The 50,959-nt window shown below is 35.3% G+C and overlaps 3 protein-coding genes, 1 long non-coding RNA gene, 1 other non-coding gene and 1 pseudogene across 8 annotated transcripts; 2 read left to right on the plus strand and 4 right to left on the minus strand.

The window, feature by feature from the left end:
• Positions 1–886: 886 nt before the first annotated feature.
• On the minus strand, positions 887–3,474 carry LOC117906237. Of its 2 annotated transcripts, none has more exons than XM_034819214.1 (5): positions 3,407–3,474; positions 2,415–2,519; positions 1,891–2,319; positions 1,739–1,800; positions 887–1,645 (listed from the first exon to the last, which is right to left on the minus strand). In XM_034819214.1, exons 2-5 carry the CDS (start codon positions 2,470–2,472, stop codon positions 1,418–1,420), a joined length of 777 nt encoding a protein of 258 aa, XP_034675105.1. In that variant the 5' UTR covers positions 2,473–2,519; positions 3,407–3,474; the 3' UTR covers positions 887–1,417. The 2 variants fall into 2 exon arrangements, with proteins under 2 accessions (XP_034675105.1, XP_034675104.1); XM_034819213.1 differs by having other exon boundaries at positions 887–1,651.
• A 1,948-nt stretch (positions 3,475–5,422) lies between these two features.
• On the plus strand, positions 5,423–10,415 carry LOC117906253. Its single transcript, XR_004649786.1, has 5 exons — positions 5,423–5,642; positions 8,592–8,688; positions 8,784–9,279; positions 9,370–9,428; positions 9,520–10,415. It is a non-coding gene; the product is annotated as an uncharacterized LOC117906253 (long non-coding RNA).
• Positions 10,416–14,107: 3,692 nt separating this feature from the next.
• TRNAN-GUU lies at positions 14,108–14,181 on the plus strand. The gene has a single exon. It is a non-coding gene; the product is annotated as a tRNA-Asn (tRNA).
• A 59-nt stretch (positions 14,182–14,240) lies between these two features.
• LOC117906207 (5-formyltetrahydrofolate cyclo-ligase-like protein COG0212) lies at positions 14,241–18,582 on the minus strand. The gene is made up of 6 exons (XM_034819185.1): positions 18,025–18,582; positions 17,678–17,768; positions 16,381–16,607; positions 15,647–15,722; positions 14,864–14,989; positions 14,241–14,652 (listed from the first exon to the last, which is right to left on the minus strand). The coding sequence occupies exons 1-6, from the start codon at positions 18,418–18,420 to the stop codon at positions 14,504–14,506; spliced, it is 1,065 nt and encodes a 354-aa protein (XP_034675076.1). The 5' UTR covers positions 18,421–18,582; the 3' UTR covers positions 14,241–14,503.
• Positions 18,583–18,921: 339 nt separating this feature from the next.
• On the minus strand, positions 18,922–28,478 carry LOC117906206 (polypyrimidine tract-binding protein homolog 3). Of its 3 annotated transcripts, none has more exons than XM_034819182.1 (15): positions 28,380–28,478; positions 27,695–27,781; positions 25,677–25,748; positions 25,499–25,575; positions 25,243–25,324; positions 22,496–22,619; positions 22,132–22,196; positions 21,969–22,018; positions 21,731–21,772; positions 21,560–21,611; positions 21,397–21,451; positions 21,278–21,291; positions 20,604–20,711; positions 20,322–20,465; positions 18,922–19,748 (listed from the first exon to the last, which is right to left on the minus strand). In XM_034819182.1, the coding sequence occupies exons 1-15, from the start codon at positions 28,467–28,469 to the stop codon at positions 19,359–19,361; spliced, it is 1,452 nt and encodes a 483-aa protein (XP_034675073.1). In that variant the 5' UTR covers positions 28,470–28,478; the 3' UTR covers positions 18,922–19,358. The 3 variants fall into 3 exon arrangements, with proteins under 3 accessions (XP_034675073.1, XP_034675074.1, XP_034675075.1); XM_034819183.1 differs by having other exon boundaries at positions 27,695–27,778; positions 28,380–28,463; XM_034819184.1 differs by lacking the exon at positions 28,380–28,478 and adding an exon at positions 28,047–28,367.
• Positions 28,479–48,761: 20,283 nt separating this feature from the next.
• LOC117905569 lies at positions 48,762–49,514 on the minus strand (annotated as a pseudogene).
• Between the last annotated feature and the right edge of the window lie 1,445 nt (positions 49,515–50,959).

The raw sequence follows: 50,959 nt of genomic DNA on the forward strand, positions 1-50,959 counted from the left end.
AACTTCTTTCATCTACATAATTTGAGACAATTTGTGAGAGCAGAAATCTATTGGTATGAGTTCTGATATGTATTTTGTGCATGAACAAATCTATTGGTAGTTTAGTGTCCCTTTTCTTGTGCCTTTTGTCCTTGAGAATCAGAGCTATCAAAAAAATAATCTACCTGATTGATAGCATAAACAGCAGGAGCAAATAATCTACCCTGATTGATGACACCAATAATCAAAACTAGATGATTTCCTTTAGCTACCTTCATTTGCTTTAGCAGATTCATTGTCTAGAATAATAAAGAAAGAAAACCAATGAGATGAATTTGAATTATACACAGTGAAGAAATCATATATGTTTAATCCTAAATTATACCACATAATGCACACTCTCTACTTCAACAATAGAACATTGCTTTTTCTCATAATAAAATGGATAATTGAATGCACAACTAATTTCAGAGTATTCAAAGTTAAGAAAGTGAATAATAAAGCATGTTCTCTCTCTCCTTACCAATGGGGGTTATGACAGCACTTGCAAGAAGTAAGAAACATGAATATAGATTAATAGCATTATATATGTTGCCATCATAACATATTGGATGGACAAGACAATTGAATCTGCAGAGCCGTGGACAGCTTCCCTTGCATTCTGTAAAGAGATATGCCCAACAACTTTAGAGGGCAAGACCTAGATTTACTAATATATTGAGGTTCAGCATAAATGTGTAAGTATATAATAGGTATGCACATGATACCACTCGTTAGTTACCACTGTTGAATCTTAGCACATGATCATATGTAAGTTTACAACATGAATCTTTGTCAACCATGACATAAACAATTAAACACCCCAAATCACCAAGTAAAAACAAATCTTGGGAGGCAAAACTTCAAATTAGACAAAAGATACTATGCCGGCACTTAAATATTGAAATCTGGAGTACATCTGGTGTCTCTCAATGTTACCATATGCCGGCACATCAGGTAAAGTTAACACATGATAAGAATACAATTTTTTCAAAACAAAACTCAATTCGAGCATGAAGGCTAAAAACTCCAAACAATCGAGCAAATTTGAGAAAACGGTTCCGGAAAACGCACTAGGAAGGTTGCCAATGTCCTGAAAACCACATTTGCAATAGCCTGAACCACCTTATCATAAAAATAAAAAAGGAACACCAAGATAGATGTATTTCACACACAACTGTTCTAGAAGAAAGAACCCAAGAAGTTCTGTTAACACTGAAAAGTTTGACTACATTGAAATGAATTAATAATGTTTGATTATAGAACTTCTTATGACTCAGTACTCTGTCTTTCTAATGTTGAACAAATGGCTTGGTCGATTCTAGCATAGTCCCACTTTTAAAGACCTATTTTTTCTAACAGTCATCACATCATGATGAAAGAGGCAACTGTAAACTAATCAATGTTTTGGCAAAACTGGTGTCTCAATCATTGTAAAATTGGGATCCATCTGCAACAAACCAAGAAAGTAGTCGGGAGCCACATTCAGATTTGGTGACTTGGGAGTCTTGGGAGGGGAAGAAGATGATTGATATTCACTGGGAACCCTTTTCAAACATAGAGGAGACTTATCTTCAATTATCAGCTCAGCTATTTCTTCCAATTCAAGCTTTCTTGGACTTCCGGGCTGAACCTACAAACAACATGAAGAGCAAGTCATACACACATAGTGAATATCAATGGTGGGTGCAGAATCAAAAACAACAAAATGATAACCCACCTTTGGCTTTCTTGATGATGATGCTGGAGGCACATGACAAGATGTTAATTGCATGGCAAAATCTGGAAAAGAAGAACAACAATGAACGGATTAAAATGGAACGTGAAGATGAAATAATTGGATACAGTTTGACCAAAGCCAACTTTAATCACCATTGTGTAGTCCAATAGTCTCGAGAAAATAATCCTTGCTCATCATGTTCATATTCTGTGCTTTGATGCACTCCTCATGATTGTGCAGAAACTGTTCCTCAGCAATGGAATTGGGAAGAAAATATCCCTTCATTACAGAAGTCAGCTTTACATTTTTCTGATTCTTTGTGTTTGAAACATCGGAAAGGGGTTTCCTCCTTCCACTAGTCTGCACTTTCTCCTGAGCCTTGGAGATACTTTTCTTGCCACGAATGGAGTCTTTGGGCCTAAAAGCATCAATCTCTTCCCCAACAGAAGTGAAAATCTTTGAGTCATGCCTCTTTGATGCCTTAATCGGAGAAGGCTTCCCTGAGTTTGTCAAATCACCAAGTGCTTTTCTTCCACCAATGCCTTGTTTCTTCTGCACCTTGTAGACATTGGCTTCTTTCCCTGCATACGCCCCCACTATAAAATGTCATATTACAATTCAAAGTAAGCCCATGTGGTTTATGGAGAAAACTCAAGATTCAGAAAAGAGGGCTAACCATCAAAGTGAAACTTCAAATTCTGATCTCGATTCAAGACACCAGTCTGAGTTGCCATTGATGCTTTTTCTGTGCAAATACTCCGAGTTCAATCTAGTGTAAAATCTGTGACCCAACAAATTCATGCAGTTATACATTGTGAACAACCAAAAGTTTTCACAAAATTCATAGCATTTGCATAGGTTAGAATCTGAGGAATGTTAACAATTAAACATTGTAAAATAATAGTCTGTAACCTGGTTAAAAAATAAAATCAATAAAAAAAAATTAAAAATAAGGAAGAAGGAAAATAAATCCAAGCCAGAATCTGATTTTTTTTTTTTTTTTTTTTTTTTTTTTTTTTTTTTTTTTTTTTAACTTCAAAAATTTCTGAAGGTTCCATTTGTACAAATGGAAAAGCATTATCTAAACCCAATTTTAATTTCTCTTTACAGAGTTCCTAGAAACATTTTTAATTTTCTTTTCTTTTCCTGCACTTCCTCAAAAACCAAACAGACTTTCTCTTTCTTTGTATTACATATTTCCCCAGAAATCGTCAACAATGTAACTCCTCTCCAATCTTCAAAATATCCAATATCCTCTGAAAGTCTCAAAACCCTTCTCACATTTTTTTTTGGGTCCATTTCCTCTTAAACCATAAACGATCTTTGGTCTTCATTTTATTCAAATCAATTAAGAGAGAAATTCAGATATTCAGAGATCGAACTTTTTCCTGTTTTCAAGAATTTATGTAACCATATAAAACAAACAGAAACACTTCTTCTTGATAATTTTCTTACTCTTTCCTTTCAATCCCCGCAAAAAAAAAAAAAAAAAAAAAAAAAAAAGAAAAAGAAAAAAAGAATGAGTGATGCTTTATTTTACAGAAGCTTCTTGATAATTTTCTTTCCCCTCTCTTTCAATCGATCCAAAGAAACCCCGCAGATACAGAATCAATCCCAAAAAAACCCACATAACAAATCTCAAACAGTAGATTAAAAGAGAAAACTTACAGATCGTAGGACCTGATCAATCTTTCCAAAATTTTCTGTCTGTTCTCCAAAAAAAAACCCAGCAATTTTCTAGAATTAGAACCCTATCAAAGCCATTTTCGGTATTATATAGAGGCATGGGACTCCAACGGTAACTTTTTTTCTTTTAAAACAAATGGCCATTTCTTGGCACTTAATTACTATAATGCCATAAACACAGTAAATCAATTTCCTCTCATTTATTAGAATATCCATTTTTATAAAATATAAAAGTAGTTTATTTTATTTGAGTAAATTATATTGTACTTTATTTTTAATCCTATACTGCATATCAAGTAATGATAAATTAAGGTGGGGAATTTTTTTTCACTTAATAAATGGCATATATTTTAAAGAATTAATTTCATTTATGCTATCTTTGGTACCTGGAAAATTTGAGGAAAAATATGAGAGAAAGAAAATAGAAAGGAAAAATGAAAAGAAAAAAAAACGGAGGAAAGTAAAAAATAAATCCAAAGTCAATAAATTATTTTTAAATATTTTTTAAAATTTATTTCACTTAATTTCCTCTAATATATAAGGATTGAATAATTTTAAAATGTATAAATTTTTAACTAATTTTAATTATATTTAATTTTTTTTCATAGTAAAACCAAACGAAAATCATTTTCTTAGTATTTTTTATTTTTATTTTTTTACTATTTTTGGGGAATCAAACATAGCCTTAATATTCTAACCTTATAAATGTAGTTTTTTTTTTTTAATCATTTGATATATTTCTTTTAATCATTTAATATATCCAATCCAATGTTAGAAATAATTATGTGAGTGATTAGGATTTCTTATTGGGAAAAATAAAAATAGGTTTTGATTCACTAATTTAAAAAAAAATATAGAAAAAAAAACCAGAACTTTTATAAATCAATTTTATTTTCACCCATTTAAAAATATTTTAAAATAAATGCACTTTTTCATAACTCAATTAATTGTTTCCTAAAATGCCCCTTTCACATGTTAATAATAAGAAATTTTAAAAATTAAAAAATAATTAAAACTAAGAAAAAACTTTAAAGATAAAAATATTAACTTTTTCTTAATTAAGACAGGTTGAAAATATAATCAAAGTAAATATTTTATTTTTTAATTTTTAATTTTTTTTTTGTTTTTAATTGTATTTAATTTTTATACATTTACTTTTTAATTTTTAAAATTTCTTATTTTATTATTGATTTCAATTAACAAAATTTTTATTCAATTTTATTAAATAAAATGAGAAAATGAGGGGATTCACATAATACACTATATAAAATCATTATTAACCAAGGGATTAGAAAATTTTATTTATCAATTCTGAAGAATTTTTCTATAATAATTTGTATGTCATATTAAATAATAAAAAAAATTATAATATATTTATTTTTAAAACAATTTTATCAAATTAAAATGATAAATTAATTTTTATAATTTTATTTAATATTATCATGTAAAAGGGTATTTTAATAAATAATTATTTCAGTTATGAAAAAGTGCATATATTTTAAAATATTTTTAAATGGATAAATATAAAACTGATATATAAAAGTTGAAGTTCTTTTTTCTATATATTTTTTAAATTTAACAAATCAAAACCCACTTTTTCTCTTACTTATTTTGTATAGACTTGCTTATATAAGATAATATAATGGGTTATTTGATTAAAAAGGTAAGGAAAAACCCAATTTTTTAAATTTAAAATTTTATTTTATTTTGATAAAAATATCCTTATTATTTTTTTATAAAAATAATATTATTGAAAACCTACGAAAATGAGAAATGGCATTTATTTCAATAATGAATTACTTTTCAAGGACAAAATATAAAGGGGTTAGATTCATAATTTGCCATTATTTGATCTGTTTTAACGAAATATTTATAATATAAAATATTCTAAATGTTACCGTTGAATTTCATTCATCAAACCCGGATTGCTTTAACCAAGTATTAATATTCTAAATGTTACCGTTGGATTTCATTTATCAAACCCGATTGCCTATCTTCTCTGTCTTTCTTTGGAGCTCAGTGTCAGCCCCTCAAACACGAGTTGGGGAGAGCCCCGTAATTCTGAGTACCTTGTGGCCTGGAGGAAGGCTGGCCTAGAACGTGTCTAGGGCGCGCGGCACAGGCAAAAACTTAGGCCCAGATTTTGCGTGTGTGACACTCAGCTACTGCATCTCAACAGTTTCTCTGGCTGGGACCGGATCCTCACGACCATCCATCAGTAAGATCACCCTTCCAATTTCTGAATTTTCTTTTCAATTCAACGTTCTTGATTATGACTTAGGTTTGTATGGATCCTTTGTGATTTGTGATTTTGATTTTAATTTTGCCAGAAAGTTCAGGGTTCTTGTTTTCTTCAATTGTTTGTCTGTGCTTAAATTTTTACTTTGGAATGCGATTGCTTTTCTTTGAGAACGCGCAGTCCACCCCCTAGTTTTCGAGGATATTCTTCTTGCCCAGCTGCCCGATACGGTCTCCTTATGTTAAATTCTCCAAGAAACCTCATACAACCTCCAGAAATTTTCAGTTTTCTATTCGGTTGAAATCTTCGTCTTGTGCTCTCAATGCTATTGAGTCAAACCCAACAGGCCATTGGGCTTTCGGCGATGCCCAGAACTTGCCGGTTCGGCTTCAGGATGGGTTCCAGAAAACACCCAGTAAACTATCGAGTCCCAACAGACCTAATTCTATGCCGGGGAATAGTTGGATAAACCCGGATTCCCATGTGTGGAATTCGTTGGCTAATGTTTATATAAAATGTTGGAGCTCTAAGTATGCATGTAAGGTGTTAGGGGAAATACCTGAACGAGATGTTGTGTCCTGTTGCGGGGAAGCCTAGCCTATAATACATAATATATGTATATAAGCAACACAAGAAAAAGAGGGTATGTGATCTTAAAAGAAGGTTTGTTTGTTTTTTTTTTTTTCCTGTCCCCATTGGGACTTGAACCTGAAACCTCCCATAAACCCACCCCAACCCTTTACCACTTGAGCCAGGCCTCAAGAGCTATGTCGAAGAATTATTTGGCAAGGAAGGTGCAAGAATAAAAAGTGGGGAAAGACCACTATTCCATCAAATGTCGAAGAATTATTTGGCAAGGAATGTGGAAGAATGAAAAGCAGGGAATCTCCCTATTCCAACTATTATTTCTGCTGGTAGTGTAGATTTCTGGTCATCAATTGATGCCACCAACACTATAAATGGCTGAACAAAGAACTCAGAAATTAGATCAAGGCAAAAGCTCTAAGTTTATAACCAGTGGTCTAGTTTAGTTCTGTCCTAGCAGTTTGTATGTATGCAATGGCATCTCAAGGATTGGTTTCTGGTAGTTGCTGCTTCTATAGCTAATTTGGACTGTCGATAAAGCTCCTAGTGTTCAGATTGGATTGGATGAGAATTGCATTGTTAGGTCTAGATATCAATGCAAGAAAGCAAAAGAACCACATGAGTTGTTTTGGGGCATTCTTTAGTTTATATAAGAAGGCACCAAAACTTACAGGTGTTTATTTTTAAATGTGTGTGGCTAAATTTATAGTCATCTCCACATGATGTGCATTTGCATTCACAGCAGGAGAAATGGGAAAATAAATAAATAAATAAAATTGGGGCATTCTTTAGTTTATATAAGAAGGCACCAAAACTTACAGGTGTTTATTTTTAAATGTGTGTGGCTAAATTTATAGTCATCTCCACATGATGTGCATTTGCATTCACAGCAGGAGAAATGGGAAAATAAATAAATAAATAAAATTGGTTCAGAGAGCAAGAACATCAAGCTATGCTTGGTCCCTTCAGCAAAGGGGATAGGCGCATGTCTCAGGAGCTCTGGGACACAGACCTCTACTGTTCTGCCTATGCTTGCTAATCTCATCAGGCTATGCAAGGTGGTAAGCATCAGATTGGAACTCTGACGATCACAGTGACCAGGCCGAAATGCTATTTAATTGTTACTGTATGCATTAACAAAGAGGAAAATTGAGAACAGAGAAAAAAGAAATTTGCGGGAACAAATAAAATTCATGACTAGTTGCTGGGTTTTCCCTGTGGAGAGGTTGGACCCCTGTGAACTGAATCCAATTCTTCATACATTACACCAGGAAAAAACAAGTGATGACTAGAAATTTCCTAGTTTTCAGTTGATTTCAAAGCACCTTAACATTTTTTTATTAAAAGATAATGTTCTAGAACTCTAGTTTCTTCATTTTCATCATGGATGTATGTAGACTTTAAGATGAATTACATAAATTATTATATGTTCTGCGCCTTTTTGTTCTGTTTTCATCTTCTTATTTTCTTCTCTTTGTTATCGTTTTTTTTGGGTCATGATTTATCATAGTAAACTGCTATATTGATTTGTTATTTTCTTCTTGAAGTTATTATTCTTTGTCTTTGCTTTATCCCTTTCTCTTTTTTTTTTTTTTTACTTTGCTATATTGATGATGATGCTCCTACAGTTGCATTGCTGATGATTTCTGAGGAAATGAAATACAAAGAAAGAGACTTTCCGTTTGGTTTTTGAGGAAGTGCAAGAAAAGAAAAGAAAATTAAAATGTTTCTAGGAACTGTATAAAGAGAAATTAAAATTGGGTTTAGATAATGCTTTTCCATCTGTGCAAATGGAACCTTTAGAAATTTTGGAAGTTAAAAAAGAAAAAAAAATCAGTTTCTGGCTTGGATTTATTTTCTTTCTTCCTTCTTTTTTTTGTATTATTTTTTTAACCAGGTTACAGACTATTGGAATGGTTTATACTTTTTTTTTATTATTGGCTTGGCACTTTTTGATTTCTAAGAAAAAAGGAAAAGGAAAAATAAAAAATAAAAAATTAAGATCAAGACTGCAAGCTAGTTGGCTATTATAGGATTTTAAATTTTATTCTCTCTTTCCTGCAAATTCTTGCCAACCAAATAGAACCATATTCTTTTGTGGATTAGATTACGCTTGGTCTACCAAAAAAATTGCCACAAGCTTTTCACAACGTATACACAGTAGTCATAATTTCACAACTCATAATCCTTATGCATTGTCTGTTAGTTATGTCGAAATTTTCATTATTTTACAATGTTTAATTGTTCACATTCATCAGATTCTAACTTATGCAAATGCTATAAATTTTTTGAAAACGTTTGGTTGTTCACAATGTATAACTGCATGAATTCGTTGGGTCACAGATTTTGCAGTAGATTGAACACAGAGCATTTGCACAGAAAATGGCAACTCAGACTGGTGTCTTGATTCGAGATCAGAATTTGAAGTTTCACTTTGATGGTTAGCCCCTCTGTTCTGAATCTTGAGTTTTCTCCATAAAGCACATGGGCTACTTTGAATTGTAATCTAACATTTTACAGTGGGGGCTTATGCAGGGAAAGAAGCCAATGTCTACAAGGTGCAGAAGAAACAAGGCATTGGTGGAAGAGAAGCTCTTGGTGATTTGACAAACTCAAGGAAGCCTTCTCCAATTAAGGCATCAACGAGGCATTACTCAAAAGATTTTCACTTCTTTTGGGGAAGAGGTTGATGCTTTTAGGTCCAAATAGATTCGTGGCAGGAACAGTATCTCCAGCCTCTTTCAGGGCGTGATTTATGTTTAAAAATAAATAAAATTTCAGGGCGTTTTAGTTGACTGATTTGTCAGTTTGAATTAGGAGGAATCCTTAGGATCAAACCTTTGACCTGGGGTCATGGGTCAGATTCTGGGTAGCCCAGAATTTGGGTCGTGACAACTTCTATAATGGAGGAACATTTTCTTCCCAATTCCATTGCTGAGGAACAGTTTCTCCACAATCATGAGGAGCATCATAGCATGGAGTATGAACATGAGCAAGGATTATTTTCTCAAGACTATTGGACTACACAATGGTGATTAAAGTTGACATTGGTCAAACTGTATCCAATTATTTCATCTTCACATTCCAGTTTAATCTGTTCATTGTTGTTCTTCTATTCCAGATTTTCCCATGCCATTACCATCTTGTTATGTGCCTCCAGCATCATCAAGAAAGCCAAAGGTGGGTTAGCATTTTGGTTTTTTTGCTTCTGCACCCACCATTGATATTCATTATGCATTTGTATATGACTTGTTCTTCATATTGTTTGTAGGTTCAGCCCAGAAGTCCAAGAAAGCTTGAATTGGAAGAAATAGCTGAGCTGATGATTGAAGACCAATCTCCTCTATGTTTGAAAATAGAGGTGCCCAGTGAATATAAATCATCTTCTTGTTCTCCCAAGAGTCCTAAGTCATCAAATCCGAATGCGGGTCCCAACTACTTTGTTGGTTTGTTGCAGATCGAGCCCAATTTTACAATGATTGAGACACCGGTTTTGCCAAAACATTGATTAGTTTATCATGATGTGATAGACACTATTTCTACTCTTCTCCTGTATTGCCAAAACATTTTTGTTTTGGGGCAAAATAGCCCTATTATGGGGGGGAAAAAAGTTAATGTTAAGCCACTTTCTACTCTCTGTTTTCAGGTTTTTTCGCTGCCTTCTTTATCAATTCTCTAATTTCAATTTTCATTTTCGTTGATTTTTCTTGGTCCATTTGGTTGGCAAGAAAACGCTGCAAAAGTTGGAAACAGATTGGTTTTGAATTTGAAAAGGCTAGGGATTTTTTTTTATTGGTTGGTTTTATTTTCATCTGCTTCCTCGCCAACTGAGAGAGGATTAGGGTTTTGAGATTGAAATACCTCCTACGGGTTGAGCCTTCCCTGTTTCTTGTTTCTTTTTGGATTTGTCTGTTTGATCATACTGGATTTAGGGTTTTTTTTCTTCAGATGTGTATGGAGTATAGATAGAGTTAAGTGGTAAGAATGGTGTCTGAGGCATTTATAATTATAGAAAAGCCTTTTTTCTTTCTTTTATTTTTTGAAATACTAAATTTTAATTCCTTGTTGTGCTGTTTTCAGTCAAAGGCTTTGGTTTTTCAAACACTGTAAGGTGAAATGCTATGAACATGCGATCAGAATAACGTATGATTGGGTTTCTAATTTAAATTTGTTTGTGTTTTTCATTTTGCATCTTTTTCTCTCAATTATGAAAATAGAAGGATTATTCATTGTTGGAGTTGTTTAAAATAACGGAACCGTCCAAAGTCATTCATGTTCGCAATGTGGGGCATGAAATATCAGAGGTATGTGTTATTCTTTCAATTCAAATGATTTCTAAATTTATACATGCTTGGAATGATTTCCATATGTTGAACATTTCTCAGTAGCATACACACATATCTAGTGGTTTCTTCTTCTCGTTCTCTCTCTATTTTCATTTAGACTTATTTGTTTAAAGCCAGATAATCTCCAAATTCACCTATCCTTGATGTAGCGATGTTTTAATTGGTGCATCAATCACTATTACAAACAGTTTGGGACAAAATTATGGAGCCCTGGTAAAAAAGGAAAAAGCTCTGAAGGGGATGCCTCCAAAAAACATCATCCCTTCTATATTTTCCCATGCAGAACAGCTACACCAACTTCCTTTTTTAATTTTCCGCTAGGATATAAAATCGCAAGCTGAAGATGCGACTCTATTTAGGTAAAAAATATGGCTCTCAGTTGCTGCAAGATATATTTTTTGGGATCATTAGATTGAACATTTTGTAAAAAGGCTTGGATTGTGGGAGAGAGTATTTATTGAAGGGAACAAGAGTTACCTCCAAATTTAGTACACTTTCAAGCTTGGTTGTCTACTTATGTCCTCATTGGTGATTCTGGTTAGTTCATTCAATGTCAGAGAAGCTACAGAGAGAGAGTATTTATTGAAGGGAACAAGAGTTACCTCCAAATTTAGTACACTTTCAAGCTTGGTTGTCTACTTATGTCCTCATTGGTGATTCTGGTTAGTTCATTCAATGTCAGAGAAGCTACAGAGAGAAAGTATTTATTGAAGGGAACAAGAGTTACCTCCAAATTTAGTACCCTTTCAAGCTTGGTTGTCTACTTATGTCCTCATTGGTGATTCTGGTTAGTTCATTCAATGTCAGAGAAGCTACAGGGAGACTTTCTATGGGTTGGAGGGAAGGGTAGGTTAGGGAATCTCTCATATGATGAATTGTGTAACCTTTATTGTCCAGAAAGGTGGGATAGCTGGGAATTAGAAACTCGGTGACCCTTAATAAATCTTGTTGGGTAAGGAACTGGAAGTTTTTGGAAGAAAGCTTTGGTGGGAAAGTTCAGGAACTGGGGAGGGATGGTGTTACTGGGACAGTACAGTTTGTTTTGGGGAGAAGTCTCCTGAAATGAAACCAGGTCTTGACTTATCTATCAATGGGGAATGAGCATGGGATGAACTTCTGACTTGATCATTGGTGTTTGGAAGGTGGTCTTGGGAGGGTCGGAGTCTTTTCCAGGTTTTAAGTTGTCTACCCATGCAGCAAAGGACGACTTCTGACTAGATGTTTGGATCGTATTCTGACTTATTTTACTCTGGCTGATGATAAAGAAGCGTGGATGTTGATTATAGGTGTTTGGAAGGCGATTTAGGTACTGGATTAATAGTTAACTGCTGAAGCTTCTGCAATTGTGTGTTGGAGGGGATGGGAGTTTTATGGCCTAACATCTGGTAGCAAAATTGTCATAGTTGAGAGATGGTGTGTTGATTTATAAATCTTAAAGCAAGTTTTCTTGGTCAAATACTGATTTATGGTACTTCCTTTATGATCTAACTTTGCCTACTGGATCTCGGTTGCTTGGGTTTTTTCTTGTGTCATCCAAGATTAGCATTTTTCTTGTGTGGGAAGCTGCTTGGAAAAGGATTCTCATCGTAGCCCAGCCGGTGCAAAGGAGTCGTGTACCCTTGTGAACTAGTGTTATTTATGCAAATGGTATGTAGTGTTGGCGAAGCATATTCGTTATCATTGTGTCGTAATGCCAGACTTGTGGGCATTAGTGTACACTTTATTTGGTGTTGATTAGGCTTTGTGGCCTTCATCCAAAAGTACTCTTATTTTTCTTGGTATGATATGTATGTGATGAAAAGGAAAGTTCAAAGGCGTACATGGCTATATTCTTTTTGTTGCATCTGGAAGGGAAGATATTGAAGAATTGTTGAAGGTTTGGGAGCTGTCACTGGAGAAGCTTAAATAGTACTTCAAGTCTCAGTTTTCAAGCTTAAATAGTACTATAAGGCGAGATTACTAAGGCAGCTGGTGTTCTCCATTTTTGGTGTTCAATAGGTTATTTCTAAGACGAGGAAACCCTCCTAGGGTGGAATGAGACTTTTATAGGGAAAAAGCGCATTATTGCTTAACTGTTAGATTGATAGGTTGCTAAATATTAAATATAATGAGAGAAAACAATTTAACAAAATTGGGACTTAGAATGAGTTTAGATATAACCTAGGATGGTGTCCCAATGATAAAAAACCAAAGGAGCAAAGAATAAATTTAGATAGAACCTAAGATGGTATTTCAATTATTAGAGTCCAAAGGAACCAAAAATAAACTTAGAACCTAAGATGACATCTCAAATGATGAGTGATCATAAGACTAAAGAATAAACTTAGAACCTAAGATGACAACCCAATGATGAGAGGCCAATAGAACAAAGAATAAACATGCATGGATAAAACCTAAGATGATGTCTCAATAATGAGAAGCCAAAGGAACAAATAATAAACGTAGATGAAACCTAGGATGACGTCTCAATTTTAAGAAATTGAAGGTACAAAGAATAAACATGGATAGAAACCTAGGATGGTGTCCCAATGGTGAGAAACCAATGGGACAAAGAATAAACTTCGATAAACCTAAGATGACGTCCCAGTAATGAAAAACGAAAGGAACAAATAATAAACTTAGATAGAACTTAGAATAGCTTCCCAATAATGAAAAGCCAAAGGAACAAAGAATAAACTTAGATAAGAGCTACGATGACTTTCCAATTATAAGAACCCAAAGGAATAAAGAATAAACTTAAATAGAACCTATTAATCTTTATATAAAATTGATTCAGACTTCGCAATCCAACTCTATGTAAATAGATTTACAATCCTAACAAATTTCTAATCATATGATTTTTGTAAACATTAGTATAAATTAAGTTACCATACATTTCTTGTTCCAATCACATATAGAAATATAATTAAATTATTAGAGATATCTTATTTCATTATTGAAACTTTATTTGATTTAATTATGATTGAAATACAAAACTTTGAAAGTAGGAAAATTTGATTTGTTTCTTAACCTTCTTAATTTTTGTGACAGAATAATAATTGGTATCATTTAATAACATATTTATTGAAAATATAGGGAAAAAATGTTATTTGCATGAAATGATTTTTTAATAATTTTAATGAATTTTATAGTTATTATTTTTCAATGCAAAAAAAAAAAAAAAACAATGTTGTTTATTTGGTAAACAAGAATAGAATGTAACTATAATTTTTTATTTTAATTTGAAAAAAAATCAAGAAACATAAAAATATTTCATGTCTTCATTTTTTTTAATAGAATTAAAAATTTACATACCTTCATTTTAAATCATATTATAACGTTAATTAAAAAAAATTAAAAATAAAAATAAAAATAAAATAATTTTTATTTTCTTGAATGTGCCTGGGTTTAAGGGCTAGCAACATACTAGAACCATGAGTAAAAAATTGTAAAAGTGAGTTTCAGTAAATTGTCATCCATAGTTTTTTGTAGTTTACTTGATTAAATTTAACTGATTAGTAATCTTAACAAGCAGCTGGAGTAGCTCAGTTGGCTAGAGCGTGTGGCTGTTAACCACAAGGTCAGAGGTTCAAGCCCTCTCTCTAGCGAATGTTTTTCCATTTTCTGTTCATAACCAGAACTAAGACATACATTTTTCCTCTCATCATAGCCCAAACCAATACATGCATAACCATTTGGGAAGGGGACCACTAAGACATACATTTTTCCACTCATTATAGCCCAAACCAATACATACATAACCATTTGGGAAGGGGACTATTTCTTTGTTACACATATCATGGGTGTAATTTATATAAATGTTATTTGCTTCTGTCTTCATTCAAGTATAAAATAAACATAATAGAGATATGTTTGTTTTCTTCTTCAGTTCTTCTGTCTGTGTTCAATACAAAATAAACATAAGACAGATCAGCGCTTCCGCTTAGCTGTAGGTGGCAATTTCTCAGATGGACCACAGGGGAGCTTCTGTCCGGTTTCTCCTTCAATCCTACTCTTGAGTTCTCTGAGTATTCGAATTTGACCAAGCTTCTCAGGAGATAATTTGTCCCAGTAGATCCCTGCACTCACAATGAAGAAAGGTTCACTTGGTGTAACGTCATCTTCTAAACATAACAAAAGGTACACTATTTCAAACTCTCGACCAAAACAGTTTTGACTGCCTCGTTCACTTTGACAGTTTCAAGGTCACATGGGCATCAGGTTTGTCTGAACATCCTGCTCCTCAGAGTCATGATGCTGATAATGAAAAAGAAGAATTGCCTGACAAACCTTGAGGCTTTGGGATTGAGGTGTTGGTAAAAATAACTTGGGTTGGGGTGCATATAATATCAACTGGCACGTCATGGATTAACAGCTTCTCAACAGGAATGTCATCGACCAATTGCTCATCATGTACTGCAAAATCAGAGAATCAAAATAATGAAGTGATAATTAGAAAAAAAAAAGGGGGTGGGGGGAGGGGAAGATAACAAATCAGATGGCCACATATATGAGTTGGGACGAACTACTCAACTACCAGGTCTGATTTTTCTTATGTTATAAGGCACCTGTCTCACAATTGTTTTCAAAATACATAAAACACAGAGCCTCCCAGGTCGTAATCATCCAGTATGTTTTTATTCAAATATTGTTACACCATATAACTCATGAGAATGCACTAAATAAATAAGTGGGGATGACAACTCTATTTGCAGTCAGAATAGTTTTCCAGTTATACTGAGATTCAGAAATCTGAAATACACTTTTTGACAGGACATGGGATTACTTCAATAACACATGCATGATTTACAGTCATCCAAAATTCACATGTCAAGATACTTGTGAAAGAGTAACTCTGCAACTAAATAGCACGATGACTAGTTTCTTGGGATACTCAGGTTAACAACATTTTGAAATGAGAACTTCCATTTTTGAATTAAAAATATTGTCAATCAAATATAAGATAAGAACCCACTAGCGTTGAAGAAGTATTATACTGAGAATGAATGCCAAAGGGATCCCTCCAAACGAAACAGATAATCATAGCAACAACAGTTGTAGAAACCTACTTACCTGAGGTGACAATAGGAGTAGTGTCATCTATGGCTCCCATGTACCGCAACATCCCGTATTCAAGTTCTGCAAACCCCTGAAGCAGAGACATGACAAATTCCAGTAAATTCTTAAAAACAGGGTAAAGTGAAACCATTCTAAGAAGTAGTAACAACACAAGTAGATGTCAAGATAGTACAAGAGGAAATCTAGCTTTGATAGATTTGATTGTGCCCAGGTAAAAAATAAGTTCTGTGACAATCTACATTAAAAACAGATAGATCATAGGGGGGAACTAGAGCTGGATAATCATTTCTTGCAATGAAACATAATTAGTAGGTTCAATAAGGCAATTTTTGATATGCACAGGGAAAAAGATAATGTTAATACTAATAATAATAATAATAACAATAACTAAAACAAAATGTTATGCATACAAAATATCATAGGAGTAACCAAGTCATTCCTGAGAACATAATACTATTAAGAATAATAATAACAATAACTGAAACAAAATGTAATGCATACAAAATATCATAGGAGTAACCAAGTCATTCCTGAGAACATAATTTATAGATAAGCAACTCAATCTTAGGAAGAAGTACAAAGTGCTACTTCTCTCATAAAAAATGAGAACATATTCATATTCTAGGTTTCCAAATACTTCAAAACAACATTCACCAGCTATTTCCACCACTCTAGATTCTAGAGTCTTCAAAATACGGCAACAAGTATCATATGTTATTAGTAATTACCTCACCCTTGCCAAGTCGTGCACCAGTCTTTGGGTCAACGGCAACTGAGCCTATGACAATAAGGTCCACCTTGATCTGCTCATCTAATCCAATTGGCCGTCCATATTTGGCAACACCTACAGAGGTGCATGCCTCATTGATGGTGCTAGGGGTTAACATACTTGATTCCAGAACAGAGAAAAAGCCCGTCCTTAAACGAGGCTGAGGAGTTAATAGCTGTTTTCCACCTGCATACATACAAATCAATATTAAAACTAAAATCTAGTAGTTGTCAATGAATCTAAACATAACAGGCAAACAGCACCAATGCATGCATAAAAAACCAATTCAATTGAACCCAGATTAATACTGGTTCCAAATCTGTTAGAAAATATCCACTGTGCTTTATGTCAACTATTTGGAATTTGAATTCTGTTAACCATTAAAAATGATGTCCGTGTTCTTCCTAGCCAACAATCATTTTGAGGAAATAGCCTAATCCCATAGGAGCTTTAGTCTATAGCATGCATTGCTAACAAACTATAACTCAAAGTAGAATGGTGTAGAAAAAACAACTAGGTCTTTAACAACCAGAGCAATAATAATCTTTTATATAACAATTGAATTATGGGATAGAAGTTCATAATTCAGTTAGGTACAATAGGAAAAAATATCTAACATATAATGTTAATTTTAATAAAACAGTTCCTTTTTAGTACATGCAAAGGCCGTGTTTGGAGTGTAAAGTTCCCACATATATAGAGTGATTCCATCATAACTTAAATTACATCTGAAGGTCAAAATCCATCATCACAATTGAGATATTTGTAGGAAGTCCTTTAAGGCTTACGTCTCAAGTTCTGCTTAAGTTGATGTTCAAGGGAACTCCCAAGGCACTCACAACTTTACACATAATCAAGGTGGGAAGCTTGTTAACAAAATTCTGTGATATCATAGTAGAGAAAAACCACCAAATTGAATCCGTCAAGGCCTCTCTTTTAGGCCTTTTCTTGTTTGTTCCCTTTTGCATGCACTTGTATGCTTCAGATCACATGCATGTAGGTTGCACCTTCTTCCCACCATCCCTCTAATGCATTTTATGTTACCAAAGAAAACAACCAAAGCGTGAAAATTACAAAAAGGGCAGCACATAAGATTCTTAAATAATAACTCACTGCCTATGTGTTGTCATAAAGCTGGGTGCTATAAGAAAGAAATCTTTGATGCACATTGTACTTCTTGAATAAGATGAATTTCACAGTTGAAATCAGCCCTTAAAACATTAACATCATAAAAACTAATAAATACAGCAACTAACCAGAGAGTGTGAGGAACCTCACTTGCTTCTGTGGCGAATCTGGATTAACTTTCACACATTTGGCAACCCCAAATGCTTCCAACCCACCCAACTGTCAGAACCCATATGACATATAGCTCTAATTACATTTTCAATATTCCATCCATAAATAAAAGAAAACAAAACCATAGGAATCATTGAACACTACGGATATTATAAATTCATATGAATCTATTTAACAACGGTGCGCCATATTTGGACAAAGCGTAGAAATTTGATGCACTGGGTGACTGAATAGCATTTTCCATTTTAGACAAAAATAAATAAATTCTGGGCAACTAAACGCACCGGCAAAAGCAAAAACTCACTTTCTGAGCAGCAGCTGCAGCGCCAACAAAATTGGGGATACGGTGGTGAACGGGGCGAGGATTTTGGGCAATGTTGCGGGTCTCCATGAAATCCCAAACCCTCTTTCGGATAACCCATTTCCAAGCTTTGGGGTCCGTTTCGGTCTCCCTCTTGGAAGCCTCTGCCATGGATTCGCGAGCTCTGGCGTCGAGGGTGAGCCTCTCAGCCTCGAATGCCGCCTCGTCGAAAACGGCGTCGTTTCTGCTACTTTTGCTACTGCCCAGCTTTTGATGATTTCTTGAACCGCCGACGTTTTTGTTGAGAGAGAAGGGAACAGAAAAGGAAAAGGAGGTTGGAGAGTCGTGGGGTTTGTTGAAGATGGCGAATGGGGATGATATTCGAATCATTGCGTCCATTAACGAAACAACCAGAATGAAAGAAGTTATTTTTTCTGACGATATGCATCTGATAAGGTTTCAGGATTCACCCACCTTCATTTTGGTTAGACGTTGAAACATATATCTTCTGGGCGCATTAACCACTCCTTAGGCCAACCTTGGTTTCCTAAACAGGATGTGGATAACCAGTTGGGAGGATTATTTTTGAATCCAAAAATAAATTAAAAAATATATTGCATTTTAATATTGAACATTTATTTAAAATAAAAATTATATATATATAGACTGACTCAGAGGCGGAGGGGAGGAGGATACAACACTTCCACTTGATTCATAGCGACTCTGCAATAAATCTAATAGAAACTTAACTAAGAGAGTGATGAAAAATATCACAATTCTGCCTAAACAGTGATTCTGCAATAAATATTTCTGAAACTTCGTGGGTGGGAGGGAGGGAGAGAGAGGAGAAGACAGAAGAATCAAGGATATGAGAGAGGAAGAAAGAAGAGGAAAACGATGTAATAAGAACAAAGTAACCTTGGAACACTCATCAATCAGTCGGCCATAACCAATTTGGATACAATAAAAAATATAAGCCTCAATTGGGAAAAGTAAAAACTATACAGAAAAAGAAGGCGGAAAAGGAAGAGATCCCTCAGGCTCACGCGTAAGGGAATATTACACATATTTCCCTGGTACTTTTCAAAAGCCCAGCATATCTGCCTACAACAGAGATTGCTCCTAAGTCCTAGCATTGGAAAACCCTAGAGAAACTAGGGTGAGAGCAAATGTTATATTAATACAAAACCAACTGAGCATTCCACCACTACAAAAGCAATTAAATCACAAATACAAGAAAAAGAAAGAGAAAGTTATAGAAGATGTAATCCGCACATAAATATCCTTCACGTTTATTAGCCCTTAACCCCCACGACCCCTTTATGGTGAGGGCTTTCCTATATACCCTGCAACTGGGAAAAGGAAATGCGGATTGCTAATCCACCAAGGGGGGTGGCATGCTTGCACACAAGAGCTTCAGTTGCCTGCTCCTCATTTTCAAACATCACCAGAGCCTGCTTCTTCCCATTCATCTCAAAGAGCTTGGTGTTGACAATGGTGCCATGTTCCTCCAGGTGAGACACAATCTCCTCCTCCGTGATGTCCTGGTTAAGAGTGGACACATGGATCATCTTTGTAGGGGAACAGCAGTAGCGGTAATTCTTTGCAGCATTACGGTTGAAGCGGTTAAGACTTGAGTTCATATACTCGTGTGTATCAGCACCTGTAGTTATGTTTGAATACTTCGAGAAGTTCACCTCCAATCTCTTTCCAAATAGCATGGCTCCCTATCATCCCAATTTTGAAAGGATTTTAGTTCCCAGTAAAAAGAACTTCACCACAATACAAAGAGAAGTAACACAAATTATTGATCAATTGAGTGATGGCATACATAAAAGATTAGGTTCCAAAATTTAACAAATGGGAACAAATAGTTTGAAATTTGCAATCAGTTAATTCACATCCATGGCCTAACAAAATCAGGGCCAAATCTGCATCAATAAATGTTAAAGCAAACAAACACAACAAACATGAAATATTCAAAACACAAAACCAAAGAATAACCTCATCCTTTTGGAATCATCCACAAAGATCTAATGGGAAGTCAGAAGTGCTCAAGTTACAAGAGTTGTAGTTCAAGGTTTATTGGGAAAAATGATCCTATAGATTTCTGACAGATGATACAATCACCAAATCAACATAAAGAGACAGCCATGTCATTCAATTTTTTTAAAAACTAAGCCAAGAAATCCAACATTATCATCTGCTCTTTCAACAGACATATCATATCCACAAATCAAACATCTTAATCACAACTATAATCTCAGAAATGTATCTTGAAGGGGTGGTAAACTATCTACCTTCAGAAAATGTACTGCCAACTCAGCCTGGAAGCCATCACCCATTTGGACTAGTGCATGATCTGGCTTATTGCGGAGCAGCTTAATTCTGACAATGTTTCCATAGATGGAGAACAGGTTGAAAAGCTTATCTTCATCTATTCTCTGAAATGATGGAAAAAGTTCCCAAACATAAGTGGTAGAAGAGCCAACAGAAAATTTTAATACAAAAGATAAAATAGGAAAAATAAATAAAGAAGAAGAAGAAGAAGAAGAAGAAGAAGGGAGAGTAGAGAAGCATACATCAGGATTTAGATTAGAGACAAGGACAGTACACCTGTCATTTGTCCCACTAATTCCAGGGGGCAAACCTCCTCCAAAGGCAGCAGCAATGGCAGACGCATTGGGCATCTAGATTTTAAAAAGAAAAATATCCAAGTCATGCTTGGGACAGCAATACCACAGAAATCAAACAACTAAAATTAAATATATAATTTAATCCAGAAATTTCATATACAAGTAATTTCAAAGAAAAAGAATATAAAGCTAAAGAAACATCCTTCTCACGGCCACCCCTCCAAAAAGCCCCACCTAGAGCTATTTCCTAGCAATGTCTTATGTTCCAGGATGATGTTATATGTCAAATCAAAGACTTGAAACCCCACTCTAATGCCTTCCCTTCCATCCAAAAAACTAAACAAATAAAAATCTTCCAGGACCTCCACAAGTGCAATAGATTTGATGGGGAATGCCACATCAGGCCAGGACATCTACAAGGTGGGGCTTTGAGAAGCGTTGGTACAAAATTAGCAACCACAGCACATGTACATCACATTTAAACAATGAGTAGAGTAAGGAAGAGTCGTCAACCCATATGCATCCCGACTATTCCTGTTAAAACGTAAACAGAACAAAATTCCCCAGCTCAGAAAGAAATATCCAGAGATGATCTGTAACATCACATGAGCGACACCCACCTGTGGAAATCCAACTGAAATACAGAAAATGAAATTTGGGCATCAGTTAGCAAGTGAACAGCTAAGAGGTGTATAGGTAAACAGAGCAAAAGTTAATACACCAATGCCAAATTAATCACCTGCCCTGGCTCCTGGTTGAAGGGCATACATACCTCCTGCATCACCATAACCAGACTGTTGCACCATTGGTTCAGATAAGTTTGATGCCAAAAAGCAAAGAACTGGGCATAAAATATCATGCACATAAATTCAAGGGAAATAACATAAGGCAACAGAAAATACCTGTGAAGATCTGCCTTTCTGCTCTGAAGGCAGAGATGGATTTGTGAAGTCCCTATCAACATAAAGAGAATTAATTCAACAGCATTGTCAAGATTAGGTTAAAAGGAGATATTCACAACTGACCCCATCTAAAGCTATACAAAGTGCAGAGTGAATGAAGCAACAACTCACCTAGAGCGCTCATTATTGTAGTTCACTTGTAACTCATCAAGGCTGCATTTCCAATACAAAGAATAAATATACAATCCACCATATTGTAGGAAAAAAAAGTGGGAAAGAAATGCTTATATGCATCATATCCACATGCTTGCTCACATGGAGTACAAACATAACATGAGACACTCCTATCAAGGAGGAAAAAAAAAAGTTAACACCAGACAATAAAATTACAGAAACGTTAGAAACCTACTTTGAAAATTGAATGTCAAGCTGACAGCAACCATCATAAATATTGCGTCCCTATAAAGAAGAAGCCAAGGATCAAACTTCTTTAGATCCAAATGAGCTATCCATCAGAATTTAAAACAGCTCCACTTCAAAGTAAATTGTTGACTACAAAATTGACCACATACCTGAAGAGAATTCCTTGCTGCAACTGCACTCTGGCGTGATTGATACTGGATAAGGGCTTGAAAACCTACAAAGTTTGCACACAGTGGATGAATAGAACTAAAAGCAAGAGAAAAACATTTGTGGACAACTTACAAGAGCACTATAATTGCAGCTTGAAGTGTAATACACATTTCACATCTCAAAAATTATTAATCAGCATGCCCAGTAACACAGGTTAGAGAAATTGAATTTTAAAGGATATTTCCAATAAAGAAAACACTAAAACCATCCAGCTAGTCTTCAAGAGTTGAAAGGAGAATTAAGAATTAAGAGATAGAGAGACAGCACAAGAGAGATAAAGAGAGAAAACTTGAAGAAGCTGACCAGCTGACTTCTGAAACGTGACAATCTTCTCCACAAAACCATGAGGAGAAAACACTTGATGCAGCACCTCCACTGTTATAGGGTATAGCAGGTGATGAATTGTAACTAAGAGAATTCGATTAGGCTGTGTGTCCAGAGAGTGCCCGACGGTAGACCGGCATAGAGACAGGAGAGAGAGAAGAGAATAAATAGAGAAGAACAGATAGAGAAAAGGAGAAAGAACTATTGAAAACTAAGAGATCATATTAAGTAATATTTACCCACTAACACTCACAAAGAGCTTAAAAACAACAAAATAAAAAGAGTAATAGAATGTAAGAAAGTTATGTGTGAAAGAGCAGAAAATTATAAAGAACTGATTGTATGGATAATTTTGTATGCCTGTTGAGTCAGGTGCAACATTGCTAATCAATTACCAGTCAATCCATATGATATTTATAGTCCAACAATGTACAGACCGAGATTCAGTGTTAAAAGGAACTGAACCCTGTTCTCTCTACCTATCTCCCTGACATCTTAACAATAGATGACCCAACAAAAGACTTCAGCTAAACTTAATGTGGGAAAAAACTAGAAACATACTCAGACTGCAGAGTTTAGTCATGACAATTAATAAATGAACCAAGAGAAAACTCTCCATGTAGATTGTACCAACTATGCTTCATGTGATTCAGCACTGCAAAATCTACAAGAAACACAGGTGTATGATGTGCACATCTAAGAATAGAATAAAGTAATGTCTTGTTCCTTTTCAATGATGCAGGCATATCAAGGAAAACGAAAAGGTTAATACAACAAAATATACAATTTTCCTGGAATATTCCTTCACAAGCAGCACCCAACACACTTGGAGCTGGCATGGCAGCAATATCACACCAACAAAGTATTTAATATATGAAATTCATATTTGCATTCATGTCATCTGATTTCAATGACAACCCCAATAAGTCAATGGCAACATGAAGGTACAAAATCCAAAAGGCTCTACTTTGACATATAATCCAAAAGAGATTTGTAATTGATATCAAGCCAGATGAGCTATAATCAGTTGTCCACACACCAATAAAAGCAAGAACAGTTTCACTGAACAAGTCTCTATCACTATTTTATAAATAACTAAATTAGTGTTATCAAAGGCTAAAGGTGCTGCAAAGATGACAAAAGGCAAAGAAGCAATTGAGTTGAGTGAAGCCAGGTGATAAATTATTAAACCACTTCCTAACACATTAGAAGAACAATATGGACATCATAACTATTTCATCAAAACTTCTTGTTTTATATGTTGACAAGTGCAAATGATAAAAAAGTTAGTAGCATAGTAGCAATAAAAATAATAATAATAGCAACGATAATAATTGGTAAAAGCATCAAATAGCAATAACAAATCATTCAGACCATTATTTATTCACCCCCAAAGATAATAAAAGATATCCACATTGATGGGAAGCTTCACCTTTGTCCATATTCCAACATCAAAATAGAACAAAACAAGAAAATGAACATGATCCGGTGTACATTGTTGCACCTCTCTTTGTTAGGCACTATTCTATTAATAGATTTTCTATTTGCCTATTGAAAAAAAAAAACAGAAAATCAACATTCTAGAGTATCTCTAAACATCATGAGAAATTCAAATCATCAAAACCTACATGAAGACTAAATTGATAAACCACCTCAATGCCATATCACTCTAGAACAATATATTAAGGAATATAATTATACATGATAGATGTGATCTACAAATCAAATAGCATATACACAATTTCAAATCACATATAAAATGCACCAGGAGAAGTTGAATCAAAATTTTTTGACAAAAAAAATGAATTAAAATAGTCTTTAAAAAAACACAAAACTTGTTTTCCCTTGATGAGTTTCAGAATTGTTCACCTTTTACATTTTGAAATAGACTGAAAAAGAAAAAGGAAAAGAACTTTGCTTCCAGGAGAACTTTGATTCCAGGAATCAAAACCTAACACAGCTCTGAGACAAGAGGTTTTGGATTTCCAAAAATGATTTAAGAGAGAGAGATCAAATAAAACAATAAAGAAGCAGAGATCAGACAAAAATAGAAGAGGAAAGTAAAAGGAAGAAGAAGAAGAAGAATAAGAAAAAAAAAGGTCCCCAGGGAGCAATTCAAAGAAGAAATGGCTCCTACAAGCAAAATCCCTGCTGTTGAAAACAAAGATGATTGGCAGGGTATTTTCACTTCTTATTTATTCAGTACATAAGCCTTTTGATGGAGTAAAAAAAAAAAAAAAAACCCTCTGCTAAAACCTTTAGCAATTGTTAAATTCAGGGCTTTTATTAAATTTAAAAAAGAACTTTACTTGAATGTGATTGCCTCATTGCCTAATGTCTTGATACCAAATGACTACCTGGGTTCCACCCAAATGAAGTGGCCTTGACTAGGAGGTCAAAAAGAATCCATAAATGCGTGAATACCCCTAAATGCTTAGGTGGTCCAAGCAACCACCTTCAACATCACTGAAATAAGTGCTTCCTCACTAAACAGATCAATTCATACAACCTAAAGGGTGCAGGTGTCCCATAACTATTTATTAGCTTTCTGTCTAATGTCATTAAGTGCATTCTGCATACAGCATGAGAACAGAAAATAAGCTTGATATCCTGGGTCAAGACAAGTATAAGAACTAAAGAAGAATAGCAGCCAATTTCATCCAGTTTACCATAAACACTACAAATAAATAGCAGCCTATTTCATTAATATCAAACTAGACACTAACCTCATCTCCTCGTCCTTGAGCATTCTGATCCACTGTTGTTAGTTCTTGATGTGATGAGAACTGAACATAGACGTTCCTCCCCCTGTGGATCAAAAAAAGATTTAAACCACAAATTAGAACTTGGAGAATAAATAAGAAATGGGTAGGAACATCAAAATGATAGTTGTGCAAACCCACACAAAATCATTAGAAGAGGAACCACACTTTGATCCCTAAGGAGAAAAGTAAACAATACTTTGTATCACAAATCACAAACCTTATGCTTGGCTGAACATTCGTGTAGAATTGCATTGCATTGGCAGCTGAGGGAACATCTTGCATTTGGAGGAGAGCCTGCAACCATGAAAGACATGCCAAAATATATCAAATTATTAGTTTGGCTGAAGATTCAGACATGATCAGCTGCCTCTACCATATGGACATGACAAGAACACCTGATTTTTTGCACGAAGCATCACAAGCTTAGTAATGACGCCAAATGGCTGGAACAGCTGAAGCAAATCATTCTGGAAAAATAACAGGTATATTAGAAAGATAAATACATAGAACCAAGAAGCAAAAATATGCAACCAAGTGAAATCGTTAAAAAAAAATTCTTTCATGATGTGAGACCCTTACACAGGACAGCACCTACTACACTACATGAATAGGATTCTTTTGCTTTGAGCCACTTGTTTGAAATTAAAGAGTCCCTTTATTACTACAGTGGTCTACTAGCCACTTACTGCACTGCTTTAATCGTGAATTAAATATGCAAGCTATTTTTATCACCAATAGGGAATGTAGGAACAACCATTCATATTTTACTATGATCAAACCTAGACATCACATAGCATGTTCTTGTTTCTGAAGTCCTTCTCCAAGCACTATAGTTTCTAAGTCAAATATTTGGTAATGCTAGTCATGGCTTGACTAAGGACATGGATAGGCCTACGCAGACTCAAAACACAGAAAAGCTAATCAATTTTGTTCAATTGTTTTCTCTCATTATATTTAATATTTAGCAATCTATTAATCTGACAGTCAAACAAGTGATTCAGCCTCCTGAACTGGTTGATGCTCAGTCAAGATATGATAAACATGTCCATAAATAAGTATTTGACCAAGAAAACTTGCTTGAAGATTTATAAATCAACACACCCTCTCTCAACTACTTGACGATTTTGCTACCAGATGTTAGGCCATAAAACTCCCATCCCCTCCAACACACAATTACAAAAGCTTCGGTTAACTATTAATTCCAGTGCCTAAATCACCTTCCAACTCAGCCATCCACGCTTCTTTATCATCAACCAGACTAAATTAAGTCAGAACATGACCTTCAAACTCACCTGTCCACTCCAAACATCTAGTCAGAAGTTGTCCTTTGCCAAAAGAGTAGACAACTCAAAACCTGGAAAAGATTCCGACCCTCCCAAAACCACCTTCCAAACACCAATGATCAGCTATTCGCATTCCTTTGTCGACAGCAAAATAAAATAAGTCAGATACCACACCAAAGATCGAGTCAGAAGTTCATCCTATGCTCATTCCCCACAGATAGATAAGTCAAGACCTGGAAAAGATCCCAACCCTTCCTCATATCATTTCAAGAGACTTCTCCCCAAAACAAACTGTACTGTCCCTGGAACACCATCCCTCCCCAGTTCCTGAACTTTCCCTCCAGAGCTTTCTTCCAAAGCTTATCTCTTACATTCAAAAACTTCCAGTCCCTTACCCAACAAGATTTATTAAGGGCCACCAAGTTTCTAATCCCAGCTCACCCACCTTTCTGGACAATAAAGGTTACAAAATTCATCATATGAGAAATTCCCCATCCTACCTTCCCTCCAACCTGTAGAAAGTCTCTCTGTAGCTTCTGACATTGAATGAACTAACCAGAATCACCAATGAGGACATAAGTAGACAACCAAGCTTGAAAGTGTACTAAGTTTGGAGGTAACTCCTGTTCCCTTGGATAAATACTTGCTCTTCCACAATTCTCGCCTTTTTACAAAATGCTCAATCATTAGATCCCAAAAAATATATCTTGCAGCAACTGAGAGCCATGTTTTTACGCATCTTCAGCTTGCAATTTTATATCCTAGCGGAAAAATTAAAAAAGGAAGCTGGTATAGCTGTTCTGCATGGGAAAATATAGGAGAAGGGGTGATGTTTTTTGGAGGCATCCCCTTTGGAGCTTTTTCCCTTTTTACCAGGGCTCCATAATTTTGTCCCAAACTGTTTAATAATAGTGATTGATGCACCAATTAAAACATTGCTACTTTAAGGAGACGTGAATTTCGAGATTATCTGGCTTTAAATAAATCATAAGTCTAAATGAAAATAGAACAAGAACGAGAAGAAGAAACCACTAGATATGAGTGTATGCTACTGAGAAATGTTCAACATATGGAAATGATTCCAAGCATATATAAATATAGAGATCATTTGATTTGAAAGAATAACATACCTCTGATATTTCATGCCCCACATTACGAACATGAATGACTTTGGAAGGCTCCGTCATTTTAAATAACTCCAACAATGAATAATCCTTCTATTTTCGTAATTGAGAGAAAAAGATACAAATGTATGAAAAACATAAACAAATTTAGATTAGAAACCCAATCATACTTTATTCTGATAGCATGTTCATAGCATTTCACACTACAGTGTTTGAAAAACCAAAGCCAAAAGATAGACATTTGACCGAAAACAACACGAGAAGGAATTAAAATTTAGTATTTCAAAAAATAAAAGAAAGAAAGAAAGAAAGCTTTTCTAGAATTTTAAGTGCCTCGGAAGTCGGAAACCATTCTTACCACTTAACTCTATCTATCAATCACTCCATAGACATACGAAGAAAAACAAAACCCTAAATCCAGTACGATCAGACAGACAAATCTAAAAAGAAACAAGGAACAGGGAAGCTCAGCCCGGAGGAGGTATTTCAATCTCAAAACCCTAATCCTCTATCGGTTGGCGAGGAAGCAGACGAAAATAAAACAAACAGAAAAAAATCCCTAGCCTTTTGAAATCCAAAACCAATCTGTTTCCAACTTTTGCAGCGTTTCTCGCCAACCAAACGGACCAAGAAAAATCAACGAATACGTAAATTGATATTAGAGAAATGATAAAGAAGAAGGCGAAAAAACCTGAAGACAAAAGGAGAAAGCTTTGGCTGATGGAAGGTGAGAGAGAGAGGGAGTAGGAAGTGATAAAAGCGTTGGGTGATGTATATACATATAAAAAAAGATTCGTCGGTGAGACCGTGAGAGTCAGAGCATCAGAGATCGACTGCTACGCACGTTCAGCCAATCTTGCCCTAGGCCTCTCCATCAGCGAGTGGGTGCCCTAGATATACGCTACTTTGACTAACCTGACGGGTCTTACCTCAGATGTTTTCACCTGCTTCCCGGGCCTCTTGTCTACTCAAGACATTTTCCATGACTTTCTGAAATTTACCGCATGGATCGAATATCCACGTTTTTTTTTTAAATGTTAGGTAATTAGAAAAGTCCCCCAACACTGTCTATTTTGTGTAAAATTAATATTTTAATTATTTATATGGTAAAAATATTATAGTTAAAATTATAATTATTAATTTATTTTTTATATTGCAGATATATTATAATTAAAATTATATAATAAATTTTTGTTAAGATTTAAAAATTATAAAAATCATTTTAAAATAATGTATTTTGAAACTTAAAATTTTGAAATGGTTGAACAAGTTAGAATGATATTTAGAAATTAAATGAACTAGGATGGTTTTCATAAATTATTTGTGTTAGTTGAGAACGAGTCGTAGTTGTATCATATCATTGACATGATTATTAAACGGATCGTATTCGAGTTGAGTAATTTTTTATTATTTCTTACCTCAACACGACACAACCTCTTGTCAATTGTATCATTAAACAGTGAAAATAAATTTGAACTAAAATGGGTTTATGGCACAGGTGACTTGACTTAAATAATCGAAATTAAGTTAAGAAAATGTATATTATCATAAATCATGTGGGTGTTTGATAAACCAACTTAATAACTTAAAATGATTTAATACCTTAATTTAAGTTATTAAGTAAATTAAATATGTTTGGTAAAATAAATTAATAATATGACTTAAAGTAAAAATTACCTTGAATAATAAGTAAAAATAATTAACTTATTTTTAAATTTATATCTTTATTTTATTTTTTTATCCTCTTTGGTTTAATTATTTCCACGATTTTCTTTTACTATTCAACGACCTTCAATATTATTACGCAACTCCCTTTGCCCTAATTATAATTTATGAGAATAAATATATTAATTTGATGATTTAAAATTAATTTTATCAGACAACCTTAATACTTAAAATAAAAATTAAGTAATAAGTTTTAAATTTAACAATTTAAGTATAACTTAACTTAAAGTTAACTTAAACTATTAAATAATAAGTATTAAATTTTAACCCTCTTATTATACAGATATAGAAAGCATTTGGTAAATTAATTTAATGACTTAAAACAACTTAATAACTCAATTTAAGTGGGCGTTTGGTAGCCAACTTAATAACTTCAAATGGCTTAATAACTTAATTTAAGTTGTTAAGTAAATTAAGTATGTTTAGTAAAATAACTTAATGATATGATTTAAATAAAAAATAATTTGAAGTAATAAGTAAAAACAATTAATTTCATATCTTCATTTTACTTTTTTATCCTTATTTACCATAATTTCCTGCATAATCTATTTTGCTATTCCACGACCTCTATTGTCATTCATCTTTCTTTGCCCTATTTATAATTTATGATAATATATAAGTTAATTTGATGATTTAAAATAATTTTTAAGTTAATTTTATTAAACAATCTTAATATTTAAAGTAAAAATTAAATAATAAATTTTAAGTCAATAATTTAAGTATAATTGAACTTAAAATCAATTTAAGTCATTAAGTAACAAGTATTAAGTTTTATCAAACACCCTCTAAGTTATTAAATAGATTAAGTGTATTTTCCTAAAATAACTTAATATTACAATTTAAGGTTGAAAATGACTTTAAGTATTAAGTCAAAATAGTTAACTTATTCTTAATTCTAAATGTTTATTATCTTATTTGCTCACATCTAGTGAAAATATATTTAACCATCACAGCTCCATATTCATGACTCATTTTTTAGATTAAATATTTTAAAGTTACCTTATATATTTATAATACATTAAACATGAATATTTAATAATAAAAAATATTGTTAAAGATTAATGAAAAAAATACTAATTAAAATTAACCATAATAAACATTAATTACAATTAATTTTACCAAATAATTGATACTTAAAGTAAAAAAATAAGTAATAATTTTTTTAGTTAATAACTTAAAAATAATTTAACTTAAACTCAACTTAAATTATTAAATAAAAAGTATTAAGTTAACCTAATCTCATTTGTTTGAATTGAGGGTTTTTTTTTCCTACTTGAATTCAATTTGGACAAAATTGACAACCCAAAACCGATTTAATATTTTATAATGTTATGATTTATATCATAATATATGTGTGGACCCCGCATTTCGGCTCATGCGTTTTCCATTTGAATGGTGAGCTCGATTTTTATTTGAAAAACGATTTATTGTTTGAAAAATGACTTGAAGTCGCCACTTATTTTTGTTTTATTTTTAAAGGGTAAACAAAATAAGAAAGAAAACCCTAAGTGTGACTCCTTATTTTGGAAAATGTGGTATGCGAAAAACCGGATCGGGTTTGGGGTCAAATTACTCATTAGGAAGGTACGGTAAAGACCATAACACCCCTCTAAGTCCCTAAAGTCGGGTCTCTACTAATAAAGTAAAGCTGATGTGGCAATTGATGAGGAAAATAATTAATACCCGGAACTATCATGCACATATGAGAATCAAAACATGCATATAGAAAAATCAGAATGGGAGAGGACACATACCTGGGTGACGAGTCACAATGCGCTATCAAGAAGTGAGGTTAGTGCACAATTAAGGAATAATTTAGAGCATGTTATAGAGCAGAATAAAATCAATCATGCATGGCAATTAAATCAATCAAACAATCAATCAATCAATTATAAAATCCCGTATGTGGGGCCCCCACCAAAGCCCGATTATTTTTGTATGAATTAATTCCATAAATTCCATTATTCGGAATTACGGAATTTAATCTTTACTTGTTTCAAAACATTTTTCAAAAAAATAGAGGAGGTGTGAAAATGGCTTGCCATAAAGAAAATGACAACCAATTTGTATTAAAAGAAATGAGATTTTTTATAAAAATAAATGCGGAGTTGAAATTATTTAAAAAGACTAAAAACCGAAAGGTTATTTAAAAATATTTGAAAACTAGAAATTGGAATTATTAAAAAGAAAAAAAAAACAGCATTTAAAGATTATTTACAAAAAGGGGTTTGAGTTTAAAATGATGAAGCAATAGATATCACGTGCCCCAAAAGATGGCCATGCATATAGGTGGACATGCAAATAAGAAACCTGTAGAGTGGGCCTAGGGAGTGAGTTCTAAAATTGGCTTTAGTCACAGGCTGATTTGAACAGTGAGACATGGTTGCATGGGCACTTGAAGTTGTTTAGCTTGATGAATGAGCTTGTATCTGGTAGATGGTGTTTTATTCGAAGGGGTGAAGTGACACCTATAGGCATAGAATATTTGGCACCTAGCATCTGTATAGGGCTCTTCACACGCAACATAATCTTCTCATCATACTGACATGATGAAATGCTTCCTTTAGGATAAGCGACACTGCCATGATGATCATCTTTGACATGAACTATATGCTTGTCAGTCTGCTCTTCAACCATAAATTGACTGTGTTTCTTGTTTAGTGCCCTTGGAGATCCTCTAAGTTTGAAGGTCTCTATTTTAGTATCATTCTCCTCGTGCTTCATTGGCTTGATCATCATGGGATTGTTCATGGATTTCATTTCATTGTCAGGAGATTTAGTACATGAACCATTGACACCAGCATTGACACTTTCCTTTTTCATCTTCAGATCATCATCACCACTAAAATCATTCAGGTTGTTAGGCAGAGCAGTAGAATCAAGTTCAAATGATCCTTTAGGGACACCTTCCCCTTTTGAGCCACAAAGTCTTGCCCTATATGAAGAGTTGATAATTTCTTGGATCACCTCCAGCTTCAATTGGACAATTTGCAATGCAGGCCACAACGCCTAAACTCCTCCACCATTGTGTAGGCTCACGAGTGGATACCAGAACCGGGATTTGACACTCCACAAATTCATAATCAAGCTGCTGCGAGATACCGGAAAGGAGAGTTACAGTCTTCCCAATTCTTGACTGGGCTTGCCAAATTACATTAAGTCTTGGAAAATCATATGCAAGATGGTTTCCCGCGTGGAGAATGACACCAATTACAATGGCTCCAACAATCGTCTTGTGAAAGTTGATGTTGTCGTCAAAAGGTACAAAGAAGACCAGCTTGGTGGACTTGAACCAAGTGATGGTGTTCCTGCAAACAGGCAAGAAGATGAGAGCCATGTTGAACTTGAGGGTCTCGGCTACGACCTTAGTGGTTAGGAGGCAATAACGCATGGCGTAGAAGGCCTTCGTCTGCCTGTACTGAAAGAGCTTCCACATAAATAACCTGACCATGATCATAATCCATAAGCAAATAACACGAATTCTTCTCCAGTTCTCTTGTAGGTAATACAACAACTTCGTGCTCATTCTTTGCATTGAGCTTCTCTTTATCAGCCCCGCCAGGTTCTGACTCAAGGCTTAGCTCGTGTAGCTGATTCAACCATGCTTTAGTTCCCAGCTGCAATAGAGTCCTAGAGATCCTGAGTGGCATGGCTATGGTTGTTTGGCGTTCTGGTGATGGCGGAGGCATTTCGCCGCTGGCGGCTTGTTCAATGACAGTTTTGCTTGCTCTATTTCCTTCTCAAGTTCGTTTTCCTTCACTCTCAACTCATCATTTCCTCCAACTGTCTGCAACTCTCAAATAATCACTAGCCTAGAAAATCTCTAAACATAATACTCTCTTCCCTATCTCCAGCCCAAAACTTCCTCTCCAGACATCAATCAGATACAATAAATTGTTTCTTTCAAATGACGATGTTGTGTTCACGATTCTCTAACTTTATCACAAGACTTCAAGTCTATAATGTGCTGGAAATTCTCCATCTCAGGAAACCCATCGTCAAAACCATATTCTCCTACTATACTACTATTGCATATAGCATCTGAACCAACACTAGAGGCAGTAACAGGGGAAAAAGGCAAAATAGAGTACAAGTAATTGGAGCAAAATGAATACATCTAAGCCTCATGTCATGCATCAATCAATGGGCTTAGATGGGGGTGAGTGAAATCAAATAAATATCCCATGGAATTGAAAACAAAAGCAAAACAAGATTTCCATATGATGCACAATGAAACTAAAACCAGAGTTGTGTCACTCTCAAATCATTCCAAAGAAAATGAAGAAGATAGCAGCCAAATATGGATCATAAAACTAAGCGCTGAGTCAAGCAATTCATAGATAATATTCAAGAAAAGAAAAAGAGGTTATATTCCAACGGAGAAGAACAAAGAATTCATGGCAGCCATACCTTTTCCTTCTCCTTCAAGCTGCCTGCAACTCGCTCTTTTCCAGTCTTGCTACCTTGCTTCCTCTCTCAAGCCAACAAATCTCCTCCCTAAATCTCAAAGACTTCTCCCCTCAAAATCTCTCCTATCTCCCCTCAAAAGTACTACATCTTGCCAGCATATCCCCTTCGTAACAGAAACGCTGCCCTCCTCTTTTCTACCAGATTTGCCCCTCTCCAAATATCTCCTAACCAACCTCCCCTAAAAGCAACCCTACTCTCTGCCCCTGCAGGTCACTCCTAGCCTCAACCAAAATATCCTTCTCTCTCTCATACGCTCCCTCTGACGACCTACAATGCCAAAAGAACCTCATTTCCACTTGTCATCCTCTTGTTTGCTCCTTGATTCCACTACCCGATGCCATAGCAACCAAACGAGAATCAGCACGTGGCTACCCATAGCTATGACACCTGGCTAAAAGATCTGCAGGAAAGTGAGGAAAATAAGCTCCTAAAATGGGGGTCTACAAATATGCCTCTCTTCGGTAGAGTTCACGAGTGTAAGGAATACGAACACTTGAGTGAAAAGAAAGTGTGAATAATGAGTGGAATGAAGTGAACTCTACCGAAGAACTAGGAGACACCCAAAAGGACACTAGTGAAACACAAACTCACTCAAACCAACAGACGCATACAAAGACTCTAATCCTAAGAGAAGATGATGTCTCAAAATGCCTCTGAAGCCACACTAAAGACTCATACTACCTCTAAGATGTCTCCAAAAGTGACTCGAAGATCAATGCCAAAGATGAGTAACGGTTGAACCACCCTGAAGTACAAGAAAGAATGCATTCAAAGGAGACTGCCCTATGTGAACTATATGAGAATGCCAAGTGCAGGGTGCCTAACAACATAACCGAAATATGCGTCACAAACTCAAAGAACTATGTCATGTGTAGTGGAAAGAGGAAGTCTAGAAGAGCGATGATGAATAGGCGATAAACACCAAGCAACCAGGTGAGGAGAATAACTCTGAATGCCCAAAATGAAGGGAAACAAGGTGACTCAAAATGCCTGGATGAGTATGCACGACGATGGCTCTGAATGCCAAAACTAAATAGAGATGGTGATCCAAAATCGAACAAGACTCAACTCAATCTGACAAAACAATGACCGATCAATATAGGTGCGGTCCCAACTCAAACTAAACACAAAATGATAGGAATATGACCGATCGATATAGGTGCGACCCCGACTCAAACTGACATGACGAATGATCGGTCGATATAGGTGCGATCCCAACTCGAAAACTCAAACTGACACGACGAATGACTGATTGATATAGGTGAGGTTCCAACTCGAAAACTCAAACTCAAACTGATAGAAAGATGACCGATCGATATAGGTACGGTCCCGACTCAAACTAACACGACGAATGACCGATCGATATAGGTACGGTCCCAACTCGAAAACTCAAACTCAAACTGACAGGAAGATGGCCAATCGATATAGGTGCGGTCCCAACTCGAAAACTCAAACTCAAACTGATAGGAAGATGGACGATCGATATAGGTGCGACCCCGACTCAAATTGACACGACGAATGATCGATCAATATAGGTGCGATCCCAACTCGAAAACTCAAACTGATACGACAAATGACCGATTGATATAGGTGCGGTCCCAACTCGAAAACTCAAACTCAAACTGATAGGAAGATAGCCGATCGATATAAGTGCGGCCCCAACTCGAAAACTCAAACTCAAACTGATAGGAAGATGGCTGATCGATATAGACGCGGTCCCAACTCGAAAACTCAAACTGACACGACGAATAACCGATCGATATAGGTGTGGTCCCAACTTGAAAACTCAAACTCAAACTGATAGGAAGATGACCGATTGATATATGTGCGGCATCGACTCAAACTAACACGACGAATGACCGATCGATATAGGTGCAGTCCCAACTCGAAAACTCAAACTAAAATTGATAGGAAGATGACCGATCAATATAGGTACGACCCTGACTCAAATTGACACGACGAATGACCGATCGATATAGGTGCGGTCCCAACTTGAAAACTCAAACTGATAGGAAGATGGCCGATTGATATAGGTGCGGCCCCGACTCAAACTGACACGACAAATGACCGATCGATATAGGTGTGGTCCTAACTCGAAAACTCAAACTGATAGGAAGATGACCGATCGATATAGGTGCAGCCCCGACTCAAACTGACACGACGAATGACCGATCGATATAGGTGCGGTCCCAACTCGAAAACTCAAACTGATAAGAAGATGGCCGATCGATATAGGTGCGACCCCGACTCAAACTGACACGACGAATGACCGGTCGATATAGGTGTGGTCCCAACTCGAATTAAACTGAAACTGACAGGATGAATGACCGATCGATATAGGTACGGCCCCAAACTCTGACTGATAAGACAATGACCGATCGATATAGGTGCGGTCCCAACTCGAAAACTCAAATTCAAACTCAAACTGATAGGATGATGACCGATCGATATAAGTGCAGTCCTAGAAACTGAACTAACATGACAAGGAGATGACTGATCGATGTAGGTGCGGCCCCGACTCAAACTCAAACTCAAACTGATGGGAAATGATAGGAAAATGGTCAATCAATATAGGTGCGGCCCCAAACTCTAACTGAACTAACAAGGTAATGAATGACCTGATCAGGTAACCCAAAACCAAAGAATGACTCAGATAATTATGCAAACAAACTCGACCAAAGGGGGTATGCCCCAGTACAACTCATGAGGATCGACAACTAGGTCGAAAGATAATGAAGCCTGTGAAAGGTCCGATGATCCTAGGGAAGGAGGGTATGCCCTAGTATGCAACTCTCGGGGGTCAACAACTAGATCGAAAAGTGAATGAAACCTGTGGAAGGTTTAGTAATCCAGGGAATGAGGGTATGCCCCAGTATGTGATAGTGAACAGACTGAGATACACAATGTCTCAAAACTACTGTACTCTGAAATATGCTCATCCATCATATAATGAAAATGTTCAACCTCAAATAGGTAATGCCAAACAGGACCATGTATCGTGATACCATGCTGACAAAACAAAACTAACTGGTGAATAAAACAATGATGACCAATGCTCGAAAAGCAAAAAGCAAACAAAATCAACACTCATCGTGCTAACTATCAAAATGAAAGCATCATGATTACTACTCAAAAAGTGCTATTTGATAGCTTGTAATTAATCCTTTTAAACACTTTTGAGTAGTAGTTATTGCCTTTTAACCCAATTAACATGTTAAGGACCCTTGCAATCAATTCTAATCAAATTGCGTTAAGTTTTGGTGTTTTGATAGCTTTTTGATCACCAAAGCAATATGAGATTGAGGAGAGTTATTTGGAATCCATGACAAAGCAATGGAAAGCTCAGAAGCATGAAGAACCAAAGCTTTGAAGTCCTTTGCCATAAGCAAATCCGGAATGCAAGGAGAGAAAGCAAAGAGAAATCTGCCATGAAGCATTCTTGATGACAGTCATGTCAGCCACTTTTGGAGCACTTCTTGAAGTCCAATTTATGCATGCTATATGTCATTTTAAATCTTAAGAAGTCAACAATCCAATGCTTCAAACGGTGCACAATTCGGAGTTGAAATGAAGGAGTTACAGCCATTGGAAGCTGATCACTCCAAGCTGAAGGAAGAATTTTGCACAGCGTTGCGAAATCACCCTTTTGTTGCGAAATGATTTCGCAGCCTTTTTGCACAGTGCTGTGGAATTCCCCCTGAAGTTTCACGACACGTTGGAAGCCGAACACCGCAAGCTGAAAGACCACTTCGCAGTGGTGTGAAATCAGTCGTTTGCTGCGAAGTAATTTCGCAACCCTTTTTGTGCATCTGCAAAATTTCGCAGACCACGTTTTCACCTGCGAAATGGTCCTTAGTGCTTCCCGATATTTGTAACCGACACTGTGAGATATTTTTCATTAGATTTTTGTTGTTTAAATCCCCAAACTCTCCTTGTAAGCCACCAATTATAGGATTCCTTAGCTTTTAAGTTAGGAAAAAGGCTAAATATCCATGTAATAACTATTAATGTAATATATTCATATAAATAGAGCTCGGAGAGCCTGTTCTCAAGGTGACGAACCTTTTGTAAAAGTTTGAAAGAAAGTAAAATACAGAGCTTGAGCTCTACCTTACCTTCTCACTTTGATTGTATTTTTCATTTTTCTAAGTTATGCACTCTCTGAGGAAGTTTTCCCAAAGAATGAGTAACTAAACCTTTAGTTCCTTGGAGCTAAGGTTGCCGGGAAAGGTTCCAAGTGCAAGAATTAGTAGCTTTGTGGTTTCAGCTATGAATGAAGAGAAAGTGTGTCCCGTGAATGGTTTCTATATTTTTAGTTAACTTAAAACGCCTTGGAGTCATCTGGGCCAACACTTGGTAAGGCAAGTAATCTCTATCCATGGAAATGCACTAGTTTACCCCTTGCGAGCCTTTGGAAGGTGACTTAAAGGTAGGATTTTCTAGAATTGCCAACACTTGGTAAGCTTTTGGACTCTAAGGAGACATCCATTAGTTATCTCTTGCGAGCTTGAGAAAGGAAGTCCAAGGTTAAAGATCACCTTGAATGGTAAAGGCTAAGTGAGAGGCTCGAACCATTGCAAGTTGTATCAGTGAGAGAGAATTAGAGCTGAAATCCAATTAAGGGATGCATTTGTACAAAGCCGGTTAGAGAATTGACTTTATGTTCATTCTCTAATGCGAGGAAATGAACCAACTGACCGGAGCTATGTTTTTGCATGAGGAACCTCCCATGTGAACCTAAATCTCCAAGGAATGTTTTTCTTCATAAGTAATTTCCATTACTTGCTGTGCCATTAGTCTAAATCTAAACCTTTTTCAACCAAAATTTGTGTTTTATTTCTTAAGCTAACCTTGAAAGGAAGCAACACCAATCCACTTTAAATTGGTATCATTTACAGTTTGAAAACCCTTCCCAATGAACGATCCTAGAGCCACTATGCTATAGTAGCTTTTTCTTTGCTACCCTAGTTCATGGTGTAATAGGCTATAAATTTTGTTGATTACTCCCACCAACTGGACATGAATCAGTTGAGACACCAATCGGGCACGAATCACATCATCACTAATAAGTCAGCAATCTGTCAGGCCCTGCCATCATGGAAGATGTTGAACCTAAAGTCCAAAAGATATATGAAAGCACAACCAAGGTGATCGATGACTGATCTACATTTCCTCTTAATCGAGAGAGAGTTGAGGTCATGTGTCACAGTGGGATGTGTAGGATAAAAAAAAATGTGATGATCAGGCTCTGGTATGATGGAAGGCATGAGAGTATCCAGGGTAAAATGTCTGAGTGCGAAATGAAAGGTATGTAAGTATCCGAGATCATCTAAGTATGCCGAGAAGACTAGACCCAAGGTGTCAATAGCTCCATAACCCATCGAAAGCAACAATCACGAACAGAAAGTCAAATCTCGATGTCGAAACATCCAACTAGGTGGCTATGCCCCAGTGTGTAATGAGAACAACATGAAATAATCCAATAATCTCCGTATCACTCGTCAGATGCTCCAATGCCAAGAAATCAATCTGATCTCCCTCCAAGATATGGGTATGCCCCAGTGTAAAGGATCTGATAGGGTGGCTATGCTCCAATGAAAATACTCTCTATCCCAGCTATGCCCCAGTATATCCAAGTCATCAACTGCCGAAGAGGGTCATGCCTAATACGGGTCAACAAATTAATCAATCTCTACTCCTGGTGCTAAAAATGGAAACATCTCAACATAATCCATATAAATCAGAATCTTCATGCTACATAAATGTGAATGAAGTGGCTATGCCCTAGTATAAACCATCTGAAGTGACTATGCTCCAAGATAAATCAAAGTCCATCACCGATGAGAGGGTTATGCCTCAAAATAAATCGTCATCTCAAAATCAATCATCAATGAGTAGAGTGTGTCCCAATGTAGAATACTGAGTGGAGTGACTATATCTCCAATAAAAGTGCTCTCTGAGATGGCTACGCCTCGGTGTAAGGTCATCCCACAACTCCTAGTCCATCATAAACCAAATGAAGAAGCAAACTGACTATGCCTCAGTGCAAAGCATCATCCCGAAAGAAACTGTCATCAATGAGCAGGGTATGCCCTAGTGTAGATCACATCACCTCTGAAAATCCATCACTGATAAGAGGGGTATGCCCCAGTGTAAATCATCATCTCAACTCCCCATCCATCATGCTCCGAGAAATAATCTCCGACCAAGCTCGAGTATTGCCCATGTGTGAGCTGTCAAACACAATGTGAAGTAATGGCCTTAGGGTGGTCTTCAGACACGGGACGTAACGTAGGCTAAGGTAATAAGGTGAAAGAAATGAAAGGAAACTAGGCTAAAAAATCTCAATGATATAATCCCCATACCTCTTATGCATGAGATGCAATGCATAGAAAACGTCATGAATCTCAGACCTAAGGGTCCACACACGAAAAGTGACAATAAATGAATGGTCGCATCAAATAAGTAAGAATAAGGTGTGGATGTTGAACCCATGTCAAACATCAAGCAGGATGAGAAAATAATGAAATCAGATGAGGTAGGGTGAAACGGAGGAATACAATAAAGATAGAAGAAAGCGAAGAGATAGAAAAGTGAGTGATGGTCATCTTGCATCAAAGCATGGAAAATAATCACATCCGAAATAGATGGGATGATGGATAGAGCAAGGATCCAGAGATACTAAAGAAAGGTCGCTCGCCTCTCTCATAAAAATCGAATGGGCGACTCATACTTTCACCCAAAATATACATCAAGATGAATCTCAGAAAAAAGCTCTCATACGAACTCTCTTTAACACATGAACTCAATGAAGCAACCTGACACGTCCATACACATGCCCAATGAAAAATGATATAATGAATAATGCGTTTTTTTTTTTTTTTTTTTTTTTTGCGCATACCCTGATCAATAATGAATGATCTCCCATGAAATACATAGCCAAGCAAATAAAAACACCTCATGTACTGATGTAACATGAATCATCTCTAACAAGACAACCTCTCAAAATGAGATCTCTAAACCACTGCTCATAAGGCGAACGGGGGAGAAACGTGACAATCCTCCATGCAGTGACGTGTGACAAACCACCACTCAAGGTGAAACACGGATAATGTCGAGTAAGTAATGATGAAAGAAAAGACAGAGAACGAATATCACAAGTGGTGATATGTGATATTGGAAAATAGTGACGAAATGATGTCCAAGTGGAAAATATCACAATAAAGAGTAAGAAATGAGGCCTGAAACTCATGATGTATCCAATCATAGCATGCAAGCACTACAGGGTCCCCAACCCAATGTAATAGGTAAATGAGGTGGTGAAAGAAAAAGTTACGTGCTCGTGTGAGGCTCAAATGGCTAGCAACGGGTAACTCTATATGTGAGGGTGATAGGGTAAATAAGCTCCTAAAATGATGGCCACCCATCCTTTGACCACAACCTTGAACATCGTGCTTTCAAGATCTCACATGGTTAATACTAAAGACTGGCATCCATCCAACATAGTCATGGAGACTCTTCTGAAATCGGCGAAAGCTCCCACTGATGTTCTATGATAACCATCAATGTCCTCTGAAAATCAACTCACTTTATCATCACAAGTATCATCTCATAAAATCACCATCTCTAATCGTCCCGACTCTCTGAAGTCACATGTAATGGCTCAAATCTGGATGCTCCATGATAACCCCTCTATCTCAACAATATCGTCAAACAATCAAGCCACTCTCTCATCACGATCCATATATCATCGTGCAAAGCTCACCTCAGGTTTAACCATCTCGGACTCTACCTGGCCAGATAAAAGGAAAATGATGGAAAAATTAGGCAATGGTAATCTAATATGCTAAGAAGAACGAGGATGACTAGGTCATATAGTGGTATCAGGGAATGGTGTCATGTCAAGTCCGAAATGAATAGGTCATCAAGTCCACAGAGTCAAAGTACAAATATGGATATGGTACTACTTTAATCAAAAGGTGAAATGGGTCACAGTATCGAACTCCCTAGGTCGATCTCCTGATCCTAGGTCAAAAGGCTCAATATCCTCCATGATAGGTTAGGTCAAAGTGATTGTGATGTAAGTGAAAGATGTCTCATATCAAAAGTACAACACATCATATGAAATACAGTCCTATGATGGCAATCTAAAACTGGAAATATGATAGAAACTCTAAGGTCATAATGGTGTCCACTATGAGATGGCTACAAATGTGACTAAAGAATTTCTATCAGTGATCCAGAAAATGAATGAGGTGTGAAAAATAACACTATCACGAGATCAATACTCCATCTATAACCACATACCATTGACTCAACCTTCAACTCAAGCTCCATAAGAGAAAAATAATAAGGTGATCAAGGCAACTCTCTCGAAAAAAGTGTGAATGTGAAAATGTGCCTTTCACCTTTCCGAAATGAAAATATGAGCGTCGAGTTGAAAATTGAATCAAGGATTAAACAAAGAATGGTGTATCGAACCCGTGATAGGTGCACAGTGTAAAAAGATGATCATGATCGATGAACATATCCCGAAGCATCCAGTAAGTGACAACAAAGTGAAGGGATGTGTCGAGTCAAGAAAGGAAAACGAAAGCCCTAAGGAGAAAGCATGACAAACTCATCGAGTGAGAAGAACAAACTAAGGCGACATGACAAAGGTGATCCAACCGATACTCAAACTCACATCGATCTCTGAGCACTCTCAACTGAAGACTTAAAAAAAAAGAAGTGTCGAATCCGAACTATGACCTCAAAGGCTCTGAAAGCCCTCAGATGCACCCACGTGTAGGGAGAGAGTCCTAATTAATGGATCTACGACTCAACCTACTAGGTCAAGGTGACTCTAAATGGATATGAGTGGACTTTAAAAGATCCCTAGCAGAAGCGATCATACCCTCCGGCGGTACGCAACCCTCTGCATGCCTCCGAAGAGATGGGGCGCTTCCATGCAAGGTGGTCACCACCTCCACACATGCACTACCTCGACATCCTATGGGGGTTTCCTATGGTGAAACCTCTCAAAACTCTCAACGCTCAATGGTCAACTAGAGTGCACAGTGAATGGTGTGGGTGCATTCAAAAATCATATGAAACTAAAATAAAACACATTGGCCACACAAATATCCTGAAATCTAGCTATGGGTTATACAAGTCTTCAAAGTTCGGACTCCAATCAACATCAATATGTTGACCACTTCCAGAATGCTCCCAAACATCGATATAGCCCATCGCTAGACCCTATTCCTAATCACTAGCTCGGTCGAAAAGCAAACAAGACAACAAGTCTCGTATCAAATACTAGAGCAAGAAAACAATGTCGACCGAGACTAGGGACTTGGAAATAAGGGAATAAGCGTGTGTCCCACATAGACACGCAATTCATACAGTCACATCAAGATGAGAGGAGTCATGCAACGGACAGTTATGCAAAATAGGTATATATCATCCAAATCTACACACAAGCTAACCGAGAAGAATATATGGCAATGATAGCATGCTCCATGATAATCAAGATAATATATAACCGAGAGAATCAATCATGTCCAATCAAATGATATACAATGGTGAGTCTATACATGTGAGGTGATCAAAACAAAACATGGCAAAATCAGGGTCACTATGCTAAACAATGCGAGATAATCAATCAACACAACTAGCATATCAATATCCCTAACAGATATAGCAGTGATACACAAAAAAAATCGCGGCATCGAAAACCCCAATCAAGATAATCGATCATCATAATCAACATGTCAATGCCCCAAGTAAAAACAAACACCCAAGCATGCATCCAATGGTATCGGGAACTCTCAATGTGCAATCAAGAAATAGGTACCCACTGATCGACTCATCAAACGCCACATTTGCTTCATCTTAAGTTCAAGCTTGACCCTCTAATCGATCCCCAGTGGAGTCGTCATTTTGTGAACCCCGCATTTCGGCTCATGCGCTTTCCACTCGAATGACGAGCTCAATTTTTATTTGAAAAACGATTTATTGTTTGAAAAATGATTTGGAGTCACCACTTATTTTTGTTTTATTTTTAAAGGGTAAAAAAAATAAGAGAGAAAACCCTAAGTGTGACTCCTTATTTTGGAAAAGGTGGTCTACGAAAAATTGGATCGGGTTTGGGGGTCAGATTACTCATCAGGAAGGTACGGTAAAGACCGTAGCACCTGATTGGAGCCAAAATATGTGCTCTAATGGCACATATTCGATATGATTTGTGCACCAAAGGACATTCAAATCACTCAACTTGACCTAAATCATTGCTAAGGCCCTAGCCATGAGTTTAATCTATACTTTGGAGATTTATCTCAGGTTCAAGGGAAGAAAATTGTGCAAATTGAATGACTTTAGATTTTGAAAGATCAAGAAAGGGCTAAATGAGGAAATAAGTGAGTCAAGACTCATTGAATGTAAGGAAAGGCAAAACAAGGATATCATGAGGTTGGAGGATGATAAATGACCATTACGGAGTAAGAAAGAAGGCAAGAAAGCATGGGAAATGAGGCATAAAGCAAGATTGAGCTACATGGAAATTTAGAACTCAAAAGTCTGATGGCATTATATACTCTAACTTTGAGGACGAATTTGGAGCACTTTCTGGAGTCCATTATATATATACTATATATCGTTTCGAAGCTCGGGAAGTCAGGAGTCCAACGCTTCAAACGGTTCTAAGTCCCTAAAGTCGGGTCTCTACTAATAAAGTGAAATTGATATGTCAATTGATGAAGAAAACAATGAATACCCGGAATTATTATGCACATATAAGAATCAAAACATGCATATAGAAAAACCAAAATGGAAGAGAACACATACCTGGGTGACGAGTCACAATGCGCTATCAAGAAGTGAGGTTAGTGCACAATTAAGGAATAATTTAGAGCATGTTATAGAGCATAATAAAATCAATCATGCATGAAAATTAAATCAATCAAACAATCAATCAATCAATTATAAAATCTCGTATGTGGGGCCCCCACCAAAGCACAATTATTTTTGTATGAATTAATTCCATAAATTCCATTATTCGGAATTACGGAATTTAATCTTTACTTGTTTCAAAACATTTTTCAAAAAAATAGAGGAGGTGTGAAAATGGCAACCAATTTTTATTAAAAGAAATGAGATTTTTTATAAAAATAAATACGGAATTGAAATTATTTAAAAAGACTAAAAACCGAAAGGTTATTTGAAAATATTTGAAAACTGGAAATTGGAATTATTAAAAAGAAGAAAAAAAAACAGAATTTAAAGATTATTTACAAAAGGGGGTTTGAGTTAAAAATGATGAAGCAATAAATATCACGTGCCCCAAAAGGTGGCCATGCATATAGGTGCCCATGCAACCATGTCTCACTGTTCAAATCAGCCTGTGACTAAAGCCAATTTCAAAACTCGCTCCTTGGGCCCACTCTACAGGTTTCTTGTTTGCATGTCCACCTATATGCATGGCCACCTTTTGGGGCACGTGATATCTATTGCTTTATCATTTTTAACTCAAACCCCCTTTTGTAAATAATCTTTAAATTCTGTATTTTTTCTTCTTTTTAATAATTTCAATTTCCAGTTTTCAAATATTTTCAAATAACCTTTTGGTTTTTAGTCTTTTTAAATAATTTCAACTCCGCATTTATTTTTATAAAAAATCTCATTTCTTTTAATAAAAATTGGTTGCCATTTTCACACCTCCTCTATTTTTTTGAAAAATGTTTTGAAACAAGTAAAGATTAAATTCCGTAATTCCGAATAATGGAATTTATGGAATTAATTCATACAAAAATAATTGTGCTTTGGTGGGGGCCCCTCATACGGGATTTTATAATTGATTGATTGATTGTTTGATTGATTTAATTGTCACACATGATTGATTTTATTCTGCTATATATCATACTCTAAATTATTCCTTAATTGTGCACTAACCTCATTTCTTGATAGCGCATTGTGACTCGTCACCCAGGTATGTGTTCTCTCCCATTCTGGTTTTTCCATATGTATGTTTTGATTCTCATATGTGCATGATAGTTCCGGGTATTCATTGTTTTCCTCATCAATTGCCACATCAGCTTCACTTTATTAATAGAGACCCGACTTTAGGGACTTGAGGGGTGCTACGGTCTTTACCGTACCTTCCCGATGAGTAATCTGACCCCCGAACCCGATCCGGTTTTTCGCAGACCACCTTTTCCAAAGTAAGGAGTCACACTTAGGGTTTTCTTTCTTATTTTGTTTATCCTTTAAAAATAAAACAAAAATAAGTGGCGAAGCCAAATCATTTTTCAAACAGTAAATCATTTTTCAAATAAAAATCGAGCTCACCATTCGAGTGGAAAGCGCATGAGCTGAAATGCGGGGTCCACAATATGATAATATTAATTTTATATATTTTTACAAATATGTCAAATTTAAATTATGTTGCATTTTGTTTACTTTGCAAAAAAGATGTATAAAAATATTTTTGGTCTTTGTTATTGCCTTATTGATTTGTGATCTTATTTTATAATTGAAATTTTAATACAAATGTATAAAGAAGGGCATGAACCCACAAACATTTCAAGTGTTTCTACTTATCTTAAATACTTTGGAAATCAATTCAACTTTGAATGAAGTCCATTATGGGATTCTTGGAATCCAAGCAATATTTCTCCATGAATTGTAAGGAGATAGTGGAATTTGGAATTGTAAATCACAAATTCCAACCCTACCAAATGATAATTTAAATTTAAGTTGGATAAAAAAATTTATAAAAAAATTGAGGAAAAAATGTGAGAAAAAAATATATATATAAAGAAAAAATAAAATAAATCATCAATTTAGAATTAATAAATTAATTTATATGTTTTTTTAAATATAGTTTAGTTTTTAATAAATTAAATAATTTAAAATTTCATAGGTTTCTATTAAATTTAATTTATATATATATTGATAGGTTAAGTTTGGTTCTCAAAAAATACTAAGGAAAGAAAAAAAATGTAAATGAAAATGGTTTTCTCATATTTGGTTTCACTATAAAATTTTTAAAGATAAAAATAAATATAATTAAAATTAATTAGAAATTTATACATTTTAAAATTGTTTTATCTTTATACAATGAAGGAAATTAAATGAAATGAGTTTGAAGAAACATATAAAAATAATTTATTAATTTTAAATCTGTTTTTTTTATTTTCATTCATTTTTTCTTTTTTTCCACTTTCCTCTTTATTTTCTTTCCCTCACATATTTCATCAAATTTCTCAAGAACTAAACATAGCCATTAGTAAAATCAAATATAAAAAAAAAAAAAAAAATCATGTCATTTCATTTTTCTTTCTTTAGAGCTTTCCTTAAGCCATGCTTGGTTCCTGAAATATCTGAGGGAAAATGCAAGAGAAAGAAAATACAAATAAAAAGTAAAAGGAAATAAAAGGTAAAGAAAAATAAAAAAATAGATTAAAATTCGACAAATTATTTTTATTTGTTATTTCAAATTCATTTTATTTATTTTAACTCATTGATATAAAGATTAAATAATTTAAACATACATAAAATTTTAATTAATTTTAATTATATTTGATCTTCTTTTATATTTTTCATAGGACAACTAAATATGAAAAAAATTATTTTCCTTTGTATTTTTTTTCTTTTCTTATGCTATATTTGGTTCCCATAAAATTTGAAGGAAAATGCAAGAGAAAGAAAATACAAAGAAAAAGTAGAAGGAAATAAAAAGTGAAGGAAAATAATAAAAAAAATATTAAAAGTTGATAAATTATTTTTTTGTTACTTCAAACTCATTTTATTTATTTTAACTCATGAATATAAAGATTAAATAATTTTAAAATGTATAAGTTTCTAACTAATTTTAATTATATTTAATTTTCTTTGAAATATTTTATAGGACAACCAAACATGAGAAAATCATTTTTCTTAATATTTTTTTTTATTTCCTTTGTACTTTATGGGAACCAAACATAACCTTAGTATTTTTCGAAACCAAACACAACCTAAAGGAAATACAACAAAAAGTATTTAATTGATTGAGGGAAGAGAAAAGATTCACCTGACTCAACTTCAACTGAGAGAGTGCTTGAAATACTCCTACAAAATAAAAATCAAGGATGATCAGAAAAAATATATTTTAAATGCTTTTTTTTTTCATCTCATTTTTTTTCTTAAATTTTCTTATACTTTTTTTATACCCTTGGATTGTGAAGCCTGAATTAATATTATTGTGTTTTGCTTAAGATGTCATGTAGGGATTGAACTCGCGAGGGTTGAAGGGGGTAGTAGTGTTTCTTAAAGAAATTTTTTTATGTGATGATTATCGAATTTGCTTCTATTATGTATTTAACCCTTTTATATTTAAGGTTTTGTTTTTAAAGCATGCAACCGTAATTGAGAAGTCTTTTATCAAGAGATTCAACATTGTAACTCTTCTCATTAGTTTGATTGATGAATTGTGGAATGTTGCTGCACTCTTGTGAACAAAGGGATCACATTAAAAGTCTTTTTTTTTTTCTTTTTTTTTCTGATCATGTGTGCGTGGTTTGGTTACCATATACCATTTTCTTCATCAAATTAACTGATGGTGTATATATGATTTACGATCTTGCTTGAAGCTTAAAACTCTTGAATCAGTGTCCAAAACTTTTTAACAGATCTTCTTATCTGGATGGTTTGTTCTGATCAGAAACTGACATCATGAGATCCTGGCGAGAAGGCAGAAATGGTACTGAAAACAAAATTTCAAAATTCAAACAAAACTTAATCATGCATAAAGATTCCGGCCATGAGTTCATATCCTGAGACCCCATGAACAGTAAGTCCCATGGTCAGTACAATAGCCAAACAAGGAATTAAAGCATACACAAAAGATATACTGCTGATGCTAATTGTCTTGACTTGGAAGGTGGGCAAAATACTTGTGTTTGAAGTAGGCCAAGAGTTTGCTGCGATCAGGAAGATTTTCTTTGATCACAGGAACTTCCTTAAAATTCTCAGTCCATGCATGCAGGCGGGGCAATTTGGAGGCGTCCAGCACTTTCACACCCACCAGTTCTTCTATGATATCAAACCAGTGAGCAAACCATCCCAACACCAGGTCTAACAATCCTATATCCTCACCCCCGAAAAACTTCTTATCCCCAAGGGCTTCTTCTTCAATGATTTTCAGCACTTCAGGGTTTCTTTTGTAGCTTTCTCTTGTTCTTCTCCAGTATTGGAGTTATAGAATGCGTAGAAAGTGGCACCCTAGAAGGCCAAATTTGTTGTTAGAATGATAATTTTAAAGGAGAAAATATGATCAAAAGACATATATAGTGTTTTTATTTACCTTTTCTACTGCAAATTTGATCCAAAACCGGGCTGTTGCTCTCTCATAAGCCCCTTTTGGCAGCAATGGATTGTGTGGCCAGGTTTCATCGATGTATTCAAGGATAACAAGAGACTCTGCGACTGCTTTGTCACCATGAATAAGCACAGGGATCTGCTTATGAACTGGGTTGTTCTGTATCAGCAATTGGCTCTTGTTGGATAGGTCTTCTTCTATATGCTCATAGCTCACACCCTTTAGTTTTGGAGCCCATATTACTCTGTGACTAAAAGGGCTTGCCCAGAATCCCAGTAGCTTCACTCCGGCCATTGTTATTAGTTCAAGGTGTGGAGGTCTAGTCCTCCTTGCTAAATGGAGTCTCTTTGCTTGGGCAGTAAGCTTCCAGTTTGAAAAATGGACTGGGAAACCATTACTTTTTGGCCGGGTTTTCAGCTTATGCATGTGTCATTAAGCTAAAGTCAAAGAAAAAGAAAAATAATACTTTTTAACAACATTTAAATGACTTCAATAAATGTTTATATTTACTAGTAAGTGGTTGTATATAATGTTGGGTAAAAGGTTTTAGATTGAAATTTAAACAAAACCAATTGAGCCCAAAACAAAATAAATAAGAAATTTAAAAATTGGAATTAAGACATTTATCAGGAGCATACATTGTTCTTAAAGTAGATCTACCCTCCTCTAAAATCAATCTCATTGTTGTAGGGAATTGATGTCCTACCTCAAGGATTTGATAATTAAGACCTTGTCTAAGGCGCACTTCCCGAACAAGGTATAGCAAAACTTGAGTGGTAGGAAAAGATGAGACTTTGAAAGAACCTCAAAAAGATGCAAAGAGAAGGTCAACTACAGCAACAACAAGGCTACAAACTTGGATCTAGGAAGAGGAATGTTGCAGCACACTCAAATGCAGTGATGGGTGGCTACAATAGTGGACTTGGATGCAGTAGGCGTATTGCAACAAGCTCGAATGTAGAGGACTGTAGGCTTGGATTATAAGAGTTGATTAATATGATGGGTTGTCGGTTTGTCGAAAAAGATGGATAGCAACAAATAGATGGAAACAGGTGAGCAGAGCTAATGGCGAAGCCAATAGTTTAGTTCGGGCGGGGAGGGAGGGGGGTGTTGGGGGCAACCCTTAAAACAAATATAGGTTTTAACCTAATGGTCCAAAGTTGTCATTGTTACGAAGGTAATAATAGTCTTGGGTTCAAGTCCTACTATTGCAAGAAGTGTAGTTTTTTTATTTTAATATTTTTAAGGAGGACACATGAAAATAGATGAGCAGAATAGATGGATTGCAACAATTAAATGGGAATGGAAGATCATTTTTTTTTCTTAGGGTCTCTAAGAGAGCAATGAAACAGATGAGCAGAATAGATGGATTGCAACAATTAGATGGGAATGAAAGATCAATTTTTTTTTTCTTAAGCTCTCTAAGAGAGGGATGACTTTTATAGGCAAAGTTCTAATAGAACTCTCCTATAAAAGTTGAACGACTCAACAACTTTAATTAGAATTAAATTAATTTTAATAAAAACATGATTTAAATGACAAGTTAAGCTCATTCTAAAAAAGATCAAAGTTAAAAATTAATTTTAGATTTTCTCTTTGTAAAAGGTGGTTGGAGTACTACATGCATGTTGTGATGTGCCAAATGACGCACATTAAGGTTTCTCAAATCAAGCCACCTGAAATCCCATTAGATGGCTTGTGCCCCATGGGTACATGAGGCTCCCACTTTCCTATTCAAA

The sequence above is a fragment of the Vitis riparia genome, chromosome 18 (assembly GCF_004353265.1).
Source record: "Vitis riparia cultivar Riparia Gloire de Montpellier isolate 1030 chromosome 18, EGFV_Vit.rip_1.0, whole genome shotgun sequence".
Classification (NCBI taxonomy): Eukaryota; Viridiplantae; Streptophyta; class Magnoliopsida; order Vitales; family Vitaceae; genus Vitis; species Vitis riparia.

Excerpts from the sequence above, each read along its gene's own strand:
- LOC117906237 (XM_034819213.1), bottom strand. The coding sequence starts at position 2,472 with ATGGCAACTCAGACTGGTGTCTTGAATCGAGATCAGAATTTGAAGTTT. Across the intron at positions 1,801-1,890 it reads GACTATTGGACTACACAATG|ATTTTGCCATGCAATTAACA; the intron begins GTGATTAAAGTT and ends CTTCTTTTCCAG. Across the intron at positions 1,652-1,738 it reads CATCATCAAGAAAGCCAAAG|GTTCAGCCCGGAAGTCCAAG; the intron begins GTGGGTTATCAT and ends TGTTGTTTGTAG.
- LOC117906207 (XM_034819185.1), bottom strand. The coding sequence starts at position 18,420 with ATGGACGCAATGATTCGAATATCATCCCCATTCGCCATCTTCAACAAA. Across the intron at positions 16,608-17,677 it reads GAGGTTCCTCACACTCTCTG|GTGGAAAACAGCTATTAACT; the intron begins GTTAGTTGCTGT and ends GTATGTATGCAG. Across the intron at positions 15,723-16,380 it reads CACGACTTGGCAAGGGTGAG|GGGTTTGCAGAACTTGAATA; the intron begins GTAATTACTAAT and ends TCTCTGCTTCAG.
- LOC117906206 (XM_034819182.1), bottom strand. The coding sequence starts at position 28,469 with ATGTATATACATCACCCAACGCTTTTATCACTTCCTACTCCCTCTCTC. Across the intron at positions 27,782-28,379 it reads CTTTCTCCTTTTGTCTTCAG|AAGGATTATTCATTGTTGGA; the intron begins GTTTTTTCGCCT and ends TTACGAAAATAG. Across the intron at positions 22,197-22,495 it reads CACGTTTCAGAAGTCAGCTG|GTTTTCAAGCCCTTATCCAG; the intron begins GTCAGCTTCTTC and ends CAAACTTTGTAG.